Source organism: Sminthopsis crassicaudata, chromosome 2, assembly GCF_048593235.1.
Source record: "Sminthopsis crassicaudata isolate SCR6 chromosome 2, ASM4859323v1, whole genome shotgun sequence".
In the NCBI taxonomy this organism is placed as follows: Eukaryota; Metazoa; Chordata; class Mammalia; order Dasyuromorphia; family Dasyuridae; genus Sminthopsis; species Sminthopsis crassicaudata.
In genome coordinates this window covers 189,493,281-189,565,369 of record NC_133618.1, presented here as the reverse complement: position 1 = coordinate 189,565,369, position 72,089 = coordinate 189,493,281, and the positions used below count along the sequence as shown (strand labels likewise).

Genomic DNA, 72,089 nt, shown 5'->3' with positions numbered 1-72,089 from the left:
TGTGCACTCAGTGTGCAGCATATAACCAAGAAGCTCTCAGGGCCAAAGAGGACTTCCGGAGATCCAGAGTCAGGAGTCAGTCAAGGAGATTCACAAATCCGGCAGAACGAAGGAAGACAGAGAAGTGGTGGCAGGGTGTCCTGTGGAGAACACTGAAACCAAGATCCGGAAGGCCTCCAGAAAACTAGTTGAGCCCCCAAGGAGATAAGATTTGGAAAGAGACAGTAAAGGATTTGGACTTCTGGCTGCATTTGGGATTATTGAACTGAACTGAAACGAAGGCTGCCTCCAGCGTCTCCCCAAGAAACCTGCTCTCAGAGAACGATACATTTTAGAGAAAAGAACACTACAATCTCCTTATTCTGACTGCCTCCATTTCCTAAACTGTAAAGTGGAAAATAAAAAATAGCACCTCTCTCCCAGGATTGTTATAAGGATCAAATGAAAAAAAAAATTTGTAAAGCCCTTAGAACAGTATTTAAAGCATAATAAGTCCTTAATAAATGCTTATTTCCTTTATTCTTGTATAGTTAACCTAAGGATGAGAAGAGAGAAAGAAGAAAAAAAGATGAAAAGGAAAGGAAAATGTAGTCTAGATGATTTTAGTCTAAAATATCCCTTAATATTCTTTAGCCAAATTAATTAATAGCCTAGCAAGATAGCAGCAGGGTATAATGGAAAGAACACTGGTATGGAAGCTCATAGAATTAGTTATGAGTCCAAGTTCTTCCATTTAGCTCATATTTCATGGTACTTTAAGGTTTGTATAACATTTTGCAAAAGTTATCTCATTTGTTCTTCAATACAATCCTGTGAGATAGGTGTCATTATTGCTCTAATATACAGATAAGGAAATTGAGGTTTAGAAAGAATACTGTTGATCAGAAAACTATTGATAGTCAAAGGTAAAATTTGAACCTAAATTTGGGCTGAAGTTCATTGCTCTTATTTTCTATGAAAATGGTCTACAAAATGGAAGAAATGGGCTCCTAGGCTTTCAGGGACTTACTCCAAGGGGCCATCAGCTTACTTTAAGAGGATAATATCAGACTTTGAGAGAATGGTAAATGTGTCATATCTAGACATGCTACAGTCAACAATTTTGGTAGTTCATCTCCAAAACAGCCAATATATATTTACTTTCCCAAAGTCTCCACACTAGTTTTCCTACTCTACAAGCTCAAGTTTCCAAACATTCATAGCAGCAACTACATAGATGCCTTTTTAAAAATTATATTACTGTGTCTAGCTCCCATTCTATCATATCCAGATTGGGATAAGCACTTTCAAAAGCTAGATTCTAAATGTTGACAATGAAAAGTAACTAAGAGTCCCATATCTTCCCTTTTGTGGAGGATAGAGTAAAAAGAAGAACAGAAGTAGTTGTGGATGAGTTGCAATCTACTCTTCCAAAATTCCATGTCACCATCAACCCTCTAGTTTCCCAAGTTTGTAATCTAAATGTTGTTTCTCTCTTTAGACTATAAATTCCATGAGAGTAAGGATGTCTTGCCTTTCTTTATATCCTCAAAGCTTAATTTAGTGGCTGGCACACAGTAGATGCTCAATAAATTCTAGTTGACTGATTGACCTTGCTATCATCCTCAATCTCTCTCTCCCCTCATCCCATACCTCCAACCAATTGTCATGTCTTGTGGGTTCTACCCTCATAACAACTTTTACATCTTTTTCTTCTCTTTCCTTCCAATAGTCTCCACTCCAAGTCCTTATCATTTCTTAACTAGACTACTGCAATAATTTCTCTCAATTCAAGCCTCTCTTCCCTCTAATCCTTCACACAGCTGCCAAAATGACTCTTCTTAATCACAGATATACTAATGTAATCCCTCCCTCATCAATAAACTTCAATGGCTCTCTATTGACTCTAAAGTCAAAAATCATTTTATCTTGATTTTTATCCTTTATGTTTTGACATTTTATAATGTATGTAAGCAATGTTTTACAGGTAAATGTTTATACCTCCCTCATCGTTTCCCTCCCAAAAAAAAAAAAAAAAAAAAAAAAAAAGCAGTAAGGTCAACACACTTTTAAATTTAATTTTCATTTTTGACATTTCTTCCAACACTTTCTTAAGCCTAGAAATCAATGAAATAATACAAAAAGCCCCAATTTAGGGTATTTATTGATTTTTGAAGAGTAAATATTCACACTGAAAATTTAATAATCAGATTCTGTTTAGCCCATTGGAACTATTCCAGCACAAATCCAGCATATCCCTGTAAATAAGAGTGGAAGGGTTGGTGGAATAAATCAAATTGCTCTACTTCAGCTAAGGATAAGTGCTAGAATTCTAGAATCTCATATTTTACCCAGGTGAAGTTACCATATCTACACTAAATTACTTTAAAGGTATCTAACAGTATGAAAAGCCTTATCAACTTAATGTCTCTGATTGGCCACTAGATGAATTACAGTCATATTATACAAGAAGAGTGTTTGAATTGATTTAAAAAATTTTTTAAAAATCTTAATCATAGTCTATAAACCTTGTATAAAATGGCCAATCAGTGTTAATAATAATAATAATAATGTTTAAATTAAAAAGCCAGGAGAGAGAGATTCCAGAAGATAGTGTTCCTTTGCTTCCTAACCTTGAGCTAACTTTTTCCCTTGTAGGAAAATGTGTTGCAGAACTTTGAAGGGATGTTTTCTATTAAGAAGAAAACCTTAGTAAATATTCCTTTCTAAAAACTAAGGTTGACTGACTAAATTGATTCTAAACTAATAACCTGGGGGAAACCACAGAGCTCTAACATTAGAGAAATACCCTCCAACCCCTCAGGGATACTCCTAGAATTGTGCATAGGAGATATTGTCAGCCTTCTGGCTATCCAGCTTATCAGTGTGAGTGAGAGTTGACAAATACCTGAGAGTATGTTTCAAAGATGCTTAATTAAAAGGTGGGGGGGTGGTAGTGATAATAGCATTCTTCCAGTGTTTTAAGGTTTTCAAAGTTATTGACAAATATTATCTCATGTTATCCTTACAACAACCCTGGGATATGAGTGCTATTATCATTACCTTTTTTCAGATGAGAAAACTGAGGGAGGCAGAGATTAATTGCTTAGCATTATATAGCAGATTACATGTCCGAGTCTGGATTTGAATGCAAGTCATTCTGACTCTAAACCTAGTATCTGCACCATCTAGCTTCCAGTCAACTATTACAAATTTATAATTTACCTATAAGTAAATATACATATTGAGAGGGTGCTCAAAATTATTTTTTATTATTATTGCAGTGCAAGATTAAAAAGTTTGTCCTTTGATGTTTTGACCTTGCTGGTTATATACCTCAGTCAAATCAAATCAAATACTTTCCATTCTTCCAGCTATTTTGGATAATAACTTTAAAGGAGAAGGTATCTTCTAGGTCATTTAGTCATGTTTTTAAAAGGAGAAAATAAATCCCAGAAAGTGATTTGACCCAGGGTCACCAAAGTAGAACATAGCAAAGATGTGATTTGAACTTAAGTTCTCTTCCCAATATACTGCCCCAATATCCTTTATAAAATTAAATATTTAGAACAGATGATCTCTTAAGTTCTTTCTTGCTCTAATATTTTGTGAATATTATGCTATGAGCAATAATATCTTTGAACTTGTCTCAAATTTTACAGCCTTTAAACAGTATCAATTCTAAATAGTAATTTTATTACTATTTAAACTATTACTAATTATTAAAATTAAATAGTAATCAACCCTAAATAATAAATTCTAATCAAATTCTAATTAAATAGTATCAGTCCTAATTAATCAGATTTTCCTGAAGTCAGATGTAGATCTGTAAAACTACATGTGCTTAATATATCACTCTTACAAAAGAGAAAAATGCATATATTAAATATTCTACATACATATGCATGTCACTATCCAGTTAAATTGTCAGTGCCCTATGGACAAAACTTGCACTTGGCATTTTCTGATCACCTGAGTTCTGGCATTCTTGGCCTAAGGATGAAGTTACAAAATTCTTACACTTATTTACATTTACTTTTCTTCTTCTATAAAATAAGCAACAAGGGAGAGGAAGTAAAAGGAGAGGAAATTACAGAAAGAAGGTTTTAGTCAGTATCACTTAACTCCCTGCATTGAGGAAGGCAATCATATTTGCAGTAGCCTTTTTTGAATTGACCTAGAAACCTGGCAAAAACATCCTTCCATCAGCCAGGATGAGATCTATCATTTTGTACTTTATCACATTAAGAACACTTAACTGGTTTTCTTCAAGTTAAGCTCAGCTTTTCCCTCCTTAATCAAGGCTACAGTTTTGCCAAGGTTGAAGTTTATTGTGTCAGACATATTTGAGTTATACAGATCCAAATAAAGTCACTCTGCTTTGTTCAAGTGAAAACAATTCGTTCACACTTGCATAACCCCAAACTGGCTAAGTCGGCTTTGCTCAAACTATAAATAAAGTATCACATCTCCATTTGAGGAGATGCCTCATAGTGTAATGGAAAGAACACTGCATTCAGAATCAAGCAGCATGGATTCAAATTCCTAAGTCACATTGGGAAAAATCACTTCCCTTCTCTTGGCCTCAGAATTTCTCAGAGATTACAGAATTTGTGGATTGAAAGAGACCCCAGATACTATGAGGTCCAACCTATCCCTGCTTTCTCCCTTCCATCTTGTATTCTGTTTTTACTACTATTGTGGACCCCTTCAAACTGGACTGCCAGTGACCATGCCCATGAGAAGTTAAGCCCTTCTACCTTAGAACTTGTGTTGTTCTGGTTGATGAGAGCCTATATTATCTAACTAGCACCAAACCTTGACCATGATTAATTGTAAGTTATCTTTCTACCATGGCATAACATCTCTCTTCTCCCACTTGTGTCCTGTTTTCTAGAGCCCCAAGTTTGGGTGATTAAAATACTGAGTCCTGCTTTTAGAGCTCCCAAGTTGGGGTGACAAAATGTGCCATTGCTTTCTAGATTCCCCACAGTGGGGTGATTAAAATATACTTTCCTAGTGGAGAAGTGATGAAGTGGGACTCCTAAGGATGGTGGAAAAATGGAGTCCATTTATTTCAAGGGATTTTCTCTTTTTGTAATGTAACAAAAACAACTCTGAGCATGAGGGACCACATAAACAACTTGCTATGTAGTTTGCCACCTGGTGTCACACTTCCATCTGGTATCACTCTGCTTCAATCTCAACATAGGTTGTCACCATCCCCTGACTTCTCAGGAAGGCCGAGAGCTCTCAAGAGAGATGGGGAGTCAAACCAGACACTGTTAGCAGGTTCCCTCTGGGCTGAAGGGTCTTATACCTTACCCAGAATTTCCCCACTGACTGTGACTGTCTACAAGAAACTGCAATCAAATCAACACTATAAGTTCTTCAGAAGGATGTCAATATCCTGCCATTGTAGATCCATTCACCCTTCTTGTGACTTCCCAGACCAAAAGATCTTTTTCTAGCCACTACCCCTTTATAAATCTCTCCTTATAGTCTCTTCCTATAAGAACATAAACTCCTTAAGGACGGGGAATACATCACTTTCATATTCGTAAATTATATAAGTGTGTGTGTATGTATATGTATATATATATATATATATATATATATATATATATATATATATATATATATGTAGATTATAGTAAAGAATTGTATAAATGTCTTTTCATTGATTTTACAACCATCCCAATAATTGGTCTTCTGGCCTTTGCTAGAAAACCTGTCCTTGAAAGTCTTCAAGACTGGATGACCAGTCATCAAGAATGTTATTAGGGAGATTTCTCTTCAGACCTGGATTGGGCTAAATGATCTCTGAGGTCCATTTTGAATTTTCTGAGATTCTGTGATTTATCAATGAATAGGAGCTCAGAGAAATGATGAAATAGATAGTTTCAGGAAAACCTGTGTATACTTTTATGAACCAATGAAAAGAAGGAAAGAAAGAAGGAAAGAGGAAAGGGAGGGAGGGAGGCGGAAAGGAAGGGAGGGAAAGAGGAAGGAAATGGGAAAAGGGGGGAAAGAAGAAAGGGAAGGGAAGGGAAGGAACAAAAACCTTGGAAATTAAAAAAAATTCCATTAAGGCATTCATGATAAAGAATGACACAGAAGAGTGATAGATTAAATATGCAATGGATAAGATTGATATGGAGGGTTGTTTTGCTTGCTTGGGCATCTTTGTTACAGGGGATTTTCTAATTTGTTTTGTTTTCTGAGAGTAGGAAAAAGTGAAAGGGATAAACAATAAATGACCAATAACTTAAAAACAAAAGAAATATAATTTTAAAAATACAAGAGCTCAAAATTTTACTCCTCCCCCATTTATTCAAGTGATTTACCTGATAGACTCATATAACATTCCTTTCTTTCTTGATGCCTTTGGAAGGTGGAACCTGAAAACCTAGTTCCATTTGGATAGCTAAAAATTCACTTCAGAATTATAGACCAAGTTTTTCACTCACTAAGTGTTGTAGTTCTTATTATTGACTTCTACCATATCTTTTTATTATAGAAAAGTGGTTTGTCATCATGGAAAGTACCCTGAGATAGGAGTTAAAAGGTATAGATTTAAGTTTCTGTATAATGCCAGGCAAGTCACTCCTGGGGACTCACTCTCCATATCCAGATAGTTCATACCCTGAACGAGCTGAAATAGCTGAACCCTATAGTCTTTGCTAACCCAATGATTTATGACTGCCTATTCTGTGACTTACATCTTAGGTACCTAGGATCTTGCCCCATATTTGAATTTCCAGTAGGAGGCCTTGGCATGCCTACTTGATACATCACTGTCTACTCCAATACTATCCCAGGTTTCCACCATATCCACTTAATGCTAACTTTTTCAGCAACAGATATCCATTTTCTTATTGTAATTCTAATAATTATGACATCAATAATAATAACAATACCAACTAACAATTGCATAGCATTTAAGATTTGTAAAGTATTTTACAAATATTATCTCATTTTATCCTCCCAATACCCTGGGGAAGTTAAATACTATTATTATCCTCATTTTGCAAATGAAGAAACTAAGATAGAGATTACATAAATCCCAAAGGCTCACAGCTAGAAAATGTCTAAGATAGGGTTTAAACTCTGATCTTCCTAATTCCAAGTCCAATATTCTATTCACTGTGCCACATAGTTGCTTTGTCTTATGATCACATGCTCACCAGGATTCCCTAAGAGCACAAATATTCTTCACATTGGCCCCAGACAACTTTTGCCTGGCTCTAGTGCACTTGCAGCTGCCAAGGAATACAAAAAAAGACTACTTGTCAGGTTAAAACTGCTAACCTGATATGTCTTTCTTGACTAGTCCCAGGACTTTCTGTATCTTAACCGAATAAAAGAATCAAGATATGATGGGAGATAATGTGGGAGTAGAGAGGTGAGGATAGAAATATTTCCTGGATACCTCAAATTATTCCACATATAGAATTACTTGTTATATAGAGCTGTCTAATTGTCTCCACTCATGCTGTTAGGGTCACTATTCTATATCAGTGATGGCAACTGGGACCAAATGTTTTGGTTGGACTGATTCTGCCAAGATCTATTGAAGTTTACTTAATGATAGGAAGACAGTAATTCTAATGAGCCAGTCCAGTTGCATTTGGTATCTTGACATTTGTCAAATGTGGATTGGAAGGGCCAAAATGATACTCATGTTACTTAAACTGTGGAGATAGATACGTTGGTAATTATTATAGCCTATATCAAAGATTTGAAAAAGTTGATGCATTTTATCCAAAGGTCCAGAGGTGGACTTGAAAATAAATCCATAACTAGTTTATGCAGGCACAGAAATACACACACACATACATACACATGCATAAATGCATGTACACCTGTATGTGTTTGCAAATACCTACACAAAAGTTTCTTGAATACCAATGTCCTAGCCAACAGAAAATTATTTTCAAATTATGCTTTCATGGGTTCATAGTATAACACAGTTTCTGCTTCCTAATCAGCTTAACAAAATTAAAAGTATCAGAAAATTCATCTGACGTATTTGTCTATGAAAGAATGGAGAGATTCAAATAAGAATTGGAAGAAATGATAAAGAATGGAATACCTTGGTACTTTTTTTCTTCTTCTTCATTTTTCTCAACCCCTTTTCATTTATTTATTTGTGTTAACAAGAAGGAGTTCAAAAGTGATAAAAAGAGCTTATATCAATGGCATTTGGTAGCAGAAGTGCATCACTGTAGAAGATGGATTTGCTTTTGGCATTAGAAGGAAAGCCAAAGATATGACTTCCTGAACTCCAGCCTTCTATGAAGGGAATAGTAAGACAAAGAGCTTAGCCCCTGGAATAGTATTATTGCTTAGACTCTGAAAGAGAAAGGAACTTGGAAATCTTCCCACTTGTCCTAGGGTAACAGATCTAGTTCTCCCTCTAAGAGCTTGAAAGTACATTAGCCAACATCTAAAGCTGAGCCAGAAACTGGAAGTGGAAAAGACTATAGTGTCAAGCAATGGAGCCACATGCTCAAACAGGATGCCTCATTCTGCAAAGATGGGAGCAGTAAACAAGTACATCATGAGGAAGCATAAAGGGTACAACACCAGCATTATGTTCCCTTTGACCACATACTACCCATATTGAAGGGCCTTCACATTTGATCTCCATACTTGCTCATTCTCCTTATTTATGGTATGTATAATTGAGGAAGATTGAGCCCTTCATTTGTAGAGGAATGCTTTAATGTAAACCTTTTTATTTGTTTAGTAATTAGATGGTGCAGTGGATAGAGAGCTTCACCTCAAATCAAGAAGACCTGAGTTCAAATATGACTTCAGATCCAGAGCAATTAAGTTCAGCTCTGTCTCAGTTTCCTCACCTATAATATGGAGATAATAATAGAATTTATTTCATAGGGTTATTTTAAGGATAAACTGAGATAATATTTGGAAAGTGAGGGCATTTAATGAGTACTTAATAAATATTTGTTCTTTTCCTCTTCAGTCTAAGGTAATCTTGTCCCCTAAGAAACTTTTGAAAAATAAACTCATAGATGGAGACTTGTAAACTATAATTTTAACAGTACAAACCCAGAGAGTACTTTGAACCTAGATAATTCATCTCAGTTAGAAACCCAATCTGAGATCATAAGTTGTATGGGATCACTAAAAAACATAAATATATGAATTAGAACTGGAAGAGAATTTAAGAGATTATCCAGCTCAAACCTTAATTTTACATATACAAAAATGAAAAAAACCAGAGAAGGATAGTCATTTGTCCAAGGTTACAAGATAACAAGTAGGAAAGATGGAATTCTAAATCCATATCTTCTGGCTCTAAATCTAACATTTTTTCTATTCAAAGAGGAAAAGATGTAAAAGTGGCAATCACTAGTCAGCATTCATATCTCAAATAACAAGATATAAAATAACATACTTTTCTTATCTTTCTTAAAGTTTATGCCTACATTGGATTTTTCAAAATACAATAAAAAGTATGGTGCCATCTATAAGAACCCTTGACAAAATCAAAAATTCTATCCAAACTTCCAAGAAGATTCCATTTGAACCATCAATTGTTTACAATTGTTTACAATTGTTTCACAGGGAAACAGTGACTTCAAGAGTCTTCATAATCCGAATCCATTCTGCCTTATTTTATTTTCCATTATTTTTATGACATCATATCCAAGTGTCCCTCCTGATATGAGAGGGCTGAGTATACTTTGGAAAACTTCGTTTCTCTGGCTCATTTGGCCCCAAAAAGATAATCTCAGAACTTCAACATCTAGTACCCACAAACTGAGAGACTAGTCACTAACTTCTCTAATGTTTGCATTAGATATATGACTCAGAGTACAAGAGGGGATTATTGTTTGTCTTGTTTTTAATAAATTAAGGGAAGCAAATACAAGGTATATCAGAGTTTATGAACTGAAAATATTCACCAGTAACTAGCTTTTTCACAGAGGCTTGTATTTACAATATTTTCCCAGGAAGGTCTCCAATAAGAATGTATATGTATTGAGCCTCCATGTTGGCATACCTCTGATTTTCTGAATAGCATTGTTCATCCTATAACTCAAGTCTCCAGTAAGTCTCAGAAAATGTCCAGAACATATGCTACTTTTTGTTTACTGATTGTTTCATGTTTCTACGTATTAACTTCTTACAGATATTGAAGACTCCCTATAATCCAAGACCTATTTTAATCTTTTATTATCTTCATGGCCCTTAGGAGAATATTAGATATATAGTAATTCTTAGATAAATGTTAATTGATATAATGAAGTCACTGTAAACTGTCCCAAAAGAAGAGAATCACTGAGCTGTTGCTTATCACTCTAGCAAACCCTCCAAACTATTTCCATGCTGGAAAATTGAACTGTTTTATTTGCAAAAGCAGTGGATGCCTCAGGGCTTGTCATTTGCCATCTCTCTACAATTAAATCTAAAGGATGTATATATGGAAGAATGGAATTTTCAAGTTAAAGGGAACACTATCAGTATAATTCATCTTCATTTCATTCAGGAATTTTTTTTTCTTTCAGGATGAAATGACATGCTGAAGCCCATTCTGACTGATAATGGAAGAACCAGAATTATTAACTTTTCATAATGGCAATAATCCTCTTACAACAAGAAATTCCTCTCTAGATGAGATTTGTCCCTTCTTGCTAATTAGGAAAATAGCCATAATCAGCTATAGTTTTCTATTTTTAGCCTATTCACATGAGTGAATCAGCATATAATGAAGCCACATGGAATAGACAAACCATTAAAGACTATGGTAGTGTTATCAGAAAGATCCACTTATTTGATATTTCCTTAAGTTTCCAGATCTTCATCATATTTGATTCAGCATCAAATTGCAACTTTTTGTGTTAAGCTGGTTAAACCACTTATTAGATCCATAGATAATCAGTGGTCAAACATGGAATCATTTCTGTCAATAGGACTTATCAATAGTTCAATGCTCACAATGTATCACAAGGTAGTATACAAGGACAAGGAAATGCCCTTATGTAATCAATCAGAGATGTTGATCCAGTACTTCTCTGGTCAACTTGCAGCCAAAGAATATCAAAGTTGGCAGATCATCTATACCAACTCCCTCATTTTGCAGACAAGAAAATTGAGGCCCAGAATGGGATAGAAACTTTTCTAATGTCTCCTGGCAATTAGTTGCAAGTTAGGACAAGACTAAATTAAGTACATTGAACTAATATGCATGCTCTTTAATTTTGAATTGAAGAAACAGCATGGACATAACAAAGAATGATAATGGATATCTTTTAAGAGGCTCTGCAATGTCCCAGGGCTTCATATAACCAGTAAGATGCCATCTGCTAATGAGAGCTTTTAGAAAACCCTATGATCTATAGGATATCCTTCTTCAACTAGGTCTCCATGCTGAATCTCATTCACAATGACAAATACCTTTGTTAAGAACATATATGCATGTTTTATGCCTTACCTATCATTTATAAACAGGATCATTAAACAAAGCAGTTCTTTTGTCAGATCTCTATTTGCTCTCCATTGTCCATCACCTGCTCTGCTTCACATGGGCTCCTATTCAGAAACATCAGGACTCTCCCAGAATAAACTGATCACCAGAAATTGCATTACTATGTAGATTGATTCACCTTTTTGGTACTTAATACTATCTCAGATCTTTAAGTACCTCTGACTTTAATTGGAAAGTTGGAGGTAGAACAATCAACTCCTCCCAAAGTTTTCCCTCAAAAAGAACTTTGAATTTTCTAAGTAATTCTCATTTTCTATCAATTGCTTTGCTTCTCTCAGTTCTATCAGTTGTTCTGAAGAGGGGATCCTGAAACCCTGAAAATCCTTGAAGGAGAAAATCTCCTTCAACTCTGCCTCAGTGAGGGACCCTGCCCCGAGGGATAGTTTCATCCTTGTTATCTGTGTGGGGTCAGCTCAGTCCTGAAACTCATTGAATTCAATTCAAATTGCAGCTCAAGCTGAAACCCAGTGATAAGCCAACTTGAGATTCCATTCACGAGCCCCCTTCAGCTTGTAGCCAAAGCTCCCATTATAAAAGAGCCAAACTAAAGCCCTCTTTTTGCAGAGGTTCCAAACATGCATGCTATGCCATGCTATGCCAAGGAGCCTCTATCCACTGGAATACTTTTTCCAGTGCCATCTCTCTTTATCCTCACCTATTTCCTAACCAGACTTTATGTATTTTTGTTTTGTTTTGTTTTTGTATTTAACTGGGCCACTCCTCATAAAGGAGATTTGTCTGTTGCCAGGGCCTACTCAGTCTTTCCAGAATGGGAGGAAGTACTAAAGCTTAACCTCTGCAAATATAGTCTTTAATTTGAACTCAAATTACAACATGATAAGGCATCAGAGTTGGACTTTATAGAGAAGTTAAAAATATTAGATGTATATAATCAAGCACTAAATTGTGTGACAAATGTAGGAGCTCCAAAAAAGTGAGATCAATGAAATGATCATGCAAGCCTTCAATTTAGGAGGTAAAACATGGATACAGTAAAATATCCCTTCTCTAAAATATTTTATAATATGCAAATGGTCATGTTCTCTGTTGAGATTTTGGATATATCTATAGGCAAAAGTGTTCATGTGATATTTTTTCAGGGCCATAGGGAAAGGACATTAGCTCACTCAAATATCTCTTCATCTACTTTCATAGGGTAAAAAATCTTTCATTCTATAATTGGGATGGAGGTGCAAAAAAGGGAATACTATGATTTAAATTCACTCTAAAGTAAAAATGACCAATATTAGATCTTTTATTAAAGGCAAATATTGATGAGTCAAAGTGAATTAAGCAGCTAAATAAACAAGGGAAACAGGAGAAAAGGAAACAAAGTAGAAATTTCCCCCACTTTAAAAAACCTTATACTTATCTACATGTATACCCAGAACTTGAGAATTCTAGAAATAAGGATGTATTTGTAAAATAAAATCATCAACTTTTCCCAAAAAATGTAAGAATAGTTGAGTATGATACAGCAGTAGCATATGGGACCAAACTGTATTCTATGAATTATTAAAACTAAATCAGAAACTTTTTCAGTTCTGTTTTGACAAAAAGAATTTTGGTGCAATCAATTTCCTTAGAAGAGACTGATTTATGAAATAAATTGTGTTACCTGAATGGAAAAAGTCAATTTTATTTGGGTTTACTATTTAATTTAGAATTACTACCTGGGTATTGAGTATATCTTGAATTACAAACATGTTTTACTATAAACTATTTGCAGATAATTCTCAGGTCTGTATTAGACCTAGTACCTCTCCTAAACTGCAGTCCATAATCACCAATGACAAGGGTATCTTAAAATAGTTATCCTGTAAACATCTCAAACTCAATATTTCCAAAACAGAATGTATTTTCCCCTAAAATCCTCCTAATAAGTCCCCCTAAGCTCACAACTCATCTTTATCTTCAACTCCTCATTTTAACTCACTCTCTATTAACACTGGTGTCAAATCTTATAATTTTCCCCTTTTTCCCTTGCATGCACCCCCTTTCTTTCCATTTAAATAGACACAACCTTTCTCCAGTCTCTCATCACCATGCTTTTAATAAGGTAATAATACTTTTCTGTTGATCTCCCTGCCCTCAAGTCTTCTTCCTACTCCAGTCCTCCACTCAAACTGCCAAAGTAAATTTCTAAGATGTCGTTCTAAGCATGTCATCCCCAGCACATCTCTTAGTGAGATCTCTAATACCTCCAATATCAACTAGAAACTCCTCTGATGTTTAAAAGCTTTACAACCTAATTCTTTCTTATTTTTCAGTCTTCCTGTAATTATTACTTAAAGTCATTCTATCTCATGACTTAATCTTCTAGTTCTGTGGATTCATTTCAGATTTTATCTTCAACAGAAGGTTGTTTCTAGTCCCTCTTCTCCTCTCTTCTTTTCTCCTTTTCTCCACTGTACTTATATTGTTCGGGACTGCAAGCCCAGAAGGGAGAGATGATTCAGAATCATCAAAGGTAATAAGGAGATAGGAGTATGTTGTGTATATATATATATATATATATATATATTAATTTTGCTGCTTCAATTAGAATGTGAACTCCTTGAAAATGGAGACTGTGATCTGTTGTCTTTGTGTTTTCATTCTTTTGCACAATATCTGTTTTATAGTGAGCACTTAATAAATGCTTGTTGATTGACTGACTTACTGTGAAGTTAAGTAAAGTAAGTATTATCTTTATTTTATCAATGAGAAGACCAAAGCATAAAGAAGTTATCTATCTTGCTCAAAGTCACATATATAGTAAATAGAGAGAATAAAATCATAAATATAAATCCTTTGATTCAAATTGAAGAAATTTTTCCCCAATGTGTTCTCTGAAGGAAGGAAAGATATTTAGACAAATCTCTTCAATTCAAAGCAGCTTGTCACCATCTGTGATGTGGAATAGACTCTGTCATGGATCCTTCTCTCTCTCTCTCTCTCTCTCTCTCTCTCTCTCTCTCTCTCTCTCTCTCTCTCTCTCTCTGTATGTATGTATGTATGTGTGTATGTATAAATATATAGATATATATGTAGCCTGATTCTGTCCTGGATTCTAACCCTACATGCATTTCTAACTGGATAACTATTTGTTTGTCATCATAGAATCTATATGTCTAAAGGTGAGCTCATCATCTTTCCCACTAAATCAGCTCTTTCTTCCAATTTCCATATTTTTGTTGAGGGCTTATCATCCTCTCAGTTTACCAAGGTTATAAACAGAGTTATAAATATCAAACTGATTCTAGGGGCAAATATCACCAAGTGCTTCAAGTGCAAGCAATATAAAAAGTACATTTAAATGAACATTTTGAGAGAAATTCAATGGGGTGAAGGAAGAAAGACCTTGGAAAGAAACCTCAGGTCTCAAAACACAAGGCTCCATGGAACAAATAACCAAATTTATTCCATGTAAGATTCCTAACAAAAATCTCTTCATATACTGTGAGGCTGCTGCTGCTAAAAAAAAAAAAAAGCCACTGTTGAGGGGAGAAACAGGGCAAGGTCAGGCCATGCAAGAATTAATTAGGCTTGTACTCTTAGGAAAAAGAAAGCAAGATGAAGCACCTTATGGTAATTTCTCATTTTCCCTAATTATTTCTGATATTTAAGTTGTTTCTACCTGCTGAGGGATTACCAGTACTAATGGTACCCTCTAAATTTCAGAACCTTGAGGCAAAGCCCCAGTTATGATTCTGCTGTAAACTTTAAAGTCACTCTAGGTTCCTCCCTCTCCCTTATCTTCCTTTCATATCCAAAGAGTTCTGTGAATGTATATAATGCCTTTTGCATCCATCCCTTTTTGGCAATAGCTTCCCAGATATAATCTCCCAGATTCTAGTTTCTCTCCATGTCTGTCATCCTCCACACAAGGGCTAAACATTAATCTTTGCAAACCACCAATCTGAACATGTCACTTTTCTCCTCAATAAAAAAAAAAAAAAAAAGTACTCTTCCTATGGCCTTCAGGACAGAATACAACTTCCTTAGCTTCATATTTAAAGATCTCTGCAGTTTGGCTTCAACATAACTATCCTGCCTTATCTCATGCAACTTCCCTTTTATACACTCTGTGTTCCAGCCTGACTGCATTACTAGTTGCTTTCTACCTTTGATATTCTCTCTCCCAATTTGGTGCATTCACACAAGCTGCCCCATATACCTGGAAAGCATTTCCTTTTCACCCACTTAGAATTTTTGTCTTCCTTCAAGACCCAACTGAGGTGCCACCTCTTCCATGCTGTTTCCCTAATATTCCAATTTTTATGCTCTCACTCTCATCAAACTACCTTTCATTTCTGTCTCTGTGTACCAGATATATTCCTTAATAGAACAGAAACCCTTTGAAGAATGGAAGTAGTTTTGCTTTTATCTTTCTATATCTAGTATCTAGCACAATACTTTGTGCTGAGAATTTATGCTTTGCAAAAATTTTACTGAATTGAAAACACACTTTGGCATTAGAAATAGAAAACCTGGATTTAAATGCAGACTCTAATTACTTTACCTATGTGAATCCCAACCCCCTCTTCTGTAATAATAATAATAATTAATACTTATATAACACTTTAAGGTTTGCCAATTATATACACGTGTTATCTCAATTGCTATTCACAATAACTCAGAAGAGAGGCATTATAATTCCAATCTTATAGAATGAAGCTGTATCCAAAGTCACATTTGAACTTGTCTCGAGGTATAGCACTCTATCCTTTGTGCCAACTAGCCATTCAAGTAGGATTTCTAAGATCCATTCCAATTCTAAACCTACAGACAATTTTGTTTATGTTTTTGGAGAATTTGAGAACACTGGTTTTGTAATACAAGGACATATGTTCAAAGCTCACCTTTGACACTTCCTACCTGAATTGCTTAACCTCCTAGATCTCATTTTCTTTACTTGTAAATGGAGGGTTTGAACAGCTAGACTTTAAGGTCTCTTTCATTTCTGTATCATTCTATAATTTTTCCTACTTATTGGCATATGTATTGCCAAGGATTTTATAATCTTTTTTGAAAATCTTGATTACATTACACAGAGAAGGATGCTTGCTACTTGCTAATACTCAGGATTCAGGATATTTGAGACTAGTTCAGAATACCTTAAGGTACAATGGACTTTCTTAGGAGGTAATGGATTCTCCATCTTCAAGCAAAGATGAACACTTGATGAATATGTTTAAAGAACATTACTTTTTCAGAGAGGAATTGGACTAGACTAGAGAATCACTGAAGTTTTCTCTTCTGATTCTACAATTCTAGAGCTATCTCAGCACTTCCCAAGAATTTAAGGAGTATTACCCCAGAACAACCCACAGTTTAAGCTATATAATGCTTTACTAATGATGTCACAAGTGAAAAGAGCTGTGAAGAAAGACATGGATGAAGTTGTGTCTCTCACTGCATCATGTCCAACATACAGAAGGGGCATGAGCCATATGCAATGAAAAAAGGGGTGATCACCATTGCTGCAGTGTATAGGCAAGGCACCCAAACTATTATTTGAAGCATGTGTAGATTTGTAGAGACAGATGAATTCAGAGAACACTTTAATCTAAGAAAAACATAGCTGGAATCGTTAGAGGGATGTAGGGGATTTTTTCATTCATTATGTATTGAATGTTGAGCTGATAGGAGTGTGGGGAAGTTTAGGGATCACCATTGTGTGTCTGTGTTTTTTCCTCTTCAAGCATCAGTGTAGCATGAAAAACAGCTGGATTTAAAGTTAAATTTATTTTAGTTTAAACCCTTTCTCTTCCATTAACTATACATTTATCTCTGAACTTCATTTTACTGAGCTTTAAAATGAGGAAATTAGACTTGATCTATAAGATCCCTTGCAATTCTAGATTTCTGAGCCTGTGAACCTTTGATATCCAAACTAGAACTAAGGAAGGGAGCTCAATATAAGAGTCAGTCTATAGTGGCATTTTTCTTCATGTTCTGGCTAATTTACAGGTTTGAGGCTGCATGCTGAAACATATCCCTACTATCTAAGGGCTTCTAATCCTAGAACCTTGGAATCAGAAGTAACTTTGCAGATTATTTTGTCAGGTCACCTTATAATAAATAAAAAGAAAAGAACAGAGACCCAAAAAGGGACCAGAATTCCACAGGTGTCCAGCTATGAGCTTGGATTTCAAACTTAGGTTTTCTAACCACATCACAGCCTATCAGAGAAAGCCCTGGACATTACAAGAGAAAAATCCTAAGTTATATAGTTGCAATATAGAGACACTACTCAAATATTCCACCTTTCACTTGGGTAATTTTAGAATATTCAAGAAATCACTAGGAGAGTCAAAAAGACAAAAACATTAATTTCCCCAAGATGATTATTGATGTTCCCTAAATTCTTTATTTTTCTTCAAATTTAAGTCCTTGTGTTACCTGTTCCTACAAGCACACACTCACAGCAAAGACGCCAAATAGGCCAGCAGGGTGCAGTAGCTACCCTCTAAGAAACAGACAGCAAAAGCAACCCAAAAAGTACACATTTGACTCCTCATCTGTGTGATCCATATCTCCATGGAGAGGAAGCCAGGCTTCTATGTTTAGATCCACCTCTGTTTAGTATTCCCTGCACAGCCCGAGGTGAACACAAAGGAGAACAAAATCTGCTGACAATACTTCCAGAGTCCTATTAAGTGAAAAGGGGAATTGCTCTTAGGCTCAGGACGCCTGAAATGACAATATGCACCAGATAGACCCCTTTTTCATGGAAGTGTCCATTGACCTCTGGCTGAAAATAACACTTAATATACATTGGCTCAGAGAAACCATTGACAATGGTAAAAGCTGTTTAGAGTTTGGTTCATATGACCACTTCAAGTGAAGATACGTATCTGAACTCCTCCCAATCTAATAGGCTGTAAACTCAGGTTTTTAAGCTCAAGAGAATAGATGTTCATGGCAGGTATCCAGTACTGAGCTAAGAGAAGCTAAATCCAAAATGGTATCCATAGATATTCACTGTTTGTAAGGTTATAAAAAGCACTATCTTATCAGCAACTAAGTAGTTCTGGCAGTATCGGGTAAAAATCCATGTTTCATTGAAAGCACTTGGTACATTAAAACTTCTCTCTAATGGCCCTTTTATAATGCCCCCCACTTTAGATGCTACATTCATATGAATCCTTTTGAACTGAATGGAAAGTTACAGTGTGCTTCTCAGAATTACCTTTATCAAAGAGCAGCCCTTTTAAAGCAGAGGATTTTTTTTTCCTATTTGGAAGATATGATAAAGAGCTTTTGAAAATAAGGAAAATAGAAATCAGAGGAAAGTTACAAATGATATACAGTATGCTTTTCTTTATGCCCCAAACACCAAATGTCCCTGGGATAAATAAATAGGTTGGAGGAGGTTTCATAAAGTCACAGAATTTTGGTCCTAGAAAGGACCTTTGAGACCATCAATACAAATAGTTCTTAATACACAATGGCTTAGGTAAATAATTGGCAAATGGTAAAAAATTAATACTAAATACTAATAACTTATGTATTTTAAAATGATTTAAGGTTTGCAATGTGATATATGCACACATACATACACACATATTATATATATATACATATATATATATTCATAATTTCACTTGAACCTCAAGTCAACCCTAGAATATGTCTCAATCATTCACTCAGAACAGTCTGAGAAAGGCTTAGTGACTTCTTGCCCTAAGTCACCCAGTAAAAAAGTGTCTGAAATGAGATCTGAACTCAAATATTCTTGATGCTGGTCTGGTGTTCTCCCTCCTATGTATCCTCCTTGACCAGGGTTATGAAATGGAGGGAAAGAAAACGAATATTTATCTAGAACCAAAAGAGCTCTACACTTAGAAATCAAAGACATGAGTCTGAATTCCAGCTCTGTTTACTTAAAAACTTAAGCAAATAATTTCCTCTCTCTGGGCCTCATTTTATTCCTCTATTAAATTAGAAGGAATGAGACAAGATGTTTTCTAAAGCTTCTTTCATATTTACCATTCTGTGAGTCTCAAGTTAGATGAGAGAATCCAGATCTGTCTAGTCTCAGTTTCATGTCTCTATCTGGACTCCATAATTTGACCCAAACTTATTTATCACTATTTCTTAAAGTCAACTCTCTGTTTCAGTCAAGTCAATCTCATTATTTCATGGATAAATCACACTAATTCTCCATTCCATGCCTTCTCTCATATTATTTTCTTCAGGTTTTTTTGTGATTTGTTTTTTTGTTTGTTTGTTTGTTTGTTTGCTAAACTCAATCACATAGTACCAGGCAGTGTATTATACTTAATTTTATTGGTGCTTTATCCCCTCAGTAGACTGTGAGCACTGTGAATGAAGGGACTATGTCTTATCTATTCTTTGTTCCTTCAGAAGCACCTAGTATAATCTTCTGCCTATTAGTTGATGCTGAACGACTAAATGAATGCTATTGAGTGTCCTGATTTCTGTCAACTTTCCCATCAAGACTCAATTCAAATTATGTTTCCTTCATGATGTATTCTCTGAGGACTCCAGTCTTCATTAATTTTCTCTCCATCTGAATTCCCATCCCTTCAAATTTATTTCACAAATTGAACATTCATGCCAAATAGTTTTTTAATGTTGTGCAGGGCAGGGATTCCATCTCATAATTCTGTATTGCTATAGTTCCAAGCAAAATACTAAATATATAGTTGGTACTTGATATACATCTAACTTAGAGCTGTTTCCACTACACTTAGTTTTTTCTATTCCAATCTAATCCATCTATTATTATCTGACACAAAAAGAGAACCAATCCACTAAATACCAAAAAATTATCATCTTTAATTCAGATTATTTGTTTTTGTATTCTTTTTAAAGTTATCATTAGCTTATGATATATCATTCAGTACTGCTCCATCAGCAATCTTTTATTTTGTTGAAGTCCACTAAACCTTTCTCATCTGTTTCATTCAGCCAAAGGTCATCTCACTTTTTACTATTTTCAAGAGGCAGTGTGGTAGAATGCACTGTACTGTCAGTCACATTTTTAGATGTGACTACAAATTCCCAGTGTTACTATCTATATGAACTTGAGCGATTTACCTCACCGCTCAGGGCTCAGTTTCTTCATCTGCAAAATAAAGAAATTGATCTATATGATTCTAAGTACCCTTCTAACTTTAAATCCTATAATTCTTAAGAGATTCACATGTGAGGCTTCTAGGAAAGGCAGTTTCTATTAGATTGTTGTAAAGTAGCGAAATCCAGTTTGATTGGTTCAGCCCTGACCCCAGATGCATTATGACAACTAACTGAAGACCAGGTTTTGCTTCCTTCTCATCCTGCCTCCTCTTCCCTCAGCTGCTTGCTAGCTGTGGCAGTTAGATTTAGGTTTCCTGGTTCCCTGCTCCTCATTTCTTATTGAGTACTTTGGGGGATTGCATTCATCCCAGTGGCCCACACAACCTCACTGCCTCACTCCACGGGTAATGGGGCAGTCTCTTATAATGCTGCATCAGCTTCTTGTCTAAAATATCTCTATATAGAGTGAAGTCCTGAGTGGCTCTAGGCTTTTAATCAGAGTATCCTGACGCATACCAAAATTATATGTTGCCTATGGAAGTGTGGGGCAACAGGAACCACACACCTATACTACTTCCCATAGATGTCTGTTTTCTATCTGATCCTGTGAATAGCAATTAAGTTTTATTAACCATCATTTCTGTGTAGTGTTATTGCTTTGCCACAAATGGAGCTTACTCCCTCCCCTTTTGGATCACAGTTGTTTCAGTATAAGTAATATAACTATACATGAAAGAGAAAAGATTATCAGTTATTTTTCTATGGCTCATCTTTACAAAGCTAACAAGGTATGGATAAATACAACAATTGGCAAATAATGTTTACTTAAATTCTGGTAATCTCAGAGTAGTCTATAATCTATATAGACAGAAATATAGGTCCAAGAAGTATATTGACCTTTTGGAAAGATACAAGATTTGGGATTAAATGTGCCACTCCAGGCTCTATGGCTTATTATTGGTGTGTCTTTAAACAAGTCAGTGAATCTCTCATAAGATTAGATGATTGCTAAGGTTCCCTTCCAACTCTAAATCTATGATACCATTGGATGTGTGTCTATTTTTTGGCCCAAAGATAGGAGATAAGTAAATGTTATGGTTCAAGGAGTATAGTTCCACATCATGATGCTTTATAGGTTATTTGGTCTATGTGAAAGCAGGACCTGGAAAGACTCAACAAGGAGTGATGACTTGAATTGAATTGTAAGTTTAGGATTTGGCACAGACTCCAGGATATATGACTCTCCATCCTAGATTGCATTGTGAATTTGCATTCAGTAACCTCTTCTTAGATCAGATTTTCTTTAAATTTATTCATGGATGTTATAAGGATTAGAAATTTTTTTCCAAATATTTAAATAAACTCCAAATTAAGCATTTAATGACTTGTGATGGCAAAAAATAAGCATTGTAGTTCAGTGGAAAGAATGTTGAACTTGTCCCCCATGGAAGGAGGGTACAGAAGGGTACAGAAAAATATACAAAGAGGGTACAGAAAAATGGCAAATCAGTACTATAATGATATACTAAATTTCAACCAAGTGCTCTAAAGTAGTTATCTTTCATGTTGTTTTTTTTCTTGATCACTCACTAATTAGAAAAAATCTTAAGCATATATCTTATATATATATATATATATATATATATATATATATATATATATATATATATATATATATATACATATATTTTTTTAATTTGTAAAACATTTATGTATGTGTCAGTACAACTGTCAGGCATAATATGGAAATATTATAAGAATGTGACAAAGATGAAATAACTAATCTTAAAATCAAAAGGAACCCATAGTACTTTATTGAATAGGAAAATGACATAGTTATACCTGACCTTAAGGCAACTGTGTAAATGATAGTTTGGAGTAAGGATAAGTTTAAGGTAGGGAAACCAAATAAGAGACTTTGGCAATAGTTCAGACAAGAGGTGAATAGAATATAAACTAGAGTGGTAACTGTGAGAAGAAAGAACTGAAATGCAAAAAACAATGTAAAGATTAAAGCAAGATTAATTTATCTGACACTGATTACCCCATAGATCAAATGAATCAAAAGAAAGGAAAGAAAAAGAAGAAAAGAGAAGGAAAAAACATTCAGTATAAAAGTGCAATGTGTGGCTATATCTAAATATGTACATTTCTTTCTCCATCTTAAGTTCATTATCTCTCTAACAGTTAAAAAGGTCTGCTTCATCTTCAACCTCTGGACTTGTAGCTTATCATTACATTGATAGAATTATAAATTCTTTCAAAATTGTTTTTCTCTATAATTTTATTATCATATAAATGATTCTTCTTTTTCTGTTCACTTTGCTCTAAATGAGTTCCTAAAGTTCTAGTTTCCTCTAAAATTGTTTATTTTGTCATTTCTTATGGCATAATAATTGTATTGCATTACTATACCACAATTTGTATAGCTACTTTTCATATATGTTTATAATTTCTTGTTGTTAAGTCATGACAGTTGTGCCCAACTCTTTGTGACTTCATTTGAGGTTTTCTTGGCAAAAATATTGTAGTAGTATGCTCTTCTCCAGCTCTTTTTAAAGATGAGGAACTAAGGCAAATAGAGTTTAGTTACTTGTCCAGAGTTATATAGTGTCTAAAATTAGATTTGAATTCATGAAGATGAGTCTTCTTGATTCTAAGCCCAATGATTTAAGCTTTGCACCACTGAAGTGCCCACCAATTTTAATTGCTGCCTACCACAAAACAGCGAACATAAATATTTTTGTATGTATAGGCCCTTTTCCTCTTTATTTGAAGTAGAGGTCTAGTAATGATATATTGAATCAAAAGATATACACAGTGATAATTTTCTGAGAATATTGCCAAATTATTTTTCAGAATAAGTGGATCAATTCTCAGCTCCACCAACAATGCTCTAATGTACCTATTTTTCCATAGTCCCTCAAATATTTGTAATTTTCTTCTTTGCTAGTCTGAGTGTAAGTTGAACCTCAAAAATGCTTTTCTTTTTATTTTCCTAATTAGTCATTATTCAGAGCTCTTTAATATAGTTGTTATTAATTTGGATTTCTTCCTTTGAAAACTGTCTGCTCATATCCTTTAACCATTTAGGTTTATAAATTCAAATTAATTTATCACATATTTTGGATGTGAGACCTTCATCAGAGAAATTTGTTGCAAAGTGTTTTTTTCCCCAAAGTAACCTGTTTCATTTTTCACTTAACCACATTAGTTTAGGTATGTGTCTGAGGGGAGTAAATTTATGTAATAAAAACATTTATTTTGTCTTGTATGATGCTATCAATTTTATAGTCATGAACTCTTCCACTATACATAGTGTTAAAAGGTAATTCATCCCTTGCTCCTCAGATTTGTTTATGTTATCATCTTTTATATCTAAATTGTGAATTTATTTGGAGCTTATCTTGGTGTGTGGTGTGAGGGGTTGATCTAAAACTAATTTCTGGTAAGTAGGAATCTGGTTTTCCCAGTAGTTTTGTCAAATAATAAGTCTACCTTCTATAAATAGGTTCTTTGGGTTTATTAAACATAGTGCCTATTTATGTTTATGTGTGCTTCTGTAAGGAAACCCACATTTAGGAGGTACAATATGGTTAGCAATTGATTAAACCAGACTGAGGAGATATTGGGTAAAGGAAGAACAAAGAAAGTAGTAAAATTAAATCGTCTAGGAGGGAAGGATGTCAAATGCTCCAGAAGAGTCAAGAAGAGTGAAGATAGAAAAGATCATTAGATTTAGCAATTAGGAGATCAGTCTTAATTCTGAAGACAACAATTCAAATTGAATGAAAAGGCAAGCATTAAGGCCAATTTTGAAAACCTGGGAGATTATAAAGATGTGCTTTCCGTGGTTAAAAGAGAAGTTCAGAAGAAGGATGGATGGGATTTGAAAATCATTGTAATCACAACCCATCCTGTATTACTTAGGCTTTCCTATCAAAAAATGAAAAATATTTTGGAGTGAGGGATAACTCCCTCAAAATATAGAACCCAATATTGTAGTATTGGGAAATAGAATGCATTGGGAAGAGTAGAAGGAAAAATTTGCCAGTCAGGTTAGTTTATCTACTTTCCACTATAAGAGGCTCATATTCCCAACTTCCACTGAAAGTCGACTATAGGAAAAAATAGAGTGAGATGGTGTTGAAGAAAATGGTAGAGTTATGTTGGAGACAAGTTTGTCAGTGGTTATGGTAGAAACATCACATAAGTAGCAAGCATCAGATATGAAAGATGAGAAACTTCTATCAAGCAAGGAAGTAAATCTTGATCCTCTGCAGTTTCCAGAGTAAGGACCATGGCTCCCTATGGAGGATGAGAAGTTGTAGAATTATGACAAGAGGCTATACTTGGAGTCCAAAGGTCTAGTATCCTTTGTCAAGTAATCAGAGGATGGGCTGCACAAGAAAAATCAAATCAAACAGGAAAAAATGAGAAATAAAATAAAATGCAAGGAAACAACAACAATGCTATGTCACAACATAGTCCACGCTCAGTTCCCACAATCCTCTCTCTGAGTGTAGATGGCTCTCTTCATCACAAAACCATTGGAATTAGTCTGAATCATCTCATTGTTGAAGAGAGCCACAGAGAATATTTTAATTTGTATTCAGACATAGGCAGTTTCTTCTCTGGGTCTAAAGAGGATTTTTCTTCCTCAGTCCTTCAGAGAAGTCATGGATCACTATACTACTGAGAATAGCAAAATCATCTACAGTCGGTTATCTCAGAACATTACTATTACTTTGTATACATTACATTTCACTTTGCATGAAGTTATAGATGACTTTCCAGGTTTTTTTTTTTTCTGATAGCATCCTGCTCATCATTTCCCATAGAATAATAATATTCAATGACAATCACATACCATAATGTATTCAGTTATTGGCCAGTTGATACTCATCTCCTCAATTTCCAATTTTTTTGCCCTGAGAACTGCTACATATATTTTATGTTTTTTTAATCTCTTTTGATATTCTTGCCTAGTAGTGGTATTAACATCAACAGAGTCCTACTTTGTTGGGGATGTGCTGACATGACCTGTGCTGGGATTGTTCGAGGGACTTCCACTCTGTTGCCACAGACCTTTTCTCTGAACCTTCTAAGTCCTTTTGGGTGTCTCTGGGCTGAGAGATCTAGAAGCCACCAGGATTGCCGCTGCTTCAGAGGTCCTTAGACAGTACCTGCTGTACTGGTGTGGGTCCAGAGTCCGGATTGAGGCTGAGACTCTGGCTGTGCTGGCGCCTACACTAAGACTGTATGCTAGACCTTTTCTGATGACTTTGTAAGTTGTCTTTGGCTGGAAAATGTTCTGCTTTGTCTTTATGGTGTTCTGATGCTCTAAAATTTTATTCATTATTTAAAGGAATTTGAAGCAGTTTGGGGAAGGGGTTGGGCAAGTTTCTGCTTTTACTAATGCCATCATGGCTCTACCTAAATATAAACACTTTTAAAAGACTTTTTTAATACCTTAATACTTTACTGCCTTTATTTCTTGCCAGTTATGTACTATAATGAAGTAAAAACAAAAGTTCTCTGACTTAAATTTTAATACTATATCACATGCATACATAGCTTTTAATTATATCTGTTGCTTTATCCACATATAGTACAATATAAAATGACTGTAGTTTCTCAATGAATTGTTCACACAGAACTTTCAACCTAAAAATAATTGATCATTTTGCCATATTTTATGCAAATAAAACTATTCAAAGCTGCATGTTACATCTTTTACATATGATTAAGCAAGCATCATTTTGATCCTATAAATATTGTAAGTACCATCAATATTTTGCCTAAAAATGTTTATACTTAGAATTTCTATAAACTTTCTAACTTTCTAAAATGCAAACAATCCTCTTAATATCACAAATAGAGTTTTTAAAAAAGTTTGGTTTTGCTTTTTAAAAGCATCTACTTCTTTCTTTGAGAGAAACAGTCATATAGTACATAGAAAGAGCTGGCCTTGGAGTCAGGAAAATCTAAATTCAGTTCAACCGACCTTTTATACATATTGGACATATGACTCTGGGCAAGTCATAAATCCTCTCAGTACCCTTAATCACCTCTCTCTATTCCAGAGAAGAGGTCAATGTGAATTAGCTCACCAAGAGCTCTCTACATTAAGGAAATAATATCCTGTCCATTTTTTCCCCTGAAATAATTTTCTAGTCTTGTCCACATATTCTGAATATATACTGTGAAGATTTTTTATTATATAAGTTTCAAGTAATCTATAGCTAAAGCATGCATCAAAAATAGACAAAATAGACTTTCTTCTCCATCTATAACACAATACATTACCTGCAAATGTCATTTGGAAAAGAAAGTGGCTTCTATTTCCAGATTTGAGCTTTTCACATTCTGGATTTTTGTATTTTCATTTTCATTAATTACCTCTCTTGTCTTTTTTTATAGGAGTTTCAATCTTTATCTATCATAAATTCTTTCATATCAAAATAAAAATTAATGAAACCATAAATTTAATTGTTTAAAGTTTTAAATAATTACCTATGAGTATTCTATATATGTTTCAATTGTTTTAATATTGTAAAGTTTGGAGAAAATCAGTTCATTATTTTAAATTTGACAACAAGAATGACATAGAAAAATACAGATATTTTAATACTTATAACTTCTTTGAAAAAATTATATAACTTTGCATATGCATATTTCATATTGGAATGCAGCAAGTATCATGACTACACAATCCATTTGTGTCATGAGTTTACACTGACTGTGAGGGTGACAGAAGATTGCACCTCTATCAAGAGATTTGATTCGCATCACCTCAAATTTGACCCTATTTGCATATTTCATAGTGAGTAATTGCTATGTTGAATTCACTGACAGTTGAAGCAAATTAGCTATATTAGTGTCACTTTTATTGATTTTGATTTGAACTTGGCTTTCAATTTTAAAACAAGTAGTTATTTACATAAGAGCTATACTCAAAAATATCTGTTAATTTTTTCCATTTTTCTATTTTCTCCATTTCTCCTACTGCCCCCCATTTTCCCTGCTTACAAGGTTTTATGCCTCTTACTCAGGGGATATCACAGCTAATTTGGAAAACTTTCTTAAAGCTTTAAGCAAATATAAGTAGGGGCTGCATTCTGGTTCTTAATATTCCATGTATTCTAGCAGAGTGCTGAAGCAATTCATTTGTTATTCTTTATTCTTTATTCATCACTATCTTACCTCTTTTCCCAGCCATCCATGTTCCTGTTGGTGACTTTTAAGTCACCTTTTGATTCCTAAGTCATATTCTCTAGACTATTCAAGCCCATCATTACATCTTTTTATTTCTTTTGCCCCCCATAATTATGATACTTCTGAAAATCATAGATCTCCATACAATGACTAAATAAATAAGCAATCAATTTAAGAACCTTCCATTTAACAAGTATTGTGCTAGTGCAGCACTGTGATGTTCTCTCTGCTTCTATCTTTCTTTCTCTCTATATGAACACACAATGCATAAGTGTACATATGTACATTATGTGCATGTATGAAATATGCACACATACTTATATGCACAAATACATGCATATATTTACACTGTACATATGTGTGCATTGTACAGTGCTTACAAGCATGTACATATGTACACATCTATGTGAATATATATATATAGACAGAGAAAAGGAGAATGTTAGTTCCTTGAGAACAGGAACTATTTCCCTTTTGACTCGGTATCTCTAGCACCTGGCTCAGATTTGGATCATAGGAGTTCTTAATAACTGCTTGCTTGCTGATTGCTGATTGGATTAGTCCATGTACTATATTCCATGATTCTCACAGTTATTATTGAAGGTGACCAAAAGAGAAATAAAAGGGTAGATAATGGACATAAATAAGCTACAGCAATGTTGTCAAATTCATATATAAATGGAACCATTAAACCAGATATAAGGATCCCTATAGGCTACATAAAGAACTACACATATTTATGTATTAATATATCAACACATTAAATTAGAAAGGAATTGCATTTTGATTGAGTTTGGGCTGCTATATGGAGTGTTGGGGGCCACATATATGCAGCGAGCTGATTTGATACTTCCAGGTTAGAATATATGTACATGTATATACATGAAGACATATATGTATGTGTGTACATACATACATAGGTACACCCATGCATGCAAGTGTGTCAATAAAATCCAATTCATGGAAGAAAAAGCTCAAAATTGAGACTAGGAAAAATGAGAATTTTTTTTTGATTTGTAAATGTATAAGTTTTTTTTATGTAAATGAGTTGGGAGGTTAAGATTTTATGTGTGATTTAATTATTTTACTTATTTTCCTGAATATTTTTTCTACTAGTCCTTAAGTTTATAATTAAAATACAGTTTTTAAAAGTAAATTTAATGATATACAAGAAAATTATATTATTTACTAAAGGTATAGAAGTAAAGTGAACTAAGGATTCAAAAGTAGGAATCCTAAGAAACCAAATGGATTCATATGGAAAGGAGTATATACCAGTAGAAGGATTAGCCAGGAAGCTCCTGATTTTAATTCCTCTAAAAGAATCCTTAGAAATCTGCCTTAATAAAAGGGCAAACTTTGATTAACATTTGGACGCTGTCAGACCTACATGAAAATTGAAAACCACTATGGGGAAAATGGCAAGCCATTGTTTTGCCTTCAGTATACTGTACTAATACTTCAGGATAGTAAATAGTATTGTAAATTCAAAGATTTCAAACACAGTCATCAGGTTGGCTTACCACTTTCCTAACTGCTGCAGGAACCAGATTAAAATTTAATTGGTAAATTGGTAGATTGAGATTTTCATACAAAAGGGTTCAAGTTTTCACAAAATAGGTTTTCAACCAAAAGTTCTTTTTAAACTATGCAGAAATGTTGAATTATGTACAAGTTTTGAACTATGTAGAAGTGTTTGATTAATATTATTAAAACTTAGATCTTGGCTTTTAAAAGTCTTCTAGCCTCCATTCACAATACCTTAATTTATCAACTGTGGCTGGAAAACATCCATCCAAATTTTCTGTTTCCATGCTGTTACATAGTCCCTATGTCCTTTCAAGTACATTTCAGTCTCATTAATCCTCAGCAACCCTGTGGGGAGGAAAGAAGTCATTTCAATTCAGCAAACATTTATTAATCCTTTTTAGAATTAATAGACTAATAAAGAGGAGTTTCCATATCTCCTTTATAGATGGGAAGACTGAGGCAAATTTTCACCAAATTAAACATAACACAGTTAGTACAAGAGATAATATTAGCACAAAGGCATTCTAGATGTCCTAGTTAGTCATCAGGTCCATTATTTCTATGTTACTTTGGAGAAAAAGAATATCCCTGAACCTCATCCCCTCCCTGAGCTGCATCTGGCCATAACATATAAAATAAGTTGAAAAAATAATGTTCTTTGATAATAAACATTTCGATCACTTCCAGAAAAACAGCCTAAGAAAATGAGAACTCTTTTATCTGCTGAGACAAACAAAAATAACTATCTCATTATATCAGACTGTTTCAACAATGGACTATGCAGGTCACCATAGCAGGACAAAATGCAACTGCATATATTCATGTGCAAACTGGCTTGATCTTGCCAAGAGAGACATAAATATTCAATTGCTTTAAAATAAAAACAGAAGTTTGGGGGGGAAAATCCTGGTCCAGTGCCTACCATTAATAATGAAAAGATTTTCTGACATGCTGTCTTACTATGAGATTTTAGAAATTGTACCTTATTGCAGTATAAGGAACCAAGAATCACAGAATATTGAAGCTGTTTTGGGCTTTAGTGATCATACAATTCAACTATCCTTCATTTTATATATAAGGAAACTGAGACCAAGAAAGTTGGAGTCATTTGTTCAAGATCGTACAGCATCAATAGTAGAACCAGGTCCAGTTTCTTAGTTTCATGATTCCTAGACCATTTCTCATATCATTGTGGGCATTAATGCTTGTCCATTATATCCTCAGGAGTCAGTATTATATAGGTAGAATGGGCACCAGATTAGGGGTCTGGAGATCTGGTTTGTATTCCCAACTTTGACTAGATCAGCAATATCAAAATCAAAGAGAAATGAGTATTAATTTCAAAAAACTAGAAATTAGTTTTATCTATATTTCATTGTGCTTTTTTTCATTTTGTTAAATGTTTTCCATTTATATCTTAATCTGGTTCAAGACATACTTGGGAGTTCAGGTAAACAAGGGCAAATGATTCTGATACCTCTGAATTAATGACCTTAATTATAAGTTCCCCTCTTTCACCCTCAGTTTTCTTATCAGAGAAATCATGGACTAGGTTTCTCTAAAGCGTCAGTGCTAACATTTTTGGCTATTTATCTAAAAATATTTAGAATGTTTTAGCTCATGCATTCTTCTATTAGTTACTTCCCTGCACACATAAACTTATGCAAAGAGCATAAGTATTATTTTTTCCAATACCTGGAAATTGACAGCAACTACTAGAAAGACAGTAGTGGCAATTATTAGCACAAGCACCCATTTTTCTGTTTCTTTTAAACTGTGAATGAAAAAAGTAGGAATCTAACAGATTTTTTTCCCATTTCTTCCTTTTTCATTTTGTGCCTATAGACTTAAGAGTAGCATTCCCCTATCTGAACTTTAAAAGGCTATCTGAGCATTCTCTGGAAGGGATTCTAAACAATCTATTTCATGACAGCCCTGTCTCAGTATTCTTCTCACTCTCTGATCTGCTGCTACCCAGCCAAAGGACTTCCGCTAATTTTGCAGACTGGACAGAAACTTTTCATTTTCAGAACTGCCAAAAGTGATGTGATTCTCTATTCCACTTCTTTTTAGATCAGGGCACAGACCTGAAACTGGAAAGAATAGGTTATTAGAATAATAATATAATACTGAGGGCATTTGGAGGTCATAGGACAATAGGCAAATCAGTCTCTCCTTAGCTCAGGCTGACCCTTTAGAATATGGACCAAGCTACTTTTCCCCAACTTCTCCCTCAGTGGACTTCAGGGAGCATAACTTTCCCTCAGTTAATCTCAGTTATCTCTACTCCATCTTTCACTAAGAAGCAAATGCCTTTTTGAGAGACCTAAGAAAGGAACAAATTTGCCTGAGACATTTGCTTCTAATTAAAGATATCCAACTCTTTACTCACCACTTAAATCTGCTTACTCATGGTTCTAACATTGCCTAGAATTCACATGATTTGTTACCACAAGGTTTATTGCCCTCCTTGAGCAGTTTATAAAAATTGAAAAAATCCATATCCTTGAGATTCTCTCTCTACTGTTTTGGAGCCCTCAACTAGGATTAAGGGTTCAAACCTTGGTCTTTTTTTTTTTTTTTAACTCTGTATGGCTTATGACATGTCATTCATTGACTTCTTGCTCTCTTCCTTTATCAATAATGAATAATGCAACCAGAAGCAGTTAGGATAAACCTAATTTTATTTAGAGCAAGCTGATTTTTTTTCTATTAATTAAACATAAGATACAACTATAACATTAAAGAGCAAAGGGGAAAAACAGTTTTGGATTAGACTTCCATCTTTATTGAATAGAAGAAGGAACAGCACAGTAGTTTTAGGAAGAAAGAAACATTTCACCAACCATATCAATTCTCAGCCAATGTAAAGTTAAATTGAGCACATCCTTTGCTCTAGTTCCAGTTGTTTCATATGTCAATCATTCCCATGAAATATGTTGGCAGAAAACAGTTTTCCACTCCAGTCCTTTTTCTGTCTGTGTCTTTCAGTCCCTCTCTGATTGTTCCAGTCTCTGATTCCTCCTGTCTCTGTCTTTCTGTCTCTCTCTGTCTCTTCTTCCCTCTCAACCTCCATCCACTTACCCTTGTATCTTCTACCAGACTTGTCATCCATCCATATCTTTTCTGAGAGTCTATCTGTTTCTCCTAAGTGAGGAAGAAAACAATGTTTTCTGTCTCTGAGACATTTCCCAGGAGCCCATATAAATAATCTCTGAGGATCTCCTCTGTCTTCAAAGAAATCAGTATTCCCAAATCTAGGTACAATAAAAATAACAAAAAAGCCTTTAACAAATGACTAAATAATGTGGATATATTTACTGAAATGGAGGAATACATGACAACAATCTATGATCAATTCTGTACCATCAGAAATTAAAGGTTATATTTACAGATCTCATATTTACTGATCAGTGTTTATTATGTAATAAAATGATAAAAGCCAGGTAACATGTGCAACCTACAGTTGACAATACTTTACTTACCTCCAAATATTTAGTTAAGAATAGTATTTCAAATAGTCGTTGCCTTATTCATAAGTTTCTGGTTTTGTGTATATAGAAGAGACTTAGCAAAATCAAAACCACATGGGAACAGGATGAGTCTACATTCTTTATCATCCTCTCTGATTCTAGAGTTGTCCTAAAGATGTCCCTAAATTGTATTTATCCATACTTATTTAGGAAAAGACAGTAAATAACTAACTCAACCAGTATATTAGCAGCTTAAATCTTGCTTGCAACAGACTTTTCTTGAATTTTTTTTTTCTGATCAACATGCTGAGCACAATATGGTACAACAAAGTGATTAATTGGACTGGAATATACACAGGTGAAGCTGAGGAAAGCTATAGGGCCATAGCCTGGAAATCTCCCAAAACAGGTAAACCTTCTGGTAAAAGTCAAGGAAGAAACAGCTGGGACTCTGGGAAAGTGTTTTGTAAAGTCAACAGGAGTTTTCCTGCTCAAAGATCAAGGACTGAGTGTATGAACTAGGGACTAAGCTGGGAGAAATAAGCATGAATAAATAATACAACTGCTTACTTGAAAAATTTCCAGGACTTTCTTCCTTTTTTATCTTTTTGATAAAGCAATTGAAGTAGTCAGAGCTTCCCTTCTGAAGTTCTTCCCTTCTGACCTACCACTTCCTCTCATGTGAGAGATGCAATCATCACTAGCATCACTAAGAAAACATTTAGCTTTTAAATCAACCATGACCTAAATAGTTCTTTTAAGCAATCATAATCATAATAATGCTAATACATGACTCTCATTTTTAAATCACTTAAACATTTATGAAATAGTTTTCTTAAAACAACTCTGCAAAATAGAAGATAGGGAATAAAGTATTATTATTCCTGTTTTGCAGTAAGTTAAATGAGGCTTTGAGTAAGTGAATTAGTCCCCAGAATACAGACATATATACATACATATATAGACATATATAGAGAGAGATAGATACTCATATACACACCAAAGTATATTGCATAACAAATATCTATGTATAATAGATACATAAATATTATAGACACATATATAATATATGCATACATGTACATATATACACACATACACATGTATATATAAAATAGATGTTAGAGTCAATATCCATAGAATAAGACTTGAAGCTATAAAAAATGTTTAGAGATTATCTCCTCTAATTTCCTCATTTTGTAAATGAGGAAACTGAGACTCACTCAAATCAAGTGATTTTCCTAAGATCTTACAGTTATTGGGACCAAAGCATTTAGATCTAGAAGAGATTTTTGAGATGATCTAGTTCAAATCTCCCAATATCCACATAAGGAAATGGAAGTTCAGACAGATGAAGTCATTTCCCAGTGTTATCCCTAGTACATATTCCAGCAAGGACTCAAAACCAGTGCAGTTCATTGACTCTAAAACTAGCACAGTTCTGATTTGGAGCAATTTATTGGACAACTTTTATAAGGCTTTTGCATATAGGTGGAACTATACCTCATTTAGGAATTGATGATACTTAGTTTTGTGGATTAGTAGCATCATGTGGGCATTCTAGATGCTATAACTGGACCTAAGATATGTGAAGTGAAGAAAAAAGCAGATTGTAAAATATTAGAGTTAGAAGGGAACAAAACTTGTTCAATTCCCTCATTTTACAGAGGATGAAATTAAGGCTTGTTGAGGAAAAGGACATACTCCACAGTGGTGAATATAGAATTAAAAGCCAGCCTGAATCTCAGAAAAAGACATTCTAGGAACTGTGCTACTACACTGTGAAAGAAAAAAGAAAAAAAATGAGAAATCCATAGGCTATTTTCTGTCCTAATCTTCCCACTGATGCTTGGGCAAGTTAAGTGGTCTAGTAGATACAGTGACGGACCTTGAATTAGGAGGACCTGAATTCAACTTGAGACATTTACCAGCTGTGTGACCTGGACAAATCACTGATTGTCTCACTTCCTCCTTTATAAAATGAACTAGAGAAGGAAATGACAAACAACTTCAATGTCTCTGCAAAGAAAATCCCAAATAGGGTCACAAAGTCAGATGACTGAAATGACTCAACAACAATCTTTCTATAACATTTCTGCAGCAGTGAATACTTTACCAAGATTCTCTTTGATAATCTCACTTCCCTGATTTCCTAGATACTGTACTGTCTGATTGCTCTTTCTCTGGCTCTATATCCTTCTCTTCCTGACCTTCCTGTAAATATCCCCAAGATTACTCTTCTTGGGTGATCTCATCTATTCATAACTTCACATATGTCCTATCTGTAGATGATTTCCAAATGTCTAGTTCGATTCTCTATATATCTCTCCAAAGTTCCAGTCTTATATTTCTACTAGGTTGCTAATATTTCTTAAATAGTCCACCAGCACATCAAACTTAAAATAGCCCCAACTGAGCTATTTTCCTTCTTAAACCTTCCTCTTCTGATTTCCCTCTTTCTGCTGGTAACACCATTCATCCTTAACAGTCATGTAAACTCCAAGTCTTTATGTCATTTTGTGTATTCTTTCTTACATCACCCCCCCACATATAATTATTGTTGAATTCTATTTATTCTACTTCTACAACCGTTCTCATTTATCCTCTGCTCTTTATTATTAATATCACTATAACCTTCCTTTCCTCACCTTCTTACCATATCTGTTGTAATAGGATCCTAACCATTTCATTCTTCACACTTTTGTTTGAGTAATCTTCAAAGATGTCACTCTGATCACATTACTACTACACTGAAAAAATCTTCAGTAGTTCCTATAGGAGACAGGGTATTTTCAAGAAACTTTATATAGGAAAAAATAATTAAAAAAAAAAAAGAAATTTTATGTAGAAAGAGTAAACAAAGAGATACTTCCTTAGTTTGAATTAAAGTGGTAATTGCTGTCTGAACTCAGCCAATAGAATTATCAGCACCTCTAAGTAAGATAATGGGTGCAACTTGTACCTTCCAGGCCAATGAAGTCTACTTATATGAATCTTTAAGGTAATCTAAATAAAAAGAGATTGCTAAAATTGCCTGTGGTTCCTAAAATTGCCCTTTTCACTACTATTTGCTACTGTAAATATGATCTAATGCCCTTTCAATAAAGTTTCTTTTTGCTAACATATTATGTTTCTTATTGCACTGATACTCACGTAATACTAACCCAAACCATCTAGGAGCTATAACTCCCCATTTCCTACAGAATTCATAAAATTCCTAATGCTGGCATCTGAGATTCTCTAAGACCTCTAAACTACCTTACTAGTCTTATTTAATTCTTACCACCTTTTGTATACCCTGTATTCCAATACAATGGATTCATCCCTTGTTATTGTATTACCATCTCCTGTGTCTATTCCTTTGTCCTTACTAATTCCGATTTCTAAGAGAGACTCTCCCACTTTGACCTCCATCTTTTGAAGCTTCTCTCATCCTTCACGACATAACACAGGTGTCATAGATCTGGTGAATCATTCCCATAACATTTTTCTTCCCCTTACTGAAAGTGATCTCATTCACATCCCATTTTTATAGCATTTTTCTTAAACTTTCTTCCTTTTTCACTCTTCTTTCCATCACAGTCTTCTTGTGTACATGTTCTTTTCCTTGTCACACTATAAACTCCTTACTTTATAATAATCTCTGTATCCCCTCTTTACTTTCTAGATTTGCCAATTTCCTCCCATTGAACAGCCTTTCTCCTCTGAAGAAATTTCTATCCTTGATACTGATATACAGTTTGGTGACTATGTCTCCCAGACTACTATTTCAAAAAAGTTCCAGTGACTGTGTTTCATTTTACTCCCCAGCTCCAGCTATCTCCCTCTTACCAATACCATATACCAGAAATGGAATGCATCAGTCTACTTCTCTAAGGTCTCATTTGACATCCCTCTAACTTACTGGTCACTAATCCCCTTTGTTCATTTTCTCTTCCAATAGAATATAAGTTCCTTGAAAACAGAGACTACCTTTACTTTTGTATATGTATCTCTAGAATATAACATACTGCATAACATATACTCTGCACCTAATAAACATATTTGTATTTATTCATTCAACATGAGGCACTATGCCTTATCTGTACTTAATAATCTTGTGTCATCGTTGGGAAATAGTACATATCACAACCCATATATTCCTTTTGCCTTCTTATCCTCTGGTATTCTAGGCTATGAGCTTCCATAAAATCTCCATTAATGATCTGCCCAACATGCAGATTTTTAATCTTTTATTATTTAGAGAGTACAATGCAGCACTCAAGATATTCATCTACTAGCCCTTTTTTCATTACATTACCAGCCTACTGACATTTGTAATTATACAGGATAAAGATATAAAATATCTTTTATACAGTTTTCTCCAGGCAAGTCATAAAAGATTATCTATGATTACCATTCTGATCTCAAATTGCCTTGAGTTACCTGAAATTTTAATTCTTTGAAGATTTTGGTGTTTTATGATTCATTCTTATGACATCAGCTATTGAGTTGAATTGATACACTATACCTGAGTATCCAAAAATGCCACTGATGATGGCAGCTAAAGGGAATTCTATAACCTATTTCCCCTTTTTGTTGTTGGTTAATCATTTTCAATCATGTTTGACTCTTTATAACCTTTCTTTTTGGTGGCTTCCTTGGCAAAGAGCCTAAATTGGTTTGCCATTTCATTCTCCAGTTAATTTTACAGATAAGGAATTTGCAGCAAACAGGGTTATGTAAGTTGTCCTTGTTCATATAATTGATAAGTATCTAAGGTTGGATTCTAATTCATATTTTACTAATTTCAAGCTTGGCACTCTATCCATTAGAGGATGGAATGGAATATTTTGTTTTTGTTTCTCTCTAGCACTTAGCACATAGTAGATACTTAATAAATGTTCATGAATGAGTAAATAGTACAATTTAAAGATCTATGGATCTGAAATCAGAACTTCTGGGTTCAAGTCCCACTTGTGAAACTTATCCAATCCTATGATCCACAAGTAAGTTGCTTGTAGCCTCCGCGTCCCAGGCTCTTCATCTGTAAAATGAGAGTGCTATATATACTATGTGACTTCTGAGTCTCACTGCATATATTATGATCTATGAATTACATAACAGGTGTTCAATAAGTGTGCATTTCTTGATTCCACTGATCAGCCAATCATGTCAATCCAGAAAGTTTAAAAGAAACCTAGCAAAAAAATAAATAGTGCAGCTAAATGATTCAGTGGTTAGGGTGCTGGTCCTAGAGTCAGAAAAACTCATCTTCCTCAGTTCAAATGGGGCTTCAGACACTTACTAGCTGTGTGAACCTGGACTAGTCAGCTAACCTTGCTTACCTTAGTTTCCTCATCTATAACACAAGATGGACAAAGAAATGGCAAACCATTCAAGTATCCTTGCCAAGAAAACCCCAAAAGTCAGCTGCAACAAAAAAAATGGCTAAACAACAACTGAAGAAATAAAGCTACCTTCAGTGAATTTATAGTTTAGTAGGAATTGTTTTGCTTTCTTGACCTTGAAAAAAATAGGATTTGTCATATTTTTGTTTGTTTTCCTCTAAAAATATTTTGTCTCAAATGAAGCTATTTTCAACATAGAAAAGCCCATTTAAAACATATCCAGAACTTTTAAAGTGCTTTTTTTCCAATCTTTAAAAAAAGTTGCCTAGCAAAATGCCCTTTAATCCTTACAGAGATCAAAAGTATCCTATTTGCCAACATAATGACCATGATGGCACCTGACCGTCTATGGGACAAAGGGATTCATGGTTAAGTGAAACTGTCATGTAATAGATAGCTTTGGACTTAATGTCGTGAGATCTAAAGTCAAACCCTAACTGGCACATATTAACTATGTGACCTCAAACAAATCATTCAAACTTTCTGGACCTCTCTTTCCTGTAAAATGAAGGGTTTGGATTATTTCCAACTCTAATATCCCAGAATTTTGAAAAGAAAAATAATAAATCTTACCTTAGATTCTCTTTACCAAGAAACCCTCATCAATTTCTCTAAACTATCATTATTGAAGTTTGTCAAATAATTACTGACAGTTTATTTAATGATATTACAAATCTTTCTAGCTCTCTGGTTAAACATTCATCTCTCTCACAATAATTTTAAAGGAAAGAAAGAGTCCTGTCAAAATATATTAACCTATTTTTCATGGATCTTATCAAAATTTAACCACACTGGCCACTGCTTGCTCTACTTCCCCATGCATAATATCCTTGACTTTTCTTTCTCATTGTAAAGAAAAGGAATTTTAGAAATTAGGAGTCCTCAGTAATACCTTTTTATAACAGAAAATAAAAATTTCACATTTATGCTGGGACTACTCAAAGCCAGATCAAAATCAGTAAAATCCCAATCCATTACTAATCCCTAATGCAGTGAATATTTCATTAGATGTTTGAAGTAGTATTTACTATGATTGTATAAGTTTTTGTACATAGTAGTAAAAATAGACTACAAGATCAGGGGAATGAAAGGAAAAGCTGGATTGCATGAACAGAAGTGGTTATAGGAAAGGCCATGAAACTGAAGTCTAGCTGATAAGTCTATTTTGAATAGTCTGAATTAAAGAATTCAATTATTCTAGTATACCAACAAATACTGATTAAGTATGCAATATGTACCACTTAAAATTTGGATAACAGAATTAGGTGGGTTTAATCTGGAGAAGAGAGGACTCAGAAGGGACAGGATAACTGTCTTCAAATATTTAAAGAGATATCAGGTAGAAGACGGATTAGAGCCATTCTATTCTGTCCCAGAAGGAAGAACCAAGATCAATGGTAGATATGGCAAATTGGGGAATTTAGTATTGATGTCAAGAAAAAAACTTTTTTTCTACTTAGAACTATCTAAAAATGGAACAGGATACTTCCAGAAGTTGTAGAACCATAACTGGAAGAGACTTTAGAAACCACCATGTCCAACCTCCACATTTTACATATAAGGAAACTAATATCCAAAGGGCTTATGTAACATAAAAAGATCACATCCCTAGCTAATAAATGATTTACCTGAGGTCATACTGAGGCTAGAGAGATACCCAGATCTTCATGGTTTGACATAGATAACTCCATCTGTGATTTTCTTCAACTTCAAGTTTATGGGATTCTTTCTGCTTAGCACTGGCTAGAGTGAGTAAATGAAAGTAACCACACCAGGGGATCCCAACAACCTGCATTAAAGTAGAATTCTGAAATTCTCTTGAAGAAAATAATTTCTAAATGTCTAAGCTATTTGAAAGGTTTCTCTTGTGTTTTTCAGGCTTTTTCAGCCATGTCCAACTCTTCATGACCCCATTTTGTGTTTGGGGTTTTTTTGGCAAAAGCAGTGGAATGGTTTGTAATTTCCTTCTTCAGCTCATTTTAGAGATGAAAATACTGAGGCAAACAGGGTTAAGTGACATGCCCAGAGTCACACATCTAATAAGTATCTGAGGCTGAATTTGAACTCTGGTTCTCCTGACTCCAGGGCCAGTGCTCTATCCTAGCTAGACACTAAGAGTGTCTAGATGCTCCTCTATCTTTTCCTTGCGAGAAGCTTTAAAATCTAAATATATGATTTTATATTTGATCCTACAAATAATAAGTAATAAGAAGCCACTGGAATTAATTTCAAATATCACAAAATTTGCATTCTGTAGGTACAGAATTGAGGAAGACAACATATATATATATATATATATATATATATATATATATATATATATATATATATATATATGTATTTGTAGACTAAGTAAAGACAGAGGGCATTAGCAATTGAGAGGATTGGGAAAGGTTTAGTGAGCTTTTCAACATTTTTATCAATAAATTGGATAAAAGCACAGATGGTATGCTCATTAGATTTGCAGATGATACAAAGCTGGGAAAGATAGCTAACAAAGAAGACAAAGTCGGCATCCAAAGAACTTAATAGGCTAGAGCATTGGACTGAATCTAATAAGATGAAATTTAAAAGGGATAAATATAACATCTTGCATTTGAGTATAGAAACACAACTTCAAAAGTATAAGATAGTAGATGCATTGTTAGTTCTGAAAAAAAATGTGGGTCTCTTAGTGGGGTACAAGCTTAATAAACTACCATTTGAATATTATAGTCAAAAACGTTAATGTAATCTTAGCCTACATTAGGCCTTGGGAGTGAATGCTCCCTTTTGTATGGTTGGACTTCAGCGCTGCTGAGACACATTCCAATTTTCAAATTCTATAACCCAAAGCTAATAATGAGTCACTGATTAAGAAAACACTATTCTTTGTATTTAAGGAAAATCACTGTGGCATCTAAATAGGGAGAGAGAGAGAATGGTATTGAGTGGGGAGACATGAGGCAAGATCATTGTTCTTAAACCTTTTTTCCTGGTTCATCTTTATCCTCCATCTCCTCAGCACAGATTTTTCCATAGGTTAAATAACCCTAGTTGCTTCAGTCTTATAATTTCAGGATGTCTTTTGAGCTTTGTCTTGAGGAACAGGCAGAATTTCAGTTGGCAGTGCAAGTTCATCCAGAGCTGAAGATTAGCAGGATAGGAATGGGGGAAGCTCAAGGAGATAGGGGATTCCATGCAAGTAGATTGTTCATTAGAAAAGCTGACTGTGAGTTCATAATGAGCTAAAGTAGTAAGAATAACCAGAGTGGTGAAGATAGACTAGGAAATCAGAGAGTTATGGGTCATAATGAAAGCAAAGAACAAGATGAGCTGGAATTAATGACCAAGAATGGGGCAGAGTAAGTTAAAATTATTCAGGAACAGGAATCCCCCTACAAATGGTAGTTTAACTTGCATTTCAAGCCTTCCAGGGAGTGTGAAACTCATTACTTCCTGAGTTCCCTATGGACAGCTCTGATCACTAAGAAATTTCCCTTATGTTGAACCACAACCTTGTTCTCTACTGTTAGGATTACTAAGTGAGAACTGAGGTTTTCTGGACAATTACAAGGTGAGAACTCAGGTTGACTTGATAGAGGGGGCAAGCTCATTGGCTGGGGTGGTTCTTCCCAGAAGCCCTTGCATTATCCCACGCCCATTCTCTGGGAGAATAAAAGAGAGGACTCTCAGAGAAAGAAGAAGACTCTGAATTCTCACCTTGTCACCATCCAGACAACCTCAGTTCTCACCTAGTAATCCCAACACTCTACAACTTCTACCCTTTGCTTCTCAAAGAACTGGACTAGTAAAAATCAGTTCACCCCATGTGCTCTCATGCCTCACCAGAAGGCATATAGGTCAAGACTAAATAAACTCAAGTACTGCGTATTACCTCTCACTCCAGATTCTTGCTGGACTGGCAAAGATTAAGTTCCTACAACCTTGCCCTTTATTCCTCACTCCTTATTAGGCAATTTTACTGCCTTATTTTACTAGTGGTGCTAGTATTATCTTCCCCTTATGATTGATTCATGGGACATTTCCCCATTAGCCAGTTCTTTGTCTTAGCTTCTACATAAGTTTGAGCTCTGAGTGGCCCTTCAGCCATAGTGTGAAAACTGATTTACAGTTCTACATATGGAAGCTATCCCACTGTATCCTACCCTTAGCTAGGAGATGTGGTGACAGGCTATACGATGAGGTTATTTCCTTTGGGTCTCTTTTCTCCTTGCCTTATAAGTAGTAATAAAATTTTACTGCAATCCCTGTATAGCTCTGCCGTTCTTCATATGAAGTTTTCTATACTACAAGGAATAAGCAAAATCAGTCTAATCCTTAAGATAACTCTATTCAGGTTCCTAGGTATCCATTTTTTCCTCTGCAAAATAAGGAGGAATTATACTTGATGGTTATTAATGTCCTTTCTAGCTCCAGATCTATGATCCTATGACTCAAGTGACAAATCTTTAGATACCTGAAAGCAGGTATTGTGAGGTCCTTAAGACTTCTTTTTATACTATACATAGTAATTCCATCAACCCTCCCAGAGTTGGAGGGGTCATCAGAGGTCATATAGTTGAACCAAAAACTGAGTAACAATCCCCACTTTCTCCAGAGTTTCATTTTTTTTTTAAATGAATAATGCTGACAAGCCTCTTGGAAATCATGGCATGTCTACTAAGTACATCAACTAACTACTCTGGATAAACCACCCTTTTCATTCTTCACTGTACCTCCATAGGAATTTTCCTACAGAGATATTGAGAATGAGAAATTGGCCAAACACTGCATAACTTTAAAAGAGAAAGCCTAAAGAGGCTGAGAAATAAATCTCCTATCAGTTTGTTGTCATGTTTCATACTTTATACCTTTTTTGCTTATAGGGCTATAGCATTGAACAATAATCATTCCCCCTCATCTCCACTCCAGCCCAGTTTCTTCCCTCCATTCAGTTAAGTTTAATCTGGCACATAGTAAAAGCCATGCAGCATTTTGAATACAGATACCAATTTATTGCTTCAACTTAGAACATCTGCATTATAGGAATTATCTCACCAATTATGTTTTTCTATACATATGTTAATAATTAATTTTTCAGCCTGAAGAAGCTGTGCTTTATTATTCTGGAAAATGATTAGTTCATTATTTATTGCGTATTTTCTTTTTATTGACTTGGATTAATTTATGGCAACTATGGGTACTGAAATGCTACATCATTCTCAGTATAAAATGTGGAAAATATATCGTGCTCTTATTTCAGTTCTCATGGTCACTTTGAGCAAAAGATAGAAGAGATGGGGATACAGTTCAAGATAAAGAACTCTGAGCAGAATAGACCAATCAAGTCCTTAATAGTTATCATTATTTAAAGGGCATCTGGCTAAATTTTAGATACACAAAGACAAAAGCAGCCCCTTCACTCAAAAAAGTTTACATTATTATTAGGGAAACCATTAGGTGGCACAGTGGACAGCAAAGTGTATGCTGTCCACACTGGGCCTGGAGAGTTCAAATCCTCAAATTTGATACCCAGAAACTTCTTAGTTATGGGAGCCTCGTCAATTCAATTATTTTCAGTCTGTTTCAATTTCATCAACAGCACTGACTTCCCACTCCCAGGATTGTTATGACAATCAAATGAGATAAGAATGTAAAGCACTTAGCACAGTGCCTAGAATACAGTGAAGACTATATAAATGTGGTTTTAATATATATATATATATATATATATATATATATATATATACACATATATATATATGTATATACATATACATATATATATGTATATACATATACATATATATGTATGTTTATATATATATATATGTATATATATATATATATATACAATACTCATATTGTATATATGTCTATATTTGCTGTTGTTGTTGAGTTGTTTTGGTTGTGTCCAACTCTTTGTAACTCCATTTTCTTGGCAAAGATGTTAAAGTGTTTGCCATTTCCTTCTATAGTTCATCTTACAGATGAGGAATTAAAGTAAATATCAGATAGTCATATTTGAACCCAGGTCTCCCTGATATATGCATATGTATGTGTGTGTATAAATAATTGCCTCAGAAAAAAACAGAGCAGTTAAAAACAAATAGGAGTTGGGGCAGAACATAGGTCTTACTGGGACAATGAGAGAATATATGAAGAAAGGTACAAGCACTCAGGTTTGGCCCCAGTGAAGTATAGACATCTCCAGACTAATTCCCTGAAACAATAGGTAACCAGCTGTGCTGACTAGATCCAGCCCTGGGCTAGAAGGAATCACTGGCTAAATACCAAAGCAATGGGGCTGGGAAGCTGCTGGCTGTGGGGACTTTCGGAGGGTGGCATTCTTATTTTTGAGTTGTAGAACAGAGAGAAGAAATGAGGAAGAACCTGCCTGAAGCCAGAAATACCATCATCCCTCGTCTACCTCCACTCACCATTACCTCAAGACCACAAGTCATTACACTAACAAGCTCTTATTTTTTTTAAATAAGCAAGCAAAGAAGAAAGCATCCAATCATAGAAAGTTAATACTCATCTTCAGAGAAGTATACTGAAGCAAAAGAAGTCTCAACTACCTCGATGAGTTTTAAATGGTTACCTGCCCAAAAAGAATTCATAGAACTCAAAAAAAGACTATTAAAAATCAAAGGAGATAGATTGAGGAAAAAGTGGAAAAAAAAGAATGCAAGAAAAAAAATTATGAAAAGAAAGTCAACCAACCAGAAAATAAAGAGATCCAGAATCATAAGAAAATGACTTTTAAAAATTAGAAGTGGGGAAGCTAGTTAAATTATAAGAGCTCAAGATATAATAAAACAAAATATAAAGAATGAAAAAATGGAAGAGAATGTGACATATCTCATAAGAAAAATAACTGATCTAAAGAGCAGATCAAGAAGAAAAAACCTACGAATAATTGGACTACCTGAAAGCTATAACCAAAAAAAAAAATCTGGTTACAATAATACAAAAAATAATTAAAGAAAATTGTCAGAACAAGGAAAGAAAGTAGAAATTTTTAAAAAAATCCACTAATCACTATCTGAAAGAAATCCTACAAGGAAAACCTACAGGAACATCATTGCTAAATTTTAAAACCCCAGATCAAAGAGATTTTACAAGCAACAACACATTTAGCATCTAAAATTAAAAACATGGGATTTCAAAATTGGAAGAGATTTTAGAGAATATCTAAACAAAAAGGTTTTTTTTTTTAATAAAGTTCTTTTTTTTTTTTTTTTTTGACAGTCTTGTTAAATTTTATTGCATGAGCCAAATAGAAGGGTACTATGTACAGAGGAGATAGGGGAGAGAATCAATTCTTAGTCTCCTCCTCCTTGGACAAAGTCTTGATGATCTCCTCTTTCTTAGCCTGTAGACGCTCTTCCCGACGCTTTCGGGCTTCCTTAGTTTTGGATGGGCGAGCTTCAGCCTGGTCAGCCAAAAGCTTCTTGCGGGCCTTGTCTGCCTTCAGTTTATGAATGTGCTCCATGAGGATCCGTTTATTCTTGAACACATTGCCCTTTACCTTCAAGTACAAGCTGTGGTACATATGGCGGTCAATCTTTTTGGATTCACGGTATCTTCGGAGCAGCCGGCGCAGAATCCTCATTCGCCTCATCCAGGTCACTTTCTCAGGCATACGAGCATTGACAGTACCCTTTCTCTTACCAATGCCCATGTGCCTGCCCTTCCGTCGAGCTAGAGTATTTTTCCGACATCTGGCCCGAGAATGCACAGTAACAGGCTTCCAGATGATCAGCCCATCTTTAATGAGCTTCCTGATCTGCTGACGAGAATTGGCGTTGGCAATTTCATTGGTCTCATTGGGGTCAAGACACACTTTCTTTTTTCCACATCGGAGGACACTAGAGGCAAGCCTCTTCTGAAGCCTGAGCATACTCATGGCTGCGGCCGCAGCGCCGAAAAGGAAAGGAGAGAGACTTTTTATAAAGTTCTAATCTGATGTTTCTAGGAGAGGAAGTGTTTTCCCAAGATCACACAGCAGAAGTGAGGTCTGAGTTCTTAACTTCCAATCTAAGACAGTTTCACCAAACACTAGGACACTATGGATTTGTATAACTAGGAGCAAAGAAGCCTGTGTGTGTGTGTGTGTGTGTGTGTGTGTGTGTGTGTCCAACTTTAACACAAAGTTCAAAGACAAAAATAGATTGGAAAACTGATCAAACAACAACAAAAAGAATCTGACCGTAACAATCTACTATGGTAATAGGGAAGATCAAGAAACAAAGTTAGATGATATTAAGTAATCAATCTCATGTTTTCTCTAAATTTCTATCCTAGACATTCATCTTTTCTCTCTGTATGTTTTTTTCATATAATGACCTCATATGTTCCCATGGATTTAATTATTCTCTATTCGGATTACTCACAAATCTATGTATCTAGCTTATTTCTTTCCTGACTTCATCTTATTTCACTAATAGCCTAAAAAATATTTCAACATGGATGTTTAGTAGGCATCTTGAATTCAGCAGGTCCAAAAATGAACTCATTTTTGACTCCTTCCCAACTTCCCCAAAAATGAACTCCTTCCCAAACCCTTTTCTCATCCAAATTTTCATGTTTCTTTCAAGAACACCTATCTCCTTCCACAGACTTACATTCATAATCTCAAAATTTTACTTGACTTCTCAATCTTTCTCACCACACTTATCTTGTTAACTTATTAAGTTAATAAATATTGTCATTTCTACTTCCATGATATCTTTTGCACCCTTTACCTTATCTTTGCTCATGTGAACGCCAAACCAATTCAGGTCCTCATCACCTTCTGCCTATATTATTTCAAAAATCCCTAGATTGGTCTCCCTGACTCAATCCTCTCTCCTTTCCAATTTATTCCTCATACAAATGCCAAAATGATTTTTCTAAAGTGTGGTTTTGACCCTTTTACTCCCCTACTCAATAAACTCCAATGGCTTACATTGGTCTCTACAGTCAAATATAAGCTACTTGGTATAGCTTTGAATGTCCGTTAAAACCTTTCCAAATTTATTGTATATTACTCCCTTTCCTTCACATTGTCCAGCCAGACCAGCCTTCCTGAAACTATCATCTCCACTATTTCCAGACCTGGAATTTATTCTTACCTTGTCTCAATATCAATTTCTTCATTTTCTTTCCAATTCAGATCAAATGATACTTCTCTGTGAAGCTTTTCCTGTTCTCCAACCCAGATAAAAAAAAAAGTGCATTTGTATTTACTATATATATATATATATGTTAAGTATACTTAAGTTCAAAACTGGTCTCATACACTTACTAGCTAGCTTTATAAACCTGGGCAACTCACCTCTGTCTGCCTCAGTTTCCTCATTGTAAAATAGGAATAATAATGACACTTCCCAGGATCATTGTGAGGATCTCATGATATTATATTTGTAAAGCATTTTAGCAATATTTCTGGCATATAATAGGTGCTTAATAAAAATTTATTTCCTCACTTGCAAGAAAATGACATTTTGTTGAAAGCAAGTACTGTTTCTTTTTTTGTCTTCTTAGTTCCCATTGTCTACCACAATGTTTGACACATTGTAGATTTAATAACTGCTTTATAATTGATTAAGTGACTTTATCCAGGCATATAGGCAATGAGTGTCTGAGGTAGGTTTTGAACCCACATCTTGTAAATTCAGATATAGCACTTAATATACTGTGCAAGATTGCTTTACAAACCAATGCAATGGCCCCAGCTATTATACCTTCTGAGGTTCACATTCGCATCTCGCCAAAACACAACATTTATGGGTTTTTTTTTTTACAAATTGAATCTCTATAAAAATGATCATGAATTTCCCAGCTGCTCATTCTCACTCCTCCTTAATACCTGTTCTTTAGTTCTGTCATTGGATTTCTAGACAGGTCCAACACAGCTTCAAATACCTACTTTTACCAATGCCAGAGAAAATAAAATAGACCACTTAGACCAATTATCTGATCCAATACCATGTTTCTAGGATTACATTTGAGAGAGGCAGTGGTGCTTTTGTTAGGGCTCATGAAGCAGAAAATAGCTATGGGTAAGAACCCAAAGCTTTATTCAATTTCCCACCACACAGTTGGAGGGCTTGATCCCCAGTCAAGGTTTACTCTCTATGAAAGAGACTGGTTAGCTCTGAAGTTAATATCTTCCATGTACTTGTGCTTACAAAACAAAGAACTATGGATCTATTTTCATCCAGTTCAGGTCTATTGTTTTTGATGAGTTTATTTCTAATCCAAAAGAATCATTTCTGCATCAGTTAACTGACCCATAGACAAGATAGGATTTTCCATGAACCCAATTCAGTCTTTTTAGGAGATCTCTTCTTTCACATGAAAATAGTTCTAAATTTTGTAATATCTGTTTAAAGTGTGATATTAAATATCTTCAAAATGTCAGCAAGTCAGGAAAAAGTCTACACACATACACATACACACACTTTTAGAATCAAAAATCCTTAGAAACAAGAATGAGAGCAAAGTCAGAGAGGAAATTTCCTCTGTGTACAAGTTCACATTAATTCAATCAGTATATCATTAAGTATTTTCTCTGTTGTTGTTATATCATTTCCATCATTTCTTACTCTTTTGTGACACTTTTTGTGATTTTCTTGGCAAACATAATGGAGTGGTTTGCCATTTCCTTTCCCAGAAAAAGGTAAAATAAGAATGTGTGTATAGAGTACACCAAAAGAAAATAGAATTGAAAAAAGAGCTATGCTGTGGACAAATGGCAAGTATATCCTGTGTCCTGCGTGAATGTTCCACTAATATCCTTAGGATGTGAGGATAACCCAAGGAGGGTACTTGATATGTTGCATGGATCCAGTGTGGGAAAGTTGTGGGAAAACATACATGAAAATTGTACAGGATGGACAGACATGGATATATTGTGACCTGCAGTATTGGAAGGATACACTAATGACTTTACAGATCTGAGTATCTAAGTACCCATAAAATGTGAGCTCCTTGAGGACAAAAACTATTTTGTTTTTTCTTTGTTTCTTTGGAGGCTATCAGGCCTTTTATAGTAAGTGGAAAAGCAGGTGACACAGTGATTAGAGTTCTGACCCTAGAGTCAGAGTCATCTTCCTGAGTTCAAATCTGGCGTCAGACACTAACTAATTAGCTGTGTGAGTAAGTTACTTAACCCAGTTTGTCTCAGTTTCCTCATCTGTAAAATGAGCTAGAGAAGGAAACAGCAAACCATGTCAGTATCTTTGCCTTTAAGAAATCCCTAAATAAAATTGAAGGGATGTCGTCAATTGGAGAATGGCTGAATAAATTGTGGTATATGAATGTTATGGAATATTGTTGTTCTATAAGAAATGACCAGCAGCAGTAATACAGAGAGGCCTGGAGAAACTCACATGAACTGATGCTGAGTGAAATGAGCAGAACCAGGAGATCATTATACACTTCAACAATAATACTATATGAGGATCAATTCTGATGGACATGGCTTTCTTCAACAATGAAAGGATCCAAATCAATTCCAATTGATCTGTAATGAACAGAACCAGCTACACTCAGAAAAAAAAAAAAAACACTGCAAAATGAGTATGGACCACAACATAACATTCCCACTCTTTCTGTTATTGTTTGTTTACATTTTTGTTTTTTCTTCGCAGGTTATTTTTACCTTCTTTCTAAATCTGATATTTCTTGTGCAACAAGATAACTGCATAAATATGTATACAAATATTGTATTTAACATATACTTTAACATGTTTAATATGTATGGGACTACCTGCCATCTAGGGGAAGGGGTGGAGGGAAGGAGGGGAAAAGTTGAAACAGAAGTTTTTTTCCAAGGGTCAATGTTGAAAAATTACCCATGCATGTTTTGTATATAAAAAGTATAATTAAAAAAAAGAAACTCCAAAAATAAAAAAAAGAAAGCCCCAAATAGAATCATGAAGAATCAAACATGACTGAAATAATTCAACAACAATTGCTCATAACTTTCTAATATCCTCATTAAGGATGTTTTTGATGCATGTATAGATTATTTTCATTGAGTTATATAAATGAAAACGTAGATATGTGAATAGTTATTGATGTTCTCTCAGTCACCATTTTTAATATTAAGATCCACAATCTTTTTCTTACTTTTTAGATCTCCACACTCATATTTCTTGAGAATAGAGACTTCAATGCCTTCAGAATTATGGCACCTCCCTTATAGACCTCCTATATGTACTTTATCTAATTCACATGTTTTTCCTCCCTATGTTACTCTCTTCAAAGTAATTTTCACTTCTTTGAGAAACATATCAAGATGTTGATATTGAATCCACATAGAGAAACTGTATAGTGAAAAGAGTTTGTAATAAAAAATCTCTGCAAACCTTTCCTCTGTTATGGCTAGGTGTTGTCCTTCTAATCTCATGTACAAGTACTTTCAGAATAATGTTGTTTAGTTGGCCCTCATCCAAACCTTTCTTAAAACTGGTTTTTCCTTCCACTACTATTAGCTTTTATGAGACAACACTACTCAAAAGTCTCCATAATCTTTCTCTAATTTTTTTTACAAAATTTGTAGCAGTTTTAAAACTAATATTGCCTTTAACTGACACATCTCTCTTATTGGCAGTTTTGTTAAATATTTACTCACATAGATGGGTTTTAGGTTTGTCAATCTCCTATTTTGTCAATTTCTTAAAATTCAATGAAATATTTATAATTGTTGGTAATGACTCTTCCAAAATCTATCTTCCATTTTCATATCAATAAGCCATTTAAGTAAATAAGAAAAAAAAAATCTTTCCATGTCTGATTGCAAACAGATAGATGATTCAGCTAGAAAATCAGAAACAAGTCTTCTATTCAATCAGTTGATAAGCATTTATCAAGCATCTACTATGTACCAGGTACTGATCTCAATGTTAACCATTTGTAGAATCCTGGTTTTTTTTTTTTTTACTAACAAAATTTCATGATATAAAAATGTAAGATTTCATCAGAGTCTACAAGCCTTTGTATTTTAAAATTTCTTAGTATTGATCCAAGTTTTATAATACATTATTGAATATCTTTGCATATGACCACATTTGCATTGAAATCACCAAGTATCAAAGTACTGATTTAATTTGAAGAGTTTGATGAAGTTCTTCTTAGAATTTTTTACTTCTTATTTCCTTGCAATTGATAGTGCGGCATCAAGTGCAAACTTGTACACATAATGTTTTTTTGTTGTTTGTTTTTTCTTTGCAAATTCTTATCATTAGTATTGTAATGCTAGATGACCAGCATGGATTGGAACTATTTCTAGTCTATTCACAGTACTAGCCAGTACTGCAGGCATTGAGAGGAAGAGTAATATCTAGAAATCCTGACAATCTATGCTTCCCATGCAGCAGAGTAGAGATTGAGATATTTCATTAGGATTCATCTTCATGTAAATGATAAATTAAGCTGTGAGAGTAAATGTATCATAGGAATTAGTGCTTTAAAAACTGTAAGAATAATCTAGGAAGGAAGTTGAAGCCCAGAAAGGTAAAATGGCTTGCCGATAGGTCACAGGTAAAGAGAGATCAGGACAAAGGAGAAACCTAGACATTCTAGTGCTAGAAACATTTGAGGAGAGAAAGAATATTTTCAGACAGGGTAAGGAGAAGTTTCATGGAAGAGATAACACTTTATCTGGGTTTTTAACCATTTAGTCATATTTCTCATTATTGCCCAACACACATTTTGGAATCTCATCAGAATTTTTAATATGCTATGACCATGTTTTCATTTTTACCTATCTTTGATCATTTTGCTCCTCTGACTAGAATGTACTTTCCTTTACCTTTGTTTTGTTTTTCCAAATCTTGCTTATGGTTTAACCAGACTAATCCCTCCAAGTTCCTTGACAACCTTAATCCTCCTTGATTTCTTTATTTTGAATAGCTGTAACACCTTGTTTGTAGTACTCACTTGGCATACACTACCATGTATTATAATTCTCATCAGGTATATTTGACTTTGAGCAAATTATGTAACCTGTCTACAATTCAGGTTTCTACTCTATAAAATGAGGATATCATTGGAGCTCATTTCTAACATTCTTTCCAACTTTAAATCCAATGATTTGTATCAACCTAACTACTCTGTAAGGTCATTAAGAATTCTTACTGGACTATATCTGATTCTTGTTTTCCCCTCTGTTTACCACAGCTCTTCTCATAGTAGGTTGTAGTACATAATCGTGATGAAATACTATGTGTTATAAGGATGAGTATGATGATCTTAGAAAAACAAGGATAGATTTGCATGAAATAATGAAGGAAAAATCAATAAAACAAGAGAACATGATATACAGTAACAGCAATATTGTTTTAAGAAAAACATTGAGAAACAAAATCATTTTGAGTATTATAAAAACCTGAATTAACTGCAAAGAACCTATGAAGAAAGATGCCATTGGTTGAACCAACATCACAAAGTGTAGATAGGTCTTTGAGCTCATCCTGGCTTCCCTTAAATCCACACCAGATCAAGCCTCTGAACTGGTTTTAGAGTAATAGAACCCACAAATATTTGGAGTGTAACAAATTTCCAGCTATTTTGGAAGAACTTCAGGAAAAGTCTGTCTTAATCAAGCATTGAGGGGAGGATTTTCAGGCCAATGCAGGCTTAGCATACTGCAATGCAGGGAGACATGACAGAGAAGTTTCCATTTGCTGGAGGAATCTACTGGGAGGCTCTTTACAAAAATATAGCAGTACTGGCTATTCTGTCCTGGTTCAGTACTAGATCAGCAGACTAGTTGTGTGACTTCCATCATAAATACAGAAGTCAAATAGTGAGCCCTGGACCTCAGCATAAAGCAGAACTTGGCCATACCCACCCAGTATGGCCAAGGAAGGAAACCAGCAGCATTGGCCCCAGGGCAGCATGAAGCCATGGTAAACTGTAAAGGAAGCTTGGGACAATCTTTCCTTTGCCCTGAAAGCAGGCCTCAAACTTTAAAAATGAGCCAAAAATTAAAAAAAAAAAGGAGCTCTGATCATATATAGTTTTTTTTATGGAGACAGAGAAGAACAGAACTCAAATTCTGAGGACACTAAAGGCAAAACATCTCCAGATGAAGCCTCAAAGAGTTTCCTTCTCACATTGCTCTCTGGGAAGAATTCAAACAGGATCTTAAAAGACAGAAGAAAAATGGGGAAAGGAAATTAGAGTTTTGCAAGAGAGTTTGGAAAAGGAAACACAAATTATTTGAAGAAAATTCCTTAAAAATAGATTTGGTAAAATGGGAAAAGAAAACAAGTACTTGAAGAACAGAATTGGTCAAATAGAAAAAACCCAATGACCAAAAAGAACTCATTTAAAAGTTCAATTGGTCAAGTGTAAAAGGAGATAGAAAAGCTAATTGAAGTAATTCTCTAAAAATTAGAATTGAACAAATGGAAGTGAGTGACTCAATCAGACATCAAGTATCAATCAAAGCCAAAAAAGTGAAAAAATATTTTAAAAATGTAAAATGCCTCATTTAGAAAATAACTGGCATAGAAAATAGATTCAGAAGAGACAATCTAAGAATTACTCGGCTAGATGAAAGCCATGATGAAAAAAAAAGAGCTTAGACAATATCTTTCAAAAAATCATCAAAGGAAACTGAAATAGCCATTGGAAGAATATATATATATCACCTCCTGAAAAAGACCTCAAAATGAAAACTCCAAGGAATATTATAGCTACATTTCAGAATTATCAGGAAAACAGGAAAATTCTGCAAGCAGCCAGAAAGAAATAAGTATATATTATGGAGCCAGAATCAGGATTACCCAGGAATTAGCAGCTTCTAATTTAAAGGATCAAAGGACCTAAATTATGATATTCTTAAGGACAAAGGAGCTAGGATTGCAGCCAAGAACCAACTATCCAGAAAAATTAAGTATTATTTTTCAGGGGAAAAGATGGACATTCAAAGAAATAGGGTAAATTTCATTTATTTTTTTGATGAAAAGAGCCAGAAGTGAACAGAAAATTTGATCTTCAATTACATAACTGAAGAAAAGCATAAAAAGATAAAAAGAAAAGAAAAAAAGCTATGTTTTAAAAAGTTTGCATCTGTATGTGGGAAGATGATATGTTTCACTCGTTAGAAGTGTATCTTTGTTAGGGGTATATACATATATATGTATATATATATATATATATATATATATATATATATATATATATATGGAGAGAGAGAGAGAGAGAGAGAGAAGAGAGAGTGTGTGTGTGTGTGTGTAAATATAATTTGATTTTATTATGATGATATAAAAAAGAAACTAGGAATGTAAAAGAGATTGTATTGGAAGAAGAAGAAAGGGAAGGTAAATGGGGTTAATTACATCTGAAGAAGAGGTTTAAAAGACCTATTACCATTGAGGGAAAGAAGAGAGGAGGAATATTGTGTGAACTTTAATCTCATTAGAATTGGCTCAGAGAGAATATCAGACATGTTTAGCTTCAGAGAGAAAGATGTCTCACCCTCTAGGGAAGTGGGAAAGGGAAGGGAAAGGCTCATAGAAAGAAGAACAGAAGTAAAAGGGGGGAAATATAAGAAAGTGTGAAAGACTATAAAAGGGGAGGGATGCTTGAGGGAAGTGAAGGTCAGAAGCAAAATATTGGGGAGAAGGGAAAGGGGAAAGGAAAGAGAAAAGTATAACTTAGGGAAAATAAGATAGTGGGGAATTCAGAGCATAGTAATTTTAACTGTGAATGTGAATGGGATGAATTCTCCCACAAAATAGAAGTAAAAAGCAGAGTGGATTAAAAGCCTGAATCCTATAATATGTTGTTTATAAGAAATACATCTAATATAGAGTGATATATACAGAAGAAAGGTAAAAAGGCTGAAGCAGAATCTATTGTGGTTCCGCTGATGTTAAAAAAAAAAAAAAGAAGAAGAAGAAGAAGAAGCAAGGGTGGTAGTCCGGATCTCAGATCAAGGAAAAACAAAAATAAATCTAAGAGATATAAGGAAGGAAAACACTACATTTTGATAAAGAATACCATAGATAATGAAGTAAAATCAATACTGAACATATATGCACCAAGTGATATAGCATCTGGATTGAGAGTTAAGTTAAGAGACTTGCAAGAAGAATTAGACAGCAAAATTATATTAATAAGAGATCTCAAACTTACTCTATCAGAACTAGCTAAATTGAACCAAAAAATAAATAAGAAAAAATTGAGGTAAATGGAATTTTAGAAAAGGTAGGTATCATAGACCTTTAGAGAAAATTGAATGGAGACAGAAAGGAATGTAATTTTTTCTAGGTGGTACATAGAATACAAAAATTATGTATTAGGACAAAATCAAATGCAGAAAAAGCATAAATATTAAATACATCTTTTTAAGATCATGATGCAATAAAAATTACATGTAATAAAGGGGGAAAATAGACCAAAAATTAATTGGAAACTAAATAATCTAGTCCTAAAGAATGAGTGGGTGAAATAACAAATCATAGACACAATCAATAATTTCATCCAAAAGAGTGACAATAATGAGACAACATACCAAAATGTATAGGTTGCAGCCAAAGCAGTTCTTAGGGGAAATTTTATATATCTAGATGTTTACTTGCATAAAATATAGAAAGAGAAGATCAATGAATTGGGTATGCAACTAAAAAAGTTAGAAAAAAGAAAAAATTAAAATCCCCAATTAAATACCAAATTTGAAATTCTGAAAATAAAAGAAGAGATTAATAAAATTTAAAGTAAGAAAACTATTGAACTAATAAACAAAACTAAGAATTGGTTTTATACAAAAATACATAAATCCTTAGTAAATTTGATTAGAAAAAGGAAAGAAAAATCAAACTGCTAGTATCAAAAATGAAAAGGATGAACTTTCCACCAATGAAGAAGAAACTAGAGCAATAATTAGGAATTATTTTGCCCAATTGTATACCAATAAATCTAATAATTTAAGTGAAATGGATGAATACTTACAAAAATATAGATTTCCCAGATTAACAGAGGAAGAAATAAATTAAATAATACATTTTAGAAAAAGAAATTGAATAAGCTATTAATCACCTCCCTAAGAAAAAAAAATCTCAAGGACCAAATGAATTTACAAGTGAATTCTACCAAAAATTTAAAGAACTATTCATTCTAATACTATGAAAACAATTTGAAAAAATATAAAAAAAAGGCATCCTACCATATTCCTTTTATGACACAAATATGATTTTAATACACAAATCAGGTAGAATTAAAACAAAGAAAGAAAATAATAGATGAATTTCCCTAATGAATATTGATGCAAAAATCTTAAAGACAATTTTAGCAAAGAGATCACAGCAAGTTTTCACCAGGATAATGCACCATGACCAAGTAATGGTGGGAATACAGGGCTGGTTCAATACAGGAAAATTATTAACATAATTGGCTATATTAATAACCAAACTAACAGAAATCATATACTTATCTCAATAAATACAGAAAAAGCATTTGACAAAATCCAATACCCATTTCTATTAAAAACCCTATAGAGCATAGAAATAAATGGAGTTGTCTTTGAAATGATTTGTAGCATCTATTTAAAACCATCAGCAAACATCATATGTAATGGAAATAAATTAGAACCATTTTCAATAATATCAGGGGTGAAACAAAATTGCCCATTCTCACCACTACCATTCAATATTATACTAAATATGTTAGCTTTAGCAATGGGAAGAAAAAAATTAAAGGAATTAGAGTAGCTAATGAGGAAACTAAATTATCACTTTTTGCAGATGATATGATAGCATACTTAGAGAACCTAGATAATCAACTAAAAACCTTCTAGAAACAATTCACAACTTTAACAAAGTTTCAGGATTCAAAATAAATTGACATAAATTATCAGTATTTCTATATGTTACCAACAAAGTCCAGCAGCAAGAGATATAAAGGGAAATTTCATTTACAATAACTGTAGATAATATAAAATATTGGGGAGTCTACCTGCCAAGACAAAGTCAAGAACTATGTGAACACAATTACAAACACTTTCCAGACAAATAAAGTCAGATCTAATCAATTGGAAGAATATCAAATGCTCATGGGTAAGCCAAACTAATATAATAAAAATTACAATTCTACCTAAATTAATCTACTTATTCAGTGCCATACAAATCAAACTTCCAAGAAATTATTTTACAGAGATAGAAAAAATAAGAAAGTTCATCTGGGAGAACAAAAGATAAAGAATTTCAAGAGAATTAATAAAGAAAAGTGCAAATGAAGATGGCCTAGCTATAACAGACCTAAAACTATGTTATAAAGCAGAGATAAACAAAACCATTTGCTTTTGGCTAAGAAATAGAGTAGTTGATGGGGGAATAGGTTAGGTTCATAAGACACAATAGTCAATTACTCTTGTAATCTAGTTTTTGATAAACCCAAAGACCCCAGCTTCTGGGATAAAACTCACTATCTGACAAAAATTGTTGGGGAAATTAGAAAGTAGCATGGCTGAAACTAGGAATTGACTCATACCTCACACACTCTACCAAGATAAGTCCAAATGGGTTCATGATTTAGACCCAAAAAAAGTAGAACTGAAGTACATTATAAAATGCAAAATGCATAATTTTGATTATATTAAGCTAAAAAAAATTTGTATAAACAAAACCAATGCAGACAAGATTGGAAGAGAAGCAATAAATTGGGGGGAAATTTTGACATTCAATGGTTCTAATAAAAACCTAATTTCTAAAATACATAGAGAATTGACTCAAATTTGTAAAAATATAAACCATTCTCCAATTGATAGATGGTAAAAGGATATGAACAGACAATATTCAGATGAAGAAATTAAAATCATTTCTAATCATATAAAAAAGTGCTCTAAATTAGTATTGATTTTTAAAAAAAGAGCAAATTAAGACAACTCTGAATGTAAAATATTAGCACTACTATCTATCTATCCAGGTTACTTATACCTTTGGAATCCAATACTTAATATGCAACAAGAAAATTGTATTTACACACATATATTTTATCTAGGTTATACTGTAACACATGTAAAATGTATGAGATTGCCTGTCATCTAGGGGAGGGAGTAGAGGGAGGGAGGGGAAAATCTGGAAAAATGAATACAAGGGATAATGTTATAAAAAAAATTACTCATGCATATATACTGTCAAAAATGTATAATTATAAAATTAATAAAAGAAAAGAAAAAAAAAGAAATGTGGGGGGGGGAGAGAAGTTCGGTGTCTTCTCACAGAGCTGAATGAGCAGTCATAGTTTTATTGTTATTCAGACTTGAGTGAATAGGTTAAATGATTTGCAACCGACCTATCAATTGAATGTGTATAATTGTGTATTTCTAAAATGTACACAAATATTTCAAGAAAAAAAAAGACAACTCTGAGGTACTATGCACTTCTTAGATTGGCTAAAACGACAGGAAAAGATAATATGAAATGTTGGAAGTGATGTGGGAAAACTAGGATATTAATATATTGTTGGTAAAGTTGTAAACTAATCCAACCCTTCTGTAGAGCAATATGGAATGATGGCCCAAGCAGCTGTCAAACTGTGCATACCCTTTGATCCAGCAGTGTTTCTGCTGGGCTTATATCCCAAGACATTTTAAAGGGGGGAAAGGGAGCCACATATGCAAAAATGTTTGTGGCAGTGCTTTTTATAGTGGCAAGAAACTGGAAACTGAGTGGATGGCCATCAATTGGAAAATGGCTTAATAAGTTATGGAATATTATTGTTCTATAACAAAACGATCAGGAGGATAATTTCAGAAAAGTCTGGAGAGACTTACATAAATTGATGCTAAGTAAGGGGCAGCTAGTTGATGTAGTGGATAGAAGTCAGGATGACCTGAATTCAAATCTGGCCTCAGATACTTAATATATCCTGGCTATGTGACCCTGGTAAAGTCATTTAACCCGAATAACCAAACTAACAGAAATCATATACTTATCTCAATAAATGCAGAAAAAGCATTTGACAAAAACCAATACCCATTTCTATTAAAAACCTTAGAGAGCATAGAAATAAATGGAGTTGTCCTTGAAATGATTTGTAGCATCTATTTAAAACTATCAGCAAGCATCATATGTAATGGAAATAAATTAGCCTCAGCAAAAAAACAAACGAATGAATGAATATAAATAGATTGATGCTAAGTGAAGTGAGTAGAACCAAGAGAACATTGTACACAACAACAACAAGATTACCTGATGATCAATTCTAATGGATGTAGCTCTTTTCAACAATTAGGTGATTCAGGCCAGTTCCAAAGGATTTGAATAAAGAGAGCCATCTGCAACTGAAAAGAGGACTATATGAACTGAGTATAGATCACAACATAGTATGTTCAATTTTTGTTGTTATTAGCTTGCTTTTTGCTTTCTTTCTCACTTTTTTTCTTTTTCATCTGATTTTTCATGTGCAACATGATAAATTTGGAAATATGTATAGCAGAACTGTATTGGATTATTTGCTGTATGGGGGAGGAATGGGGAGAAGGGAGGGAGAAAAAGATTTGGAACATAAGGTTTTGCAAGTGTAAGTGTTGAAAACTATCTCTGTATAGATTTTGAAAATTAAAAAGCTTAAAAAAAGAATGATGATATCTGCATCCAGAGAAAGAATTGATAAGTACAAGTATGTATATACTTGTTTTATATATGTTTTACACCTATATACATATTTGTGTAGCCGTCTCTAGGGCAGAGGGGAGAGAAGAAGAAAGAAAAATAGGAAAAAGTTACATGATAACTTTATTATATAGTTTTAAAGAATAGCTAATTGTATACAATAGATCTGCAGTTTCCCATGTAACCATTTTTCCTTTAGTCTTCTATGTTATGGAAATGATTGTTTTAGTTCTTAAGCTCAGAATAAAATAAATAAAATTTTAAAATTGGAGTATATATGTTGAATGAATTATTTAGTTTACAGAAGTAATAATTTACTATTTGTATGGATATAAAAATAGGTATGTGGAGGTTGTGAGCAATTTTTTCTCATCTTCAATGAGAATATATAGCAAGAAGGAATGACATAATTTTGTAAAAATGACTTAGATTATAATGATCAAAGAAGTCTAATTAAGTCCTAGAGCAAATTACACAAATGTAATGAAACTCTTCCTTTGGAAATACTTTGAAATAAAAAATGGCTTTGTCTTGGTTTTCATTTTCCCTGTTTTTCTCTCCAACATTTGATACTATTAAAATTTCCTTCCATCTTTAAATTAAAATGTCCCAAAAGGCTTAACATAGTTTAAGCTTCAGTAGTTTAAACTGTGCTAAAGTTTTTAGTACATGATGTTATTTCATCCTGTTTCCTTTGTAATGCAACCATCCTCATTCTAATTCTACTTAATTTCCATCTTTTTTTCTTTGATGATTCCTTTTCCTATTCCCACTCCAGAATTGTAGGCATTTCCTGAGTCAATCTATAGCCTTCTATTTTCTGTGAATCAATCAGGGGCATCATGACAAAGTAGAAAGAACATTTAATTTAGAGTCAAAAGTTCTGTTCTAAAAAGCTAGCTGTTTACTACCCATGTAACAAAGAGTAAATCTTCTAACCTTTCTAAGCCTGTTTCCTTATCTCTAAAATTAGAACTGTAATACCTAGTGTTCTAACTCATAGGATAGTTATGAGGTTAAAATGAGATAATATATACACAAAAGTTTGTAAAAATTAAAGTACTACATAAATGTTGGTTATATCATTATTATTTGAGCATCCAGCTTAGTGAAGAAAGAAAATACATTCCTGTATAAGTGACCCCAGTTTTTTAAATATTATCTAAAATTAATAGATTGATTACTTATTTTCTTCTTTTTTTTCTAGGAATGCATATTAAATGTTAGCAATGTGATATTATCTTGCTAGATAACATATTTTGTAGTGTTGTAATATTTCATCACAACTATATCCCAAAGGAGTCTATCCCATAATATAATCACAAAAATATATAACCCAATTCATAGGATTTTCTTAAAGTTAATGGTCTAGGTTCCACCATTTCTAATGATCTAAAATCCATAGTTATAATGTTTATGGATCAAACCTAAGTACACTGATACTTAAACTGGTGGTTTGAACTGATTACTCCTCTCTCTAAATTATCCATGTTGATGTCATGGTTAATTAAGCCAGTGTCTCCTTCCTTCAATATTACTGACAGATTTTACAGTTCTCATTAATCATGAAGGTCAAATAACTAGACTTTTGGCTCAGATGCTCTGCTGACATACTCATGGGAACATGCAACTTAACCACGACTATTATGCCCTTGGTTTAAAAAGTATCTGGACCAGAGCCAAAATAGAAGTTAATAATTTATTTTTTGAGATTAATTCTGAGCAAAGTCTACACTGATGATTAAAGTTATAGGAGAAAAACTTCCCATCTCTAACCATCTCTTAGTTCTGAATGTATTTGACTCATTCTAAATTCTGTAGGACTGAGCTTTGCTTACTTCATGGTTGAACCAGAAAAGAGAAATCGACCCTTTAGAAATTCTTTCCTTCTAAGCCTTTCTAGGAAAGCATTTTTAGTATTACTATGAAGCACTATAGATTTGGAGCTGGAATGAACCATAGAGGTCATCTAGTTTCAACCCTTTCTTTAACAAATGAGGAATTAAGACAACAAAATAATGTAATTTGACCAACATTGTAGAGCAATAAGAACCAGAGATAGAAATACATATCTTCTGAGTCCTATCCATCTACACTCTTTCCACTATGTCATTTGTTGTTATTGTTTAATCTTTTCTGATTCTTTGTGACCCCATTTGTGGGGGGTATTGGGTTTTTTTTTTTTGGCAAGGACAGTGGAGTGGTTTGCTATTTCTCCAGCTCATTTGACAGATGAGGAAACTAAGGCAAACAAGATTAAGTGACTTGTCCAGGTTCACAGACCTAGTAAGTGATGTGTCTTCCAGACTCCAGCTACTATGCAAAAAACCATATTGCCATTCTGTAGGCAACCTCGTAATCATCAGTGAAAGGCGCGTGTGTGACCCCAAGCAAAAGTGTCCTCATGACCCCTTTATAATAGCACTAAGACAAAGCAATTTCAAAACAATTTTCTTCTTATGAACTATCAAAAACAGAGCTTTTCCTATCTATCCAGAATCTTCCCCTGCCATTAAAAAACCTCTACTCTTTATTTTTCTTCTAATCCTACTCATAATAAATCTCTGAATGTCCAAAAGTAAAACATTCACGCTAACTACTAATCTCTAGCCCTTCAGTTTTTTTCACTCCATATCTGCTCACTCTTTTCAATGTGCTTTCTGAAATTTTCATGCAATAATTAGCCAAAATCTCCCTTAATTTTAGACCTCTTCTTCTCCTTATCCTTTCCATTTTCTGGCATTCATGCAGAACTGGCTGTTCCCAAATGACATTGCATCTTTGGCCATTCTTTTTAGTGTTGATTATATCTTCTCTCATAAGCCCAACATACTAATCCCCTTGTTTCTCATTAATATTTCTATATTCTCCCTAGGCCACCATCACTCAACAAGGTATCCTCTGAAATTTACTTTTTTTCAAATTGATCACCCCATCCAGATCTTGTTTGCTATTATCAATTAGCCCCAGGTCATTCTTTTTTATTTCTCAAGGAATTCAGTATTTGGCTCAATTTCCTTCTCTACCATAACATACATGTTAAATGGACCCTAATATCCCATTTATCAACCTATTCAGTTTCCAAGACCTACTCTTCCACTTTATCTCAGTGTTACACAGGGATAATAGCACCATTCATTTTTTCATCAGCCACAAGATAATTTAAGGTTGAATTTATGCTTAGGTCAAGTGATTCATGGACAACTTTCCAGAGTCTCTTAATATGTTTTTTAATGCTATTTCTAGATCTTTAAAAATTGTTTTAATAGAATAAGCTATTAATCACCTCCCTAAGAAAAAATCCCCACCCCAGGATCAGATGGATTTGCATGTGAATTCTAATTCTACCAAGCATTTAAAGAACAATTAACCCCAATACTAAATAAACTATTTGAAAAAATAGGGAACGAAGGAGTCCTACCAAATTCCTTTTGTATATGGTACTAATATCTAAACTAGATAGGACAAAACCTGAGAAAGAAAATTATATACCAATCTCCCTAATGAATATTGATGCAAAAATATTAAATAAAATATTAGCAAAGAGATTACAGAAAATCATCTCCCAGGATAATACACCATGACCAAGTAGGATTTATACCAGGAATGTAGAGCTGGTTCAAAGTTAGGAAAACTATAAGCATAATTGACTATATCAATAGCCAAATTAAAAAAACCATATGATCATCTCAATAGATGTAGAAAAAGCATTTGATAAAATCCAACACCCATTCCTATTAAAAGCACTAGAGAGTATAGTAATGAATGGACTTTTCCTTAAAATAGTCAGTAGCATCTATTTAAAGCTTACTGATGTAAGCATCATATGTAATGGAGATAAACTAGAACCATTTCCAATAAGATTAGGAGTGAAACAAAGTTGCCCACTATCGCCATTTATATTCAATATTGTATTAGAAATGCTAGCTTCAGCAATAAGAGATGAAAACTGATTAAAGGAATTAGAGTAAGTAATGAGGAAACTAAATTATCACTCTTTGCAGATGATATGATTGTAAACTTAGAAAACACCAGAGAATCTACTAAAAAGCTATTAGAAATAATCCCCAACTTTAGCAAAGTTGCAGGATACAAAATAAATCCACATAAATCATCAGCACTTTTTTTACATCACTAATAAAATCCTATAGCAAGAGATACAAAGAGAAATTCCATTTAAAATAATTGCCAATAGTATAAAATATATGGGAATCTATCTGTCAAGGGAAAGTCAGGAACTATATGAGCAAAACTACAAAACACCTTCCACACAAATAAAATCAAATCCAAACAACTGGAAAAATATTAAGTGCTCTTGGATAGGCCAAGTGAATATAATTAAGATGACAATACTACCTAAATTAATATATTTATTTAGTGCTATACCAATCAAACTCCCAAGAAACTGTTTTAATGACCTAGAAAAAAATAACAAAATTCATCTGGAAGAACAAAAGGTCAAGAATGTCAAGGGAACTAATGAAAAAAAGTCAAATGAAGGTGGCTTAGCTCTAAACCAGATCTAAAACTATATTATAAAGCAGCAGTCATCAAAACTATTTGGTACTGGCTGGAAATAGACTAGCTGATCGGTGTAATAGGTTAGGTTCACAGAGCAAAATAGCCAATTACTATAACAATCTAGTATTTGACAAACCAAAAGGCCCCACCTTTTGGGATAAGAATTCACTATTTGACAAAAACTGCTAGGAAAATTGAAAACTAATATGGCAGAAGGGAGGCATAAACCCACACCTAACATTGCATATACCAAGATAAGGTCAAAATGGGTTAATAATATAGACATAAAGAATGATATTATAAATAAATTAGAAGAACACTAGGATAGTTTACCTTTCAGACCTGTGGAGGAGGAAGGAATTTGTGACCAAAGAAGAACTAGAGATCAATATTGATCATAAAATAGATAATTTTGATTATATTAAATTAAAAAGGGTTTGTAAAACAAAACTAATGCAGACAAGATTTGAAGAGAAGCAATAAAGTGGGAAAACATTTTAATTCAAAAGTTGTGATAAAAACCTCATTTCCAAAAATATAGAGAGAATTGACTCAAATTTATAAGAATTCAAGCCATTCCCCAATTGATAAATGGTCAAAAGATATGAACAGACAATTTTCAGATGAAGAAATTGAAACTATTTTTAATCATATGATAAGGTGCTCCAAATCATTATTGATCAGAGAAATGCAAATTAAGACAACTCTGAGATACCACTACATACTCTCAGATTGGCTAAGATGACAGGAAAAGATAATGATGAATGTTAGAGGGGATGTGGGAAAACTGGAACACTGATACATTGTTGGTGGAATTGTGAATTAATCCAATCATTCTGGAGAGCAATTTGGAACTATGCTCAAAAAAGTATCAAACTATGCCTACCCTTTGATCAAGCAATGTCACTATTGGGCTTATATCCCAAAAACAAAAGAGATCATAAAGAAGAGAAAGAGATCCACATGTGCAAAAATGTTTGTGTCAAACCTTTTGTAGTGGCAAGAAACTGGAAACTGAGTGAATGTCCATCAATTGGAGAATGGCTGAATAAATTGTGGTATATGAATGTTATAGAATATTATTGTTCTGTAAGAAATAACTAGCAGGATGATTTCAGAGAGGCCTAGAGAGACTTACATGAATTGATGCTAAATGAAATGAACAGAACCAGGAGATCATTATGCATGGCAACAACAAGATTATATGATGATCAACTGTGATGGATGTGGCTCTCTTCAACAATGAGTGATTCAAACCAGTTCCAATTGTTCAGTAATGAAGAGAATCAGCTACACCCCAAGAGAGAACTATGGGAAATGAATGTGGACCACAACATAGGATTTCCACTCTTTCTGTTACTGTTTGCTTGCATTTTTATTTTCCTACTCAGTTTTTTTTTCTTTCTTTCTAGATCCGATTTTTCTTCTGCAGTAAGATAACTGTATAAATATGTATACATACATTGGATTTAACATATACTTTAACATATTTAACATTAATTGGACTACCTGCCATCTGGGAGATGTGGGGGGAAGAAGGGGAAAACTTGGAACACAAGGTATTTGTATATTGCTAAAAATCCAAAAGTAGCTAAGGCTAACAATGAATGCAGAAAATAAAAGAAAAAAAGGAGAAAAGCAAAACATATGATTATAGCCTTTAAGTTGGAAGGGAATTTATTAACTAGAGATCATTTAGTACATCTGACTGATTTTACAAATGAGAAAATTGAAGTCCAGAGATGTTAAGTGATTTTCCCACTCATGAATGGTGGAGATGAAATTCAAACTCAAGTGATATAAATCCACATCCAACACTTTCTATCACCTATACTGGTGGTGATAGGAAGATCAAAGAAAGCATATAACTTCTGATGGAGATGAACAATATGGTATTGCTTGAGGAGACTGTATGCTCTATATTACTCAATGTAGTTTTCAAAGAGTCTAACAAACAGAAAAACTGGAGCATATTCAAAGAAGAAATGGTTGGTGAAAGGAGTGGAGGCCATGCCATATAAAGATCAATTGAAAGAACTAGGTATGCACACCCTAAATAAAAATAGACAAGGTTGGGGACATTATAACTATTAAGTATTTGAATAATTATCACAGTGAAAAAGAATTTGATTCATTTCCCTCTTTGCCTCAGAAACATAAGTAGGATCAGGGAGTAAATGTTACAAAAAGACAAATTTAGACTTGAGATAATGAACTTCATTAAGTCTATGAAAAAGTAGAATTGTCTAGTTTAGGATTTAGGCTTTCAAATTGAAAGAATACTTGTTGGGATGTTTTGGAGGAAATACCTGATCACAGATAGACTGGTCTAAAGAGCCTGTATGTTCTCTTTATATTCTGAGGTTCTGTGATTCTATGATTTTACAAATAAAGAAATTGAACCCAAAGATGGATTCCCAAGGTCAAAAAGCTAGTGAGTAACAGTGTTGGGATTTGAACTCAGGTTCCCTGACAATTCAATTTAACAGAAAACAATGTATAAAGCATCTCATATATGCAAGAATGCATGCTAGATCCTGGAGATGCAAAAATAAGATATCAGTCCTTGCCCTCAGAGAGCTTATACATGCTCCTAAGAGAATCCAATATATATACTGAAAAGCATAAGTTTGTGTTAGGAGAAAAGAACACTATAAACTAGGTAAAACATGATTTCACAGAGAAGAGAGTTGTAGGAATATAATCATTTGAAAAGGCAGAGATGGAGTGAACGCATTATCAACATCATTTGAATGAGAGGAGATGAAAGGTGGGATGTCTGATTCAAGGAATAACTACTATTGCATCCCAATATGGCCAGAACATAGACTTCAAATCAGATTCTCTTTTGAACTATTTTTGAGTCTGATTTTCCCATAAAAACATTATTAATAGTTTGTGTTCTTGACCAAAGGCTTGATGCTCAGTTTTTTAATAGAAATGTCCACAAATGCCACATTTATTCTTCTAACAAGATGACATTGACTGTTCTTGAGGAACCCCAGATCCTTACTTTCTTCTTTCTCAACAACAGCAACAAAATGCTAATGGTTAAAAGGAAGAAAAAGAAGGAAGCTTACCAAAAAATGAAAATATTTTGTGAAAAAAGAAAAGTAAAATATTCAAAAAAATTTTAAAAATTAAAAAAAATTCAAAACATACAAACAAAATTGCTAAAATGAACAATTATGTATTTAATGAAACTGAGGTAAAGTCACTAGAAGAAAAAATAATTAAATAATTTACCTCAACAATGAGTGCAATAATGAACTTGAGACAAGGTTCGTTGATATAGATAACAAAGTACAGGAAGAAATTAAAATGAGAAAAAAATAAGACAAAATGATAACAAAATTCCACTATAAGGCATCTATTACAATACTAAAGACCTTCCTCATTTCTTCTGATATTGTAAAGGTACAAGCAGAACATTCTGGCTATCTATATTCTTTCACTCCCTTTTTGTGACCAGTCTGTCTTCTTCTCCTTTCAAAAAATTCTGTAATAACATCTTTTCCTCTTGTTTGAAAATCCTTATTTTTTGTATGTTGCACCTAGTTTCCATATACAATGTATTTTTCATTTGCCCACTATGTGATAATCATTTATAATTCTTTGTAAACTATAAACATAATTAATCATATTATGATATGAGAAGACATATTATATGAATCACAATAAAAGAAACAGACAAAATAACAATGTTCACACTGACTACAACTATATAAAGGATAATAGGAATAGTGACAAAACCTAAACATATACACAAAGGATATATTCAAAAGAGAATACAGAAATAAATCCATTTTGATACCACCTTGTTAAAGTTAATAAACAAACTATAAACAATAACCTTTTATAATTTCACCTCAACCAGACATTTTGGCAGCCAGCAGTGAAAAGAATATTTATGAGTATACCTGAGCAATGATGAAAGAAGCAGAACATTTGAAAAAGAGAGAGAGATTGCTGAGCACAAGCTTATCTCCTCTCTTTCCATTTTCCTTCAAAGAAATTTCAATAGGCAAGTACCACTTTTACCTTTGCTGAAAAATAACAGACTTTGTTCCAGTGTAAAAAGCAAAAGTATAGATTAAGATACACTTATGACCTCAAGCAAATAACATGGACAACATGGAGCCAAGGGAAACTGAGGCTAAATTTAGCTCCCAGAGTGTCTAATAAATCTTGTATTCATCATTATAATCTGAGAAGGAAGCATATCTGTCCATGAGTGGATTGCTATCCTGACTAATAGCTGCTGAGAACATCCAGGTTTAAGACTTCTTTATTAACTTGGGAATGAAGAATAGAGATGGGAAGATTAGAGTGAGGACTCTATGAATTCAGTAGCTTGGTATGTGTGTGGTGGGACTTTGACCCTATTATGGCTATGTTTTTTTTGTTATCATTGTGATTAAGAGCTTTCTCAATGACATTGGTGATTTTATGAAACACACCTGGAAGTGACAAAAGAGAGAAAGGCTAAAACAGATTTATTTGGTAAGACATAGTCCTAGAAACGGACATCATCAATCAGTCAACCAATAAGCTTTTATTAAGTGTTTCCCATTTGTCAGGCATCATGCTGCATGAATCCACATACCTCATACCCTTACACCCACATACCCTCCTGATCCTGTATCCTAGAGAGAGAGAGGTTAGTTGACTTATCTAACTTGGTATACCTTTTTTTTCCCTCTACTCTCTGTCATTTCTTTGCCTTGACTAACTAAATTGTACCTCTAATCTCCTTCCTTTACAATTTCCAGCATATTTGAGCCATCCACAAGAGAAATCCCAGAGAAAAGTTATAGAGAACAAGGTCTGTGAAGTTAAATTGATGATTTACTTTAAGTAAAAGTTTAGTTTAAATAAAAATCACCCTTTGGAATTAAATAGAAAATAGGATAATTAACTAAGTTGGTACTTCTTCACTAGGATGTCAGGCCAGCAAATGTCTTTAGCCATAATGTTTCAGAGGTTAAGACAAAACATAACATAATTTAAAAAATTGTACATCTTAAAACATTTGTAGTTTTAAACTAAATAAAATGAAATGTTTTACAAATATTTTGTATACCATTCTTCTTAGTTTCTGTCAACATGTTTTCTCCTGAGACTTATTCATTCACAAACCAATTAGTAACATTTTTTTCTCATTCCATGGTGCTGCCAAGATCTATACTATTCTATTCTTTATTGTTTTTAATATTCTCTGATTTCAGGGTTTTATTTTCAAATTCTCATTGATTTCATTATTATTTAAGCAACACACATGTTGCTAAAGAATATGCCAAGACAAATCAAATGCATATAGCAAATTACCATTATAAATGGATGTTTCAATATTTATTGAGTTAAATTTGCTATGAACTGAAATTTTCACTGGAAAAAGTTGAATTTGCCACAAATCTTTTCCTTTTGGAGAAAGGGAAGAATTATTTATACAAAACCATAGACTCTGAGTGCCTAAAGAAACCTTCTTCAAGATCCTCCAAAGGTTCTTAATTTGAGGACTTAGTACTTGTTTTTATAAATATTATATAAATATTAAATCAATCATCATATCACTAGGGAACTATTATTTGTTGTAAGATTAAATCAATCTTAGGATCAAAAGGAGGGCAAAAGCACTAGGGAAAAAGGTAAGAGAAGGGGGGAAGGTATGATAGAAAATAAGGTAGTGAGTGGAATGGGTTAAAAAAAAAACTATTAAGAGAAGGGGGAGGGGTGATAGGAGAAAAGGTAGTGGGTGAAGTAGGTAAAAAAACAAGACTAAAGACAGGGGAAAAAGAACAAAAGTATATACAAGGAAGAAAATAGGATGGAGGAAAATACAGAGATGATAATCATAACTGTAAATGTAAATGAGATGAACTCTCCCATAAAAAGGAAGCAAATGGCAGAGTGGATTAAAAAAACAAAATCCTACAATATGTTGTTTACAAGAAACACATCTGACACAGAGAGACACATACAGAGTAAAGGTAAAAGGCTGGAGCAGAATGTATCATGCTTTAGCTGAAGTAAAAGAAGCAGGGATAGCAATTCTGATCTTAGATAAAGCAAACGTAAAAATAGATTTTTATTAAAAGAGATAAGGAACGAAAGTTCATCTTGATAATGAGTACTTTAAATAATGAAGTAGTAATGATACTAAATGTGTGTGCACCAAGTGGTAGAGCAGACAAATTCCTAGAGAAGATTTTAAGCTAGGAAAAAATAGACAGCAAAACTATTCTAGTAAGGGACCTCAACCTTCCTCTCTCTGAATCAGACAGATCTAACCACAAATTAAACAATAACAAAACTAGAGAACTTAATAGGAGCCTTGAAAACTTAGATATGATAGACCTTTCAAGAAAATTGAATAGGGACAGAAAGGAATACACAAAAATTGACCGTGTATATAGAGCATAAAAAAACTCACAATAAAATGCAGAAATGTAGAAATAGTAAATGCTAGCTTTTCAGACCACAATTAAATAAAAATTATGTTCATTAAAAGGCCAGGGAAAGAGAAACTAAAAATCAATTGGAAATTAAATAATCTAATTCTAAAGAATGAGTGGATCAAACAACAAATCACAAAAACAAACCATAATTTCATCCAAAACAATGACAATAATGAAACAACATAACAAAAACCTATGGGATTCAGGCAAAACAATTTTTAGGAGAAATTTTATATCTCTAAAAAGCTACATGGATATAATAGAGAAAGAGGAAATCAATGAATTAGGCATGCAACTAAAAAAGCTAGAAAAAGAATAAAGTAAAACCCTCCAACTAAATACCAAATAAGAAATTCTGAAACTGAAAGGAGAAATTAATAAAATAAAAACTAAGAAAACTATTGAACTAATAAACAAAATTAAGAGTTGGTTTTATGAAAAAAAAAAACAAAATAGATAAATCTTTGGATAATTTGATTAGAAAAAAGGAAAGAAAAAATCACCAACATAAAAAATGAAAAGGGTGAAATTACCACTAATGAAAAAAATTAAAACAATAATTAGGAGCTATTTTACCCAACTGTATGGAAACAAGTCTGACAATCTAACTGAAATGGATGAATATTTACAAAATATAAATTTCTGGAGTTAACAAAAGAGGAAATAAATTATTTAAGTAGTCCCATTTTAGAAAAAGAAATTGAACAAGTCATTAGTGATCTCCTTAAGAAAAAATTTCCAGGACCAGATATATTCACAAATGAATTCTACCAAATATTTGAAGAACAATTAATTCTAATACCATGTGAACTATTTGGAAAAATAGATAAAAGAGTACTGCCAAATTTCTTCTTACACACAAATATGGCACTGATAACTAAGCCAGGAAGAGCCAAAAGAGAGAGAGAAAATTACAGATGAATCTTCCTAATGAATATTGATGCAAACATTTTAAATAAAATATTAACAAAAAAGAGTATGACAACTTATCAGCAGGATGATACACTATGACTAAGTGGGATTTATACAGATATGCAGAGCTGGTTCGATATCAGGAAAACTATTACCAAATTGACCATATCAATAAAAAAAACAGAAATCATATTTTAATCTCAATAGATACAGAAAAAGCTTTTGACAAAATGCATTACCCATTCCTATTAAAACATTAGAAAACATAGGGATAAAGGGAACTTTCCTTAAAATAATAAGCAGTGTCTATCTAAAATCTATAGCAATTATTATTTGTAATGGAGAGAAACTGGACAAATTCCCAGTAAGATCAGGGGTGAAACAAGAAGGTCCATTTTCACCACTATTATTCAACATTGTACTAGAAATGTTGGTTTTAGCAATGAGAAAAGAAAAAA

The 72,089-nt window shown here is 33.8% G+C and overlaps 1 protein-coding gene and 1 long non-coding RNA gene across 2 annotated transcripts; both read right to left on the bottom strand.

Moving 5' to 3' along the window:
• Positions 1 to 29,523: 29,523 nt before the first annotated feature.
• LOC141553343 (uncharacterized) lies at positions 29,524 to 59,402 on the bottom strand. Its single transcript, XR_012485411.1, has 3 exons — positions 59,318 to 59,402; positions 47,240 to 47,310; positions 29,524 to 29,620 (listed from the first exon to the last, which is right to left on the bottom strand). It is a non-coding gene; the product is annotated as an uncharacterized LOC141553343 (long non-coding RNA).
• Positions 45,330 to 46,064, bottom strand: LOC141555272 (large ribosomal subunit protein eL19-like). The gene has a single exon (XM_074287994.1). It carries the CDS (start codon positions 46,030 to 46,032, stop codon positions 45,442 to 45,444), a length of 591 nt encoding a protein of 196 aa, XP_074144095.1. The 5' UTR covers positions 46,033 to 46,064; the 3' UTR covers positions 45,330 to 45,441.
• Positions 59,403 to 72,089: the final 12,687 nt, after the last annotated feature.

What these genes read in the sequence shown, in the direction of transcription:
- LOC141555272 (XM_074287994.1), bottom strand. Translation starts at nt 46,032, where the DNA reads ATGAGTATGCTCAGGCTTCAGAAGAGGCTTGCCTCTAGTGTCCTCCGA.